Source organism: Quercus robur, chromosome 4 (genome assembly GCF_932294415.1).
Source record: "Quercus robur chromosome 4, dhQueRobu3.1, whole genome shotgun sequence".
In the NCBI taxonomy this organism is placed as follows: domain Eukaryota; kingdom Viridiplantae; phylum Streptophyta; class Magnoliopsida; order Fagales; family Fagaceae; genus Quercus; species Quercus robur.
The window spans coordinates 47791505-47851430 of NC_065537.1; the positions used below are offsets into that span (position 1 = coordinate 47791505).

Genomic DNA, 59926 nt, shown 5'->3' on the forward strand with positions numbered 1-59926 from the left:
TTTGTGATCCAACTTTTATAATATATGTAAGATAAATAATGAGATATTATCAATTCACAACAACCATGAATTGATTTGTACATTTCTGCCTCTATGGTCAAACTCCTGACTACTCCTCTCTTCGGGTTTTTGGTTGTGCTTGCTTTGTCTCTCTTCCTCCTCATGAACGAATAAAGCTCCAACCTCGTACTCGTCTCTGTTGTTTCCTTGGTTATGGTGTGTCTCAAAAAGGGTTTCGCTGCTATGATCCCATTTCTCATCGTCTTCGTGTCTCCCGTCATGTTGAGTTTTGGGAACATCGTCCTTTCACGAGTCTTCAGCAGTTTCCTACATCTTCTTCCTCAGAGTCTCCCATTTTTACTGATCTTTTTCTCCCTCTCTATCCTGAACTTGTGGAGGATTCTTCAGCATCGACTGCCTCTCCAGACGACTCATCTCCGGTTCTGTCTCCGGCATATGACCCGCCTGTCTTGGATCTTGTGGCACCACCCTCTCCTGAGTCTCCTATTGGTCCTGAACTTCGTCGTTCCACTCGGGTAAGCATTCCTCCCCCTTATCTCACTGATTATCATTGCTCTTTTGCTCTTGCCACTCTCTATGAACCTCACACCTATCGTGAGGCTCATACTGACCCTCTTTGGCAGCAAGCTATGAATGAAGAACTAGATGCCCTTCATAAGAATCACACGTGGGATATGGTTGATTTGCCTCCTGGTCAGTCTGTAGTAGGTTGTAGGTGGGTTTACAAGATCAAGACCAAGGCTGATGGATCTGTTGAACGATACAAGGCTCGCCTAGTTGCCAAGGGCTTTACTCAGGAGTATGGTATTGATTATGAGGAAACATTTGCTCCTGTTGCTCGTCTTACATCTGTTAGATGTCTCATTGCTGTGGCTGCTGTTCGCCATTGGCCTCTTTATCAAATGGATGTGAAGAATGCTTTCCTCAATAGCGACCTCCATGAAGAAGTGTACATGCAACCACCCCCTGGCTATCCACACTCAGGCAATCAAGTTTGCCACCTTCGCCGTGCTCTTTATGGCCTCAAGCAGGCTCCTCGAGCTTGGTTTGAAAAGTTTAGCTCAGTTGTTGCTCAGCAGGGTTTCACTTCGAGTCCTCATGACACTGCTCTCTTTGTTCGGAGATCCTCTGCTGGTATCACTCTTATTCTTCTTTATGTTGATGATATGATTATTACTGGAGATGATTCTGCAGGTATCCGCTCTCTTCAGAGCTTCCTTAGTCAGCATTTTGAGATGAAAGATTTGGGCACTCTCAGCTATTTTCTTGGGCTTGAGGTTACCTCATCCTCTGATGGATACTATCTTTCCCAGGCTAAATATGCTTCTGATCTTCTCTCCAAAGCCGGTGTCACTGACAACAAGACTGTTTCCACTCCTTTGGAATACAATGCAAAGCTCACACCCTTGGACGGTGAACCTATATCCGATGCTACTCGCTATCGTCAGTTGGTTGGCAGTTTGATCTATCTCACTGTTACTCGTCCGGATATTTCACATGCCGTGGGTATGGTTAGTAAGTTCATGGATGCACCTCGTTCTGTCCACTATGCTGCTGTTCTTCGGATTCTCCGATATGTCAAAGGCACACTTTATCATGGTCTGCATTACTCCTCTCGATCTTCTCTCGAGCTTCATGCTTATTCAGATGCTGACTGGGCAGGTGATCCGACTGATCAATGCTCTATCACAGGTTTCTGTTTCCTGTTAGGTACTTCTCTGGTCTCGTGGCGCAGCAAGAAACAGGATGTGGTTTCCCGTTCTAGTACTGAGGCTGAGTATCGTGCCCTTGCCGACACCACTTGTGAGCTTGTTTGGCTTCGCTGGCTCTTGGCTGACATGGATGCTCCACAGCCCACTGCCACTCCTCTTTATTGTGACAATCGTAGTGCTATCTACATTGCTCATAATGATGTCTTCCATGAACGCACTAAGCATATTGAGATCGACTGCCACATCACTCGCCAGCATCTTAAGAAAGGAAATCTCCAGTTATTCTCCATCTCCTCTGCTGACCAGCCTGCTGATATCTTTACCAAGACTCACCCGCCTGGTCGTCTTCGAGATCTTATATCCAAACTCCAGTTGGCTTCCTCCTTGCCACCTTGAGTTTGAGGGGGGATGTTAGTGTATAGCTTAGACTAGTTTAGCCCATTGGGCTTAGCCCAGTATACTGTACTTGTAGTTTACTCCTTTTACTTGTACTGCACACATACCTAGCCTATATAAGGCTCTCTATTGTATATTATTTCACACACATTAATATACAGACTATTCAGTCTTTCTCACACTTTATATTCTTAACATTTGCAATCTTTATGTTTTGATATATAAATGTGTTGTGAAGGTTTAGATATAGTGTGACTCATTATAATTGGTTAGTTTTTTTTTTTTTTTTCAATGATTGATTTTAAGGTGCAATTCCAATTTCCATTGTAACTAAAGATGATTTCTGGTCACTCTAAGCACCTTGTCAATTGAATGAATACATATGGAAGCTTGAAATTTCTCTTTTGGGAATTAGTTTAAAATCTACTCATAGTTTCATTGGCTAATAGTAGCTAGAAGAAGTTTCATAGCATGGGTACTATTCTAGAACTGTTTATGAAGGTTGCTCATAATTTTTTCAACATTATCATCACCATAGCATCATATTATGTGGCATTGTGAGTATTCTAGGGAATTATGGTATATGAGTTTGTGCCTATTTGGCGTGCAATCGGTTATGCCTTGCCGTGTAGTGGACTTGCTGGCTGTTTGGACAGGTCGGTGTGGTAAGTTCAGTAGGGGAGGCAATTGCTGGAAGGCCATTCCTTTGTGCCTTATGTGGATCATTTGGCGTGAACGGAACAATTGGGCTTTTGAAGGAATTAGAACAGAACGTAGAACAATGGAGCTCAAAATAATTTTAAGATCTTTGTTTTGACTGGATGGCTGAAACATCTATGTACTTGAGATCCATTTTTTATTTATTTTCTTGACTCTTGTAATATGTCATAATTCTGCAGTTCTAGTACGCAGCTTGTGTGCTGGAGGTGCATTTCTTCATTCTAATTAATTTTCTTATTTACCTATAAAAAAAAATTTTGGAATCTACTTCCCTTTTTGTCTATGTGTGAGCGCATGAGATGAAAAAAATTATTTATGGTCTTTATAGTATCCCATGCTCTCTCACTCTTTTCTTCCTCAACTTCAGTCTTGATGTTTATGAGAATCCTCACATCTCGTTATGTAGAAGAGGATTTCCTTGGGTCCTTGCCTAGAAAGATGATAATAGACCTTTCCACCCTTTTCTTCTCTATTGTAGCCATGATGACAACCTTTTCTGCTGCTCTTTTTCTTATGCTACATCAACAATCATGGATTTTCAAACCTGTCATTTATTTGGCTAGTATTCCTATCACCCTCATTGTATTGATGTAGTTCCCCTTTCTTGTTGCCATGGCAATTTCAACTTACAAACCTAGCATCTTCTATAGGAAAATGAAGCGTTAGTTTTAACATATTCATTATTTGCGTTTTACTTATATGATGTACTAGTGTCCTGTTAATAATTGACATATATCAGTCAAACATGAAGATTTTTCTTTCTTTATACTTTTTCTCAGTTATCCAAATAATGGGACATCCTTTTCTTTGTTGAGATGTCTCTCAGTCTTCATTAGATAATCCCCACAATCACAACCCCCAATGAAATGTTGAGACTCGAGACAGTAAAAATCAGCTTAAACATCAAGAAAGTGCTGCTCAAAGTCTTCTTTGTAAACAGAAGAACCTAAATCCGTTAGCATATTTATAATATTCCTCACTAAATCCCAATTTATAACTTCACCATTCCTTTCTTGATGAACAAACTCAAGTGTATCCTGAAGCCTAGTATAGGGAATGACAATATCTCTCCAGAACCCAAGCTCATGAATGAGAGTTTTGTGGGTGCTTGGGATGAAAGTTTTTTCCATATACATCATTACATCTCGGATCTTTTCCAATGCCATTAGGTTAGTTGCTCATTTAAGACTTGCAAGCCAAAAATTAAGTTACTTCCATTCCTAAATGCCTTTTGATTGGATTTGTGGAAGAAAATAATTCATACTTTATCCTCTTTTTTTTTTTTTTTTAAGGTGTCTTTTTCCCAAAAATGATCATTCTGTTCTGTAGGATAACCTGCTCTGTTATTATGTACTGAAGAATTTCACACTTGATGCAATTGAGTAGAGATGTTAGTCTTTTCTTTGGTATTTGGTGCCCTTATTTTGTAAATATTAGAATAAATTTCTATACCAAAAAACAAAGGTTCTAACAGTATCTGCAACCATGAACAAGTCTTCTATCCCTTTGAAGACGATAGCTCTATAACCATTTTGTGAATAAATTAATAGGATTATCTCCAATTTTGTTTTGAAGATAGAATTTTTGAGGGTTCTTTGCCACCCTCTTACTAATTTCACATTGAGTTGCTGATTTATAGAAATACAATATTAAAAAAAAAAAATTGTAATTAGAAAATAGTATCACCTTGAAAATTCACCTTATTATTGGAATGCTTTGTAGTTGTAGTTGTAGATAAAAGTAAGCAATGTTTATGAGCAAATAGTTATGCTTTTATATCCTGTTCCAACAATATACATGTTTTTAACTGTCTTATACATAAAAATACTGTGGAGAAGAGGTCACTTTTGTCATTTCCTTTCCCTTTTTGTTAATTTTGCACCTGTTGCAATCAGTGATTAAGTTAAAATATCAATTACATGCTAAGCAAAAAGAAAATATCCAATACATATCAGCCGAAGGTTTGTGTTCATATCAGCTGAAGTTATGCTGACCAGTGATATTTTTTGAATGATTTGAATGAGGACATTATTGGGTTCTTTACCTGTTTGAGAAAATGCCTCAGAGAGTGTGATAATGTTGTGTTTTGGATTGTGTTAAAGGCGTGTTGTGAATTGAGGAATATTAATGAGGGGAGGAAGGTACATTGCGAGATCGTTAAGGTTGGGAACCCTGATAGTATCGTTTTGACGGCTCTTGTGGATATGTATGCGAAATGTGGAGAGGTTGGGAGTTATTGCGAGGTGTTTGATGAAATTCTTGATAGAAATGTAGTTTCTTGGACGTCGATGATTGTGGGGTATGTGCAGAACGATTGTCAAGAAGAAAGGTTGGTCTTGTTTAATAGAATGAGAAAAGGGTTAGTTGAAGGAAACGAGTATACCGTAGGGAGCTTAGTCACAGCGTGTACAAAGTTAAGAGCTTTGTATCAGGGGAAGTGGGTTCATGGGTATGTGATTAAAAACAGTATTGAATTTAATTCTTTCTTGGTGACTGCACTTCTAGACATGTATGTTAAGTATGGGGATGTTAGAGATACTCGTTCCATCTTTGGCGAGCTTTCTGTTATTGATCTTGTTTCATGGATAGCTATGATTGTCGGGTACACACAGTGTGGTCATCCCAGTGAGGCATTAAAGTTGTTTATGGATGAGGAGTGGGTTGATATATTACTGAATTCGGTTACAACTTCAAGTGTGCTTTCAGCATGTGGGCAGCTAGGCAATTTGGATTTGGTAAGGTCAGTTCATGATCTTGGGATTAAGCTTGGGTTAGGTGATCCTACAGTGGGAAATACTTTTACAGATATGTATGCAAAATGCCATGCTGTCAGAGATGCTTGTTATATATTTGAAGCAGTTATGGTCAAGGATGTGATTACTTGGAACTCAATTATTTCAGGGTATTCCCAAGTTGGTTCTGCCTATGAAGCTCGTGAACTCTTTCATCAAATGAGATCAGATTCTATCTCACTTGATGCGGTCACACTTGTTAGTGTTCTCTCAGCTTGTGCTTCCCTTAGTGCTCTGGGAGTTGGTTCTTCACTTCATGCTTTCTCCATAAAGGGGGGCTTACAATCATCTAGTGTCTTTGTGGGCACTGCACTTCTAAACTTCTGTGCCAAGTGTGGGGATGTGAAGTCTGCTCGTATAGTCTTTGATGGGATGGTAGAGAAGAACGGTATAACATGGAGTGCAATGATTGGTGGTTATGGAATGTAGGGGGATGGTAGTAGGTCCCTTGCACTTATTAGTGATATGTTGAAAGAAAATTTAGAGCTGAATGAAGTGATCTTTACAACTATATTATTAGCCTGTAGCCAATGGGAAGGGCTGGAGGTGTTTCAATTTGATGTACCGGGACTATAATTTTGTTCCTTCCATGAAGCATTATTCATGTATAGTAGATCTATTAGCTCATGTTGGCAGACTTGAAGAAGCCTTGGATTTTATTGAGAATATGCCAATTCAACCATAAGTTAGTTTGTTTGGATCTTTTCTCCATGGACAGTTTGATCTTGGAGAAGTGGCAATCCGCAAAATGCTATTACATCCTAATGAAGCTTGTTACTATGTACTCATGTGTAACTTGTATGCTTCAGATGGAAGATGGAGTCAGGTTAATCAAGTGAGGGAGCTGATGAAGCAAAGTGGATTGAGGAAGTCCCCTGGGCATAGCCAAGTGGAGATGGATATCAGTGATGATATCTCACTTCCCAAAGTTGCATTGCTCTGGTAATTATATTCTTCATCATAAATGCACAACATAAGATGATAAGGAGTTTTCCAAACTGCGAGGCTCATTGTCACCAACTTGAATGCAATTTTGTGGGGTGGTAAAGGTTTAGTACTTTCAGAAACTGAAATTGGACTGTTGCCAACTTCCCTACTCCACTATTGTTGAAAAGTATCAGAGGGATGGCTTGGAACAGTTACTTTACGATGCTCTAAAATGTACATACTTGATACAACTAACACCATGATGGGTATTAAATTATCAATGAAATTATTTATTAAAATTGTAATGATTGTAGGCTTTATATATATATTTAAATTCTAATTTTAGGACCTTGATGGGATGGTAAGTGTCCTCCCAAGTGATATGTTGTGTAAAAGCAACTACCTTTGAGAATTAGCTACTTCAGAAATGGGAGTTTCACGCACATTTTCTTAAGGTAACAAGGGTATCTTCTCTTGTAGGTGAGACCATTTTCCAGGACACATGGAACCACATCTACCTACACGTGCCAAGTATACCTGCAAAGTCCTTTGGAGCTGGTTGTGATGGCCTGGTGGGAGAAGTTGAGCCCGGGACCTCTGCTTTATGAGTTGACTAAGTGTCAAATTCTTGTTGTGAAGATTTTTCCTGCTTTTTGCAACCTCAACATATAATAACCCTGGATATAACTTTCTGAAACGTCTACCTCACAATACATCCATGGAGTACATTAATTTGTTTAGAGGTGATAGTCAAGCCTTCAATGTCAGTGGTGACTTCAACGCGATATTGTGATCCATTGTTCAAGAAGGGTAACATAGAATTGGCATTAGATGGTAAGAGTTGACGGAAACTATCGATTTATGTGGAAACCTTTGTTTATTGAATAAGACTGGGCACACAAACTTTTTTTTTTTTTTTTGAAATGTTCTAGGCATATTTTATCCCATATAATGATTAATTTAGGACTTTGTAAACTGTATCTATTCACTAATCCATGTTGCACATTAAATATATTTCTTATCAACTTGTTTTCTCATTGAAAACGATTAAATTAGTAGGAAATTTATTTACATTGTACAGGATGTCTAGAAGAGAGCTCACTAACTTGTTAGCAACTGTCAAAATTTTTGTGATTAAGTGGTTTTGTCCTATTTTCTCAATAATGAAAATTTGCAATGTCTATGTACACAAATAATTTCACAAAAAAATTGACACTGCCTAGGTGGCAAGCTATTAATGGTAGGTAAGTGATGAGTCAAGATGAAAATCAATAAAAGCTTACTAACTCAATTGTCATGAAAAAAGTAGTAAAAATTGTTGGGCCTGTAGCATTGCGTAGAAAATTTGGATTCGATTCCCCCTCCTCTCCCACTTATAAAATCATTTTAAAAAATCATTAGGAACTCCTAAACAAAAACAGAAAGTAAGAGAACCAATATTTGTCGGACAATCTTATCAAGTTTTACCCAGCAAGTAGAATTATTGGCTTCCTAAACATTATGCATGCGGAGGGATACTTAGGAAAAAATAACACATTATAGATTTTGACTTTGGTACAATTTAAATAGTGAAAAATGTATATTCATATATGTTAGAATGATATTAATATCAATCTTATTCCTCAAACTATAAATTTGTATCATATGTAAAAGCATGAAATCTTTGAGACAAAAATTGTTTAACAAAACTTGAAAAAATTAAGGTGCATGGGAAAAAAGGGTTAGGAGAGCAAAAGAAAGGCAAAGGAAAGGTGAAATTCATTCTTCTTTGGAGGAATTGGTGAGAAAGGAACATGTTTTATAAATTCCGAAATACTTAAACAATTGAAACACTGTTTCTCTCTTCCTTTCATTCCCTCCCAAATTCGGAGTAAGCAAAATGTATACAATGCACTATACATAACACTAGCCTGTTTAATGCTTGATTTGTAAAAGAGCAACCATGTTACATGAAAAAATGAAAGCAAATCAAGTTTTGTGAGATTGTCTCTCTGCCTTTGGCTTGCACAATGTCGATGAAAGAATGACTTTCTACAAACATTAGGGTTCTTTAAAATCTATAGTGTTGTTCCTGGAGTGATGTTGATTTATTCCAAATTCAATTGCTAACTTCTCACTGTGAACTTGCAAAAAATACCATGGAGAAAGATTAGATATTGACCTTATCTATATTCTACATCACATCCTTGTTCAATAGCTATAGTTGGAAAATTATCCAAAATCCTGTATATTTCATTGGTTTGCAAATGATAAGTGCCCCCAGCTCCAAACCTGTAGACTCTCTTATTAAGTTCAATTGTACTCCACCCAGGAACCTTTGTTAGACCTTTCATCATTGACCTCACCTTCCCAAATTCATCCCAGTCTCCCCCTTCTCCATATATATTAGATAATAAGGTGTAGTATCCAGTATCATTTGTACAAATATCTACAAGATCACTTTCTATGCTTTTAATCATGTCCATTCTCTTGTAGATTCGACACCCATTTAGCAGAGCACTCCAGATGCTAGCATCCACATGAAATGGCATTGATTTGATAATTTCATATGCACCACTAGGATCGCCGGCTCGGCTCAGAAGGTCAACTACACTAGCAAAATGTTCTGTATTAGGCTTGATGCCAAAATCCCTCATTGAGCTAAAATATAACTTACCTTCTTCCACAGATCCTACATGACTACAAGCTGATAGTATATTCATGAAGGTGACTTTATTTGGTTTTATTCCTGAATCTACCATCTGATTGAAGAGTGAGATGGCAACATTGATCTGACCATGTATTCCATAGCCAGCAATCATGGCACTCCATGAAACCACGCTTCGCTCTGAGATGCTATCAAAAACTCCTTGGGCTGCTTGAAGATCTCCACACTTGGCATACATGTCAGTTAAAGCTGTATCTACATAAAGATCTTTCTTCAAACCACCAGTAATGAGCTTGTGGTGAACCCATTTTCCTTTTTCTAGATGACCCAAATGGGAGCATGCTTGAATTACACTTAAGAAAGTGACTTCATTCATCTCAATTCCATTCATATACATTTGATCAAACAACCTGATTGCCTCTTCTGAATTACCATTCTGAAAAAATCCACAAACCATAGAACTCCAAGTTATCACACTTCTCTGTTCAATCCTTTCAAATATCTTGTATCCACAATTCACAAGGCCACATTTCGAGTACATATCAATTAGTGAATTCTGGACAAACTCATCCAAAATACCCCTTTTGATAACATGACCATGAATCTGATATCCAAGCTGTATTGAACCCACACTTCCACAAGCTGAAAGAGAACCTGTCAGGCCATATGAATCTGGCATCAGTCCCTGTGTCTGCATCTGCACAAATAACACTAATGCCTGCTTCAACAATCCTTTCCGAGCATAAAGAGATATTAGCATGTTCCATGAGACAATATTTCTCTCCGCAATTACACGAAGAACCTCCTCATAATTATTTAGTTTTCCACATTCAACATATAATTCTATTAATGCTGGCCCAACAAAATCAAGGTCAGCATCTAACGCTTTTCTGGTTACAAAACAATGAACCGACTTCCCTTCTCTAAGCAAACCTAACCTAGCACAAGAACATATGACAACCATCATGGTTACTGAATTGGGTTCCACTTTAGACTCTTGCATCTCAAGAAAAACACCTATTGCTTCTTGGAAGCAACCAGTTTGGTTGTAGCATGTAATCATTGCAGTCCAAGAAGCAGTATGCCGTTGAGTAACATTTTGAAAGATCTTCTCTGCACTATGTAAATCACCACATTTAGTATACATTACAATTAGAGAATTATCCAAAGACCCTTCATTTTTAATTGTCATTGTCACAATTTGACCATGAACTGACCTTGCTAGTCTCAGAAAACCTAAGTCACCACAAGCCTCAGCTACACTAAGCATTGTCACCGAATCTGGTTCAACACCTTGACAAATCATCCTATAAAAAAAATCCAACCCTTCACTTGCCTCTCCATTCTCAACGTAACACGATATAATCGAACTCCACAAAACCACATCTTTCATCGGCATTCCATCAAATATCTTGTGCGCATTATATAAGCATCCCATTTCACCATACATACTAAGCAATGAAGTTTCAACAATAGCATCAGTATCAAACCCACATTTGATTATCCTCCCATGGACCTTCCCACCAATACCCAGATCACCAAAACCAGAACAAGCTCTTAGAATGTTAGGATATATAAATCCATTGACATGGACTTGATGGTACATCATTTTATGATACAATGAAATGGACTCTTCAAAGAAGTGGTTCCAAACATGACACTTAATAAGTACACCCCACATGAAAGAATCTGGTGAAGGGAAACTCTCAAAGACAAGTCTTGAAGTTTGGAGGTCATCCATTTGAGAATAAGACTCAACCAGTTTGGTGGTGGCAAGTGGGTCTTTATGAAGGCCAGTGACAAAGAGATGGGCATGGAGTTGGGTTAGTGTTCTTAAAGTGGTACAAGACCTGAACAGAGGCATATAGAGTGTCATTATTCTTGTTTTTGAACAACTTAACAAGGTGTACTTATTTAGTTCTAGAGTCTTGTTGAACTTTAACTCAATGTCAGAGCATGGAAGTGATGGGACAACAAAAAAGGGGTTTTAGGGAGATGAGCAGTGCACTGGAGACATAGGAAAAGAAAGAGAGAGAGATGTACATTGTACTGTGAGAAAGAAGGCCAAAAGTTATATAATAACTCTTGCTTTTTTTTTTTTTTTTTTTGGCTGAATATAATAACTCGTGATTGATTTTTATTAACCGGCTCTTTGTATTCAACTACTACGGTCTATTTTTAGTTAACTGTCTAATCAGTGGCGATGTCATGTTCAGTCCAGGGTGTTCTGAACACTCTGAACTGAAAAAAAAAAAATTTATATATATAATAATTAAAATTTTTTTTATTTATTTACCCTTAAAAAAAATTAAGAACGCTCTCAATCAAAATTATAAACAGCCTCAAATTAAAAAAAAAAAAAATTATTTGTTCTACTTTCAAGCAAAAAAAAAAAAAAAAAAACCCCAAAAAAAAAATTTGAACTAAAATCTATAAAAGAAAAAAAAAATTGTAACAGAGCAAGCAGCAAGCACACGGATTCTCAAAAAAAAAAAAAAAAAAACAATGGACGGCAAGCCCAACATCGGATGACGATGCAATATTTCTGCAAGATTTTTATGACAATAAATTGAAAAAATCTTGCATTTTTGTTGTTTGTAACTAAGGCTGATAAGGAGGGAGAGGAAGAGATTTGTTAGGAAGAGAATGAAGAGACTGAGAAGGGCGGAGAGGAAGAGACTTGCAAGAGAAAAAAAAAAAAAAAAAAGATAGGAAAAAGAGAGAACCTCTGAAGAGTCTGGACGTGTAGATGAGAGATGATTAGCTAGGAACTGGGAAGGTATAAGTCAAGGCATTGGGAAAGTAAGAGAAGTTTAAATGTGTGGATGAGAACCATTCTAGACAATATTAAAAAAGAAGAAGAAGAAGAAGAAGAAGAAGAAGAAAAAATTGGTGGAAAGGAAAAAAATAAAGGAAAAACTGGATTGGGCTTGGGCAATTTAGGAATTTATAATTTCCTTTTATCAAGTAATTTCTCATCATGTCACTTTCTCTTCTGGTACTCATTGATTGATATATATATATATATATATATATATATATATATTTATAGCTTGAGTCAAATTAGATTATCTACATTATTGTTTCTCAAAAAACGATTATCAGCATATGGGATGTGTTCTAGTGCAACTAATAAATAATAATTTAATTAATCAATAATTAATTGGAAGAAGTAACTAATAAATAATAATTAATAATCTAATTAACCAATACATTATAAAAGACAAACAAATTAAATTATTTAGGCTAAACAACAATTAATAATTTTATAATTAATGAAACAACAATATAACAAATTATAGTTTATAAAAGACAAACAAATTAATGAAACAACTAAACAACAATAATTAATAATTTTATTAATATTTCAAATGAACTTATAGTTTATTGTTTTTTCTTTTGCTAGACTTATAGACAAATATTTGATAAGAAAACCACGTAGAAGGCAATTGTAAAGTTTATGTATTTGCGTGTTTTTTTTATTTTTATTTTTATTGTTGTTATTGTCAATATACAAAATTTTCTTTTTATTAAATTGTGTAATTTATGCTTGTTAAGGAACACCCTGAAAAAAATTCCTAGAGTTGCCACTGTGTCTGATGGTTTTTTTTGGACGAGAACTAGTAGATGGTTAAATAAAAAATGTGGAGTTTAATTTTTGTTTGTATAAAAAATTGATTGATTTTTTTTTAATAGAACTGATTGGTGTCTTGATCTAATGATAAAGAGTTATTATCAAGAGCAAATGCCATATGTTGAACTTATCTTAAAAAAAAAAAAAAAAATCCTTTATCTTTTTGGGGCTTGAATGGAGGGGAGTTGTATCCGCCTACACCAAAAACTTATTGATATCTTGATATAATGATAAAGAGCTATTATTATAAGCAAATGCAATAAGTTGAACTTATCTTAAAAAAATAAAAATAAAAAACAACTATCATCTATTCTCTTTTCCCTTCTATAAAAAAAAAAAAATGTATTCTCTTTTAGAGCTTGAATGGAGGGGAGTTGTATTAGGCTTGAAATATGGAAAGATTATATGGCCCAAAGCACCTTTTTTTTATTTTTTGGTATTGTATGGGCTGAAGTATTTTTGAAGCAGCGAACCATATCTTTTGAACTGTTCTCTTCATTTTGGGCTTTTTTTTTAGGGTATTTGTTATAATTATATGCCCCTCTATGGTATATTTACGATATTAGCAATAATTTTATATATAATATATACAACCGCCCTAATAGACCGCCCCTTCTGAGCATGCCCTAATAGACCGCCCCTTATATTTACAAAGTTTCTAACTTGTTCCAGGAAAAAAAGTTTCTAACTTTAACTCTGAGTTTGAGACTTCTTATATTCATCAAACATTCATCCAAAAGTTTCATAATTTTTTTTTTTTTTTTTTTTTACGTTCATCAAAAAGTTTGAGACTATCAAACATTCATCAAAAATTTCATACGATTTCCTACGTGTTTATAGAAAAGGGAAAGAAAATTCTTTGATTTCCTGAAACAATGGAGATGGTGGGGTTTCGATATGATCCTACAGATGAAGAGTTGATGAAGATTTTAATGAAGAAGGTCGACGATGCTGAACAAACTCACCTAAATCATCATTTTGATTTTATTGTGAATGATTGTGAGGTATATGGCAAAATTCCTCCATGGGAAATATATGATTCTCATACCCACTATCATTTACACACTTTCCACCGCAAGCTCTATGTCTTCACCGACCTCAAAACAACAACCGGCAATCGTGTGTGCAGGGCTGCCGCTTGCGGAACCTGGCTTGAAAAAAGCAAGCCCAAAAGAATCTATGATTCTCAGGGCAATGTTATTGGGATCGACAGGATGCTCTCTTTTAAGGCCAAGGATCTTCATTCGGGCAAACTCAATAAAACTAATTGGATAATGCACGAGTTCTCCTTGGCGAATCAGGAATTTGGAAGAATCAACACAGTCCTCTGTGTCATCTATAAACTAAACAAAGGGTCAGGGTCAGATTGTGAGGAGGCCAACGGAAGAGGTCTCAAAAGAGCTTTTTCTTCTACTACTGCTGGTGAAGAGTTCTCATGCTTCAATACAAATGCTGCTGCTGTGATTTCACTTGAGCCTGAGCCTGAGCCTGAGCCTATGATGCCTAGTGCTGATGATGAAGAGTTTGCTGCATGGGTTTCTGGATGTTTTTCTTCTACTGCCGCTGTAGCTGAAGAGGCCTCAACCTTCAATACAACTGGTGTGATGTCACATGGACAAGAAGATGCCCAAGCCCAAGAACACAAAAAAAGACGGTTGGATGCTGATACTTTTACGGATGAAGATTTTGCTGCATGGGTAACTGATCCCACATTCCCAGATGAACCATTGAGTCAAATATTTTCTGATCTCCCACCCCTGGTTGAAGTATGCAGTCAATCCAAATCAGACTCTGTTGCTGATGCTGATTTTGATGCATTAATTACTTCATTAATTTCTGATCCGGCACAATCCGATGAAGCATGGAGTAAAATCTTTTGTATATGAGAATTCTTTTTCTTCTCTTTTAGTCTTGCACAGATTTTTTGTTCTTCTCTTTTCAGTTTATAGTTAGCATGTCTATAGTTAGAACTCTGGCAAATGAGTTGTTGGCAATGTAGCTTAAGAATTGAAGGATTGTACAAAAACTTGTTTTGATGGTGAAGTAGCTATTTGTCAACTCAAAGTTATAAACTTCTTTTGCTTTCTTCTCTTATTTGCAATCTTTATGTTTTGATATATAAATGTGTTGTGAAGGTTTAGATATAATGTGACTCTATTATTTCTTGGTTTCATTTATCACATTTTTTTTTCATTCTCTTTCCCTCTTAGCAATACTTGGATGCTATTGGTTAGGTTTTTTTTTTTTTTTTTTTTTTTTTCAATGATTGATTTTAAGGTGCAATTCCAATTTCCCTTGTAACTAAAGATGATTTCTGGTCACTCTAAGCACCTTGTCAATTGAATGAATACGTATGGAAGCTTGAAATTTCTCTTTTGGGAATTAGTTTAAAATCTACTCATAGTTTCATTGCCTAATAGTAGCTAGAAGAAGTTTCACAGCAAGGGTATTATTCTAGAACTGTTTATGAAGGTTGCCCATAATTGTTTCAACATTATCATCATCATAGCATCATATTATGTGGCATTGTGAGTATTCTAGGGAATTATGGTATATGGGTTTGTGCCTATTTGGCTTGCAATGGGTTATGCCTCGCCGTGTAGTGGACTTGCTGGCTGGTTGGACAGGTCGGTGTGGTAAGTTCAGGGGAGGCAATTGCTGGAAGGCCATTCCTTTGTGCCATATGTGGATCATTTGGTGTGAATGGAACAATCGGGCTTTTGAAGGAATTAGAACAGAACGCAGAACAATGGAGCTCAAGATGATTATTTTAAGATCTTTGTTTTTGTTTTGACTGGATGGCTGAAACATCTATGTACTTGAGATCCAGTTTTTTCAATTTTCTAGACTCTTGTAATATGTCATAATTCTGCAGTTCCAGTACACAGCTTGTGTACCGGAGGTGCATTTATTTATTCTAATTAATTTTCTTATTTACCTATAAAAAGAAAATAATAATTGGAATCTCCTCCCCTTTTTGTCTTTGTGTGTGCAGGATGATAAAAATTATTTATGGTTTTTATAGTATCTGATGCTCTCTCACTATTTTCTTCCTCAACTTCAGTCTTGATGTTTATGAGAATCCTCAACTTCCGCTGCTCTTTTTCTTATGCTACATGAACAATCATGGATTTTCAAACCTGTAATTTATTTGGCTAGTATTCCTATCACCCTATTTGTATTGATGCAGTTCCCCTTTTTTGTTGCCGTGGCAATTTCAACTTACAGACCTAGCATCTTTGATAGGAAAATGAAGCGTTAGTTTTAACATATTCATTATTTGTGTTTTACTTATATCATGTACTAGTGTCCAGTTAATAACCGGCATATACCAACCAAACATGAAGATTTTTCTCTCTTTATACTTTTTCTCAGTTATCCAAATAATGGGACATTCTCTCCTTTTCTTTGTTGAGATGTCTCTCAGCCTTTATTAGATAATCCCCACAATCACAAGACCCAATGAAATGTTGAGACTCAAGACATTTAAAATCGGCTGAAACATCAAGAAAGTGCTGCTCAAAGTCTTCTTTGTAAACAGAAGAACCTAAATCCGTTAGATCTTTATAATATTCCTCATTAAATCCCTACTTATAACTTCACTATTCCTTTCTAGATGAACAAACTCAAGAAGTGTATCCTGAAGCCTAGTCTGGGGAATGACAATATCTTATTTGAATACCCCAATCGGTAGTAAATTGATAAGTGTTTATTCTTGTATCTGTATATGTATTGAAGCCTAAGTATTCTTGGCAGCCATATAATCTGTTGTAACAATACATGACAGTAAGTATAATAAACTTCAACCAACTCTAAGAATTATAACCAAAACTACTGTAGAATTGTCTTCAACCAATGATAGTCGTTTAGAATATTTATGTCATAGGAAGGGAATGATAACTTGCACTGCTAGGTATAAACTTCTGATGCTTTGGACGACATGTAGTGTGCACAGTTGTCTTATTGCTTGACAAAGAACGACCTGTTGAGTTTGAGTGAGCTCTTGTTTTGTAGCATAATCACCAGCATAATCTTGTGCAACATGTATTGTCTCAACAGTGAATAAGCTGGAGAAGTTTACCTAGACTTCTTTTAGGAAGGTGTAGGTGACAAGTTCAGATGCTTTTTATATGGTAGGAAGGATGTCAGTGCTCATAGTTAGTCAAGAGTCTTGGATATTAGAAAATATATATAGCCTTATTGGCACAATGTGGAGTACTTTCTTTTATTTTTTGTTGTTGGTAGGAATGATTTTCACTGTAATTAATTTTTTTGTACGACTTAAATAATAAAGTATGTTTTTATATTAACAATTAAACTGAAAGAGTAGTTAATTCCATTGATAAGGTATTGATAAATTGTGTATATTGAATTAAATTTTTCATAAGTAATTTTCAAATTCATCTTTTGGGACAACATCTATGTAGGTTAGGAATTCTAAAATTATGGGGAGAAAGGGATATGAAGAATTTTAAGTAAAAAATCTCACAAAGTTTTCTTCAGCCATGCATTCATGTTTCGTTTCAAAACCTGAAAAACTGTCGATTGGGTTGCTATAAGTAAAATCCTCATCCAATAAAAATGAGGAAGTGTGACCTAAATTGATAATTTTGTTCAATTTCTATGAAAATACTTAAAGGTCCTATGGCAAAAATATTGTTTTTTTTTTCCCCCTGGAAACGTAGATATTCTATATATAAAGATATAAAAACATTTCAAACACACAAGGAAAAGACTCCAGGGGAATTATATTACGTGGAGAATGGATAGACCTACAAATCCGAATTTCTTACTTCTACAGCAAGCCTGTATGCACAATTTCTTACTCATATACGTGATCAATTGATGGTCTTTGTAGTGGGAAAAACTTCTAATGTTTTGGATGGATGTAGTATCACAATTTCCTGTGTACACTCATCACAATTTCCTATATATTTAATCAATTTATTTATATATATAAAAGCAGAGACCTCATGCGAGAGAGCTTGAGGTTCTGTCAAGTGGCGCCTTCTATGGTTAGCTCTTTTATTTAAACCATCCAGCTTTTTTTTTTTCCTGTTAAATGTTAAAGTTATTACACCTCACTCCTCTCTTTCAATTGACTATGAAAGATTAAAATCACGTTTAAAGGTTTTCAATTGATTATAAAATAACGCTTAAACTTTCAAGTATGTCTCTTAGGAAACCCAAACGTCTTCTTAATTACACAAGCTCATTTATTTTTACCTCTTGCTATTCTGAATTCTGACCCTTCTTATTTTCGTCTCAATCTCCTCATTTCCCATACATTTGGTCAAACAACCAAAAAACCAATCTTTCCTAAACTATGTGGTTGAATCTCAATCTTTCCTTCAGTGTCAAAAAGAAAGTAAAGGCTCAATTTTATTTTTTTTTTTTTTTTTTTTTTTTTTGGTGCAGGTAGAGTTGTCCAGGGCTCTAGGTAATTGGTTGTGATCTTGGGTCCTTGACATTAGTCATGTAAAATAGGTGTAGGTACATAACTAGAAGTCTAAGGTTGTCAATTAAATGCAAAGGCATATGTGTTCATGACTTTTGCTGGATTTTGAAGAAGCCACAAGATTTTCTGTTGGTAGTTAATCAAGGTAAATTTATATCTGATGGTTCAGCCAAATCCCACAAATCAAATGAATGAGTTTTGATACTTTTGAGCTTCTGAAATTGGCTTTCCCTGATAGAATTCCTTTATGGACCTAAAATACATAGTTAGCAATCTCCAGACCAAGAACAACCAATTGCCAGAGTTGTAGAACTCTATAATCTCTAAAAATGGCAATGGAGTAAGAACTAATACTACAAAATCATATATAACTACACACCATAACTGCGAAAAAAACCCAAGCTATAAGTGTCAAGCTTCTATTATGTATGGCTACTAAAGGTGAGGTTAAGTAGTGTATTAACAATTGGTCATCATTTTGCAAGAAGTAGAACCCAACATAAATAATGTTATAGTTGGTCTTAAGTAAAAAAATTTCATCTCTTAGCCAAATTTTTGGAGCCCTTCGCCATAAGAAAAAAAAAAATCCTTTTGTTTTATACCTTTTATCTATTTTTTACTTCCTATTCTCTTCCCTACTCAAAATTTTCATGTGTTTTACAGTTGCCTTAGAAATTTTCATAATTTTTTGTTCTAGGTATATTAGAGCTTGCATTTTATCAATTTTGTTGTTAATACATACGCTCTTTAAAAAATTTATAAACTAAAATGGTTAATCTTAGTTCTTATCCTTTCAATCTTTGAACTTTTTTATTTATTTTACCTTGGTTGGATCATGGTCCCCAAAGACTCAAACAAATTTCCAATGATTGCATTGTTTGCACCTACCTCACTTCAATCAGTTGTGTATCAAGTGTTGCTCAAGATTGAGGGTTGGCATGCCTATCCACAGAAGGTTAAAAAATTAATTTTTTTTATCCTCTTGGCATGCCTATCTCACTTCAATTAGTTTTTTATCCTCTTAAGTTTTGTCAAGCAGCCTAAAAAATTAGTATAACTACTGATTCTTTAATTTTTATGTTATTATCATAGTTCTAGACTATGAACCAATTCCAATTAGAAGTTGCAACTTAGCATATGACATTCTTTGAGTATTTTTCAAAAAATTACTATCAAATTTTGTCACTACCGCTACTTTTCTTGACTATGTGAAATTCTTTATGAATCTATTACTTCTCCAACTTGGATCATGATTGCAATAAAGTTGATCTATGAAAGAAAATTCAGTCTCCTTTTTTAAATTTTCTTTCAGGCCTTAGCTGCAGTGTTTGATTACTACATAGGCAATGCTTTTATTATAACTAAAGACATATTTGCAACACTTGGATTGAAAATTCATGGCGGCAAAAATGTCCCTTTTGTGTGGAACATTTTTAGGGTATTAGTTCTTGGTATGTATTCAATATATTCTAGGGAAATACACAATGAGAGTTCCAAGTAGAAGACTTGGTCTTGGTGCCAAAGGATATATTTCTTAGTGAATTTGGCCATAGATAATGTGTATTGGAAGCTTCAAGGATGCTAAAAACTCATTATAAATGAATCATTACGCTACTATTAATAAGTTGAACAATGGTGAGATATCACTCTTTCATTTTCTTTATAAAGATGGTTGTGGTTAAACAAAAATATCTTCCTTCTGAACTCTATTCCGTAGTGATACAATGATTGAGAAATTAATGCGTTGGGCATAATTTGGTGGTTTACATACAAGACTTTACTACTCTTAGGAGTACTTTGGGGTATATTTGTTAAAAAATCAGTACCATGTAGCTCCTTGACAATTAGTACCTTTGCTGTAGCTAGCTGATAAGATTCAAGAAATACTTGGAGTAATTTACTTCATAATGATTTGGCAATTTAAGGGTGTGTTTTTTGCACCATGTTGATGAAATATGTAGTTTTGGTATCTATTTCTGAAACCATTCATTGCTAGATATGAGTTAGGTTTCTTCTCCAAAAAAATAAAAATAAATAAGAGTTAGGTTAATACTCACAAACCAAATCAATTATATGCTCGCTCTCTTTCAAAGGATGTGAAAATAATAATTGTGCGTGTAACTTAAAAAATTAAATAATCATGAATTCACTCATGCAATACATACATATTCTTAGTTATGTTATGCTTAGTAATTTATGTTTCTTTTTTAATAAATGAGATAATTGAAGCTAATTATGTAAATATTATACCACAAGATTACATATTTTATATGGGTTATAAAAATTAGTGATAAATGATTTGAAAGTGAAATTATAAAGCATCCGTGCATCGCGCGGGATATCATCTAGTTTATATAATCTTATTACTTATCAAAAAAAAAAAAAAAAAAAAGTGGACCAAATCATTTGTGAGCATATTACCATTCCCAGATCATGTTCAATATCTGATTGTTCTTTGTCCATTGCTAAGGTAAGTTTTCATGAACCAAGAATAAGGAAAAGTTATGTGTTACTTCAGTCATTTGCATTCGTAATTTTGTAACTATTCAATGAATATAATATTATTCTAAATTTTATAGTTATCATGCTACTTTGAAATTGAAATTGAAGGTGTGGGTTCCAGTTAGCTAAACTGGTAAAGTCTCTGATGGTTGTATAAGAGATCTGGGGTTCAATCTCCGCCTACACCAAAAACTGATTAATGTCTTGGTCTAATGATAAAAAGCTATCATCAAGAGCGGACGTCATAAGTTGAAACTCTCTCAAAATTTTTTTTTTTTTTTTTTTTGAAATTGAAGGTTAGCAATAGTGTAATAAAATAAATAAAATAAATAACTCAAAAAAGGGGGAAAAAAAAAGGTAATGTGGGAAGTTAAGACAATTTGATTGAGACTGATTAATGTAGACTACGTTTTCCTTCAAGTTTGAGTTTTTCTTCGCTGGGTAATTATTAAGTACTTCTGGAGTATCATAAATGCATATTTCCCCTCTTTCGCACATAACTGTGGATCCTACTAATTAAATTTATGGTAAGACCCACGTGAGAGAGGAAAGTATGCATTTATGGTACTTCCGGAGTATTCAATAATTTTCTTCACTTCATTATACATGTAATTAACTTTCTAATCTCAATATATGTAACTTTGCAATTGTTCTATTCGTGATGACTATCACCTTAGATTTCCTATGTTCATGATTCTTTGTTCATGTAACTTTGGATTTACTGTAAATAACTTAAATAAAATTTGCTAAAGTTATTTATTGTCTAAAACCACTATTAGTCATTTCTAGCACTTATTATATCCATACTAGAAGTGCATCCCAAAAGGCTTTGTTTATATCTTTGTATTTGTTATTTGTCTATGACATTATATATTAATTGGTGTAGGGATTACTTTGGTCAAGAATGAGTTGTGGACTACTAGGATCTTTTAATTTACAAAAAATTATTGGGTTTGGTTTTTCATTTTTTCATTCTTAATCAAATTGGAACTTGCCACATAAAATTATTAGTCCATATCCCCCTAAATTTATTGAGGATTTTTCTACATGTTAATTTTTTATACTTCAATAATGGGACATGTTGCACAATTTTGTGCATCGACTAGTTTGTGATCCAACTTTTATAATATACTAGACACAAACCCGCGAGTTGCGCGTGATAATTATTTTTATGGTGGTTTTATTAAAAAAAAATTTACAAATTAAACTAATCTAATAATGAGTAATGTATTTCGTAATTATATTTTTATTTTTTATAGGAACAATCATAAATGTAATATAGGAACAATCCAAAACACCAAAAAAACGTAAACTAAAAAATAATAATAAAACTTAACAATGATTAATTGAACCAATATTAGAATAAAACTTTGTTTTTGATAATCTATTAAGGTTATTTTCTTTGTAGATGTGAGGGCCGGTTAATCAATAATTATTAAAACCGTGTTAATTGGGCCTGTGGCCCATCCGAGAACGTAAAACTGTCCGAGGAGGCCCATATCAGGTTATAAGGGTAACCAAATGAAAAGAAGAGTAGATACCACGTGAGATGAGTTCAGTATTCGTCCGATGACAAAATCCTTCTCGGCAATATGTGTCCGAGGATGACCTGAACGCCATATTGTTACAAACACACTTCAGAGCTACATTACCACTAAAGGTGGGACATGGGACCAAGGGTAAGAAAGAAAAGGTAAACAAATATCTTTAACAACAGCTGCCTCTGCATTAATTGCCTTTCAACCAACTCTCTGGCCGCATTAATGTGGAGGTGATGCCTGAATAGTGATGAAGCAGCCTTATAGCTGCTGGTTGGAGGTTCTAGAAGGTGTTAGATGTGACAGAAAGGGATCCCCCGAACCCAATCTATATGTGTGTGGTGAAGATGACATCTAGAGGTCAGTATATAACATGGAAGAATGTATTGAGAAAGAGGATTGGGACTTCTAATCAAGTAGTACTTAGAAGAAAACCTTATGAAATAAAGAGCTTAACTGGTTTAAAGGAGAAATTGATCGTCATATTAGTGCTAATCTATCTATAAACGTTGAGCTTAATTGTTTTTCTTTTGGAGTTCATCTAGTTCTTTGACATCCACGCTCTATAAATTTATTGTTTGGGCCTTTAACGTTCGAACCCAATACGAATTTGGGATCGTTACAAATTGAGTCCTTACAGTAGAAATTATAATTTCGACTGCCCAAAATATATTATCAAATAAAAAATTATTAGTAAAATTTAAGAATTAAATTTCTATACATGCATTATTATAAAATAATAATAATAAAAATAAAATTGCAAAAGTTAAAATTTGTCACCTATCCGATTATTTTTGTTTAGCTAACCTTTGCTTTTCTTTAAATAAATGGCATTATAGAATACTTCTAATACAACTATTAAGAGTACTTTGTCCACCACAAAGGATTAGAAAATAAACAAAAATTAGTAAAGTCTCATAGTTTAACATCTAAATTGAGCACTATAAAAAAAAAAAATCATGCTATGTAACAGAATAAATACCAAATTATCCAAATCATGCTATGTAATAGAATAATATTATATTTTTGTATGTTATATTTAATTCTTTAGAACGCAATAGCATAACATTTAACAATCAAAGAGAATAAAAAATAGAAAAAATAAAAACAACAACAACAACAATTTAAAAAATAAAACCAAATCACAATTTAAAAAACAAAACTAAATTGCATTAACCCAAAATAGAGTTTTAAAGAATATAAAAAATTATCAACCTAAAGTAGAGATGCAAGAAAAAATAAAAAATCCACCAAAAAATTTAGAGAGAGAGAGAGAGAGAGAGGGAACCTTTTTTTTTTTTTTTTTGTGAGGGAAAACCATGCATAGAATAGAAGAGATAGTGACAAATTTATAATAAGAGAGTGTGAATAAAAAGAGGTAAAAATAAAGGAAGATGAAGGGAAAGATGAGGAATGATATTTAATATAAAGGGTAGTGGGGAGATGAAAAGGTAAGGGAGGGAAAAAGATTGAAGAAATAGTGGGGAGATGAAATGGTAAGGGAGAGAGAAAGGTTGGAGAAGTGTAAATATTAAAAAAATAAATGTTAAAAACAATCATAAGAAAATTGGGGAAAAAAAAATACACCCTTAAGCTTGAAAGGCTTCAATGTTTTTTATATATTTATTTTTTCCTTTAAGCTGAAAATGCTCACACAAAACTCTAAAACTAAACTGAAAAGACTTTGGGTTGGACTTGATAGTGGAATTAAATAAATAAGAGGTAAGCTGGATTAATTATACAGATTTATAGGATGATAGTGGAAGTAAATAAATAAGTAGTGGGCTGGATTTATTATAGGGTGATAGTGGAAGTAAATAAATAAGTAGTGGGCTGCATTTATAAGGCTGAAAATCGTAAAAATCATTTTAAAATTGTAGGACAAATTATACTTTAAAAAAGAAAAGAAAAGAAAAAAAAAAGAATGACGTGGCAGCTGATGTGGCGCAACGTAAGAGTAGCAGCATTAAATACTACGCTTCAGCTTTTAGTAATATATAGATGTAAGATAAATAATGAGATATTATCAATTCACAACAACCATGAATTGATTTGTACAATTTTCAATATTAAATAGTTTATGATTGAGATTAAACTAGAAGCACAAATTAATGCGACATTATATATATATATATATATATATATGTATATAAATATGGTTTTTTGTTGATGACTTAATATATGATATTACTATATTTTTTTGTCATTACTTATTTATTTTATTAGTCTAAATAACTTAAACCAAATACATAACATATAAATTGACATTAATAAAATCTCGTGGATCGCACTGGTTAAAAACTATATCAAATACTATATTTAATAGCAAAAACTTTCTTTTATAATTAAAGTGGTTTTGACATGTAGGAAAAATACTCCTTTGAATTTCTGCCACGTTTACAGTTAACACACACACACACACGCACATATATATATATATATATATATATATATTAAGTGCATGAGATCCTTCCATATGATGCTCTAATTTTGCATTTAGATAATTTTTTTACCTCTTTTTATTAAGTTATTTTTATTGTTACCAAAAAGTTCACGTTAACTTATTTTTACTATTATCTCATTAATTGTCTAAGCTTACACCCACATTTCTCTCTTTTTCATTTTTTTAGCATACCTACTGTTTTAGTATTAAAACAAAAGCAAAAATGATAATAATTAAGGATTAATAGTAATAACTAACAACATAAGGCCCTAGGGAGAGATAAAGAGACATAAAAATGTTGTGAATTGTTAAATAAAACACACTATTTCACTATTACCAAAAAAGAAAAAAACCTAAGATTGATAAAGCATTTGTAAGAGAGAGAACGAGGAATCTGAGGGGCCACCTCCGTCATATTGGCCTCCCACTACCATCAAGCCGCTATAGGTTTTATTTATTTATTTAAATTTGGGGCTTAAATATGATTTTGGTTTGGATAATTTGGTTGGATAGTTTGTTTGTTTGTTTTTTTTGTTTTTTTGTTTAATTTTTTTATTTTATAGATAAGTAGAGAGAATATTTGATACATAATGTAAAGCCATATTCTACCATGGTTTTAAATCATCATAAGACACATGCATACGCACTTGCCCACATCATGTCCTAATATCGCACTATCAATGAGTGAAAGATGGTGAGAGAGTTGGACATACATTTATTTCATGGTATGCAGTATGTGAATACAACACAAATTAATTTATTTTTATGGTCCTTTTATTCTTTTGAATTTATTTTTGGTTTCTTGACTTAAAAAAAAAAATAAAATAAAATTTAAGATTACCTTGAGAAGACTACAAATGTACCGTGAAGCTACTAAACTAAAATTTGATATCTCAAAATGTATGTGTTAATTTACTCTAATTTAGTTTACTTTTTCTTTAAGGCAAAATTTAGGTACAGTTCATTAGGTGTTGTTTTTTATGTTCTTCTCTTAAGATTTACTCATATGGTTACTTAACTAAAAAATGCACTTCTATCCCATGAGGAAAAAACCACGTAGCAGAATCTTAAGAAGGAAACCCAAGGAACAACACCTAGGTACTGTACTTAAGTCTTGCCATTCTTTATGTATATGTACAACATTCTCCAAAACCATTTTATATCAAATATTACACAACTATCTGTGCATTGTACAGGCAACTTACTAGTTATAATAATAACTCGTACTTTTTTTATTTTTTTATTTTTTCGACTGAATATAATAACTCGTGCTTGATTTTTATTAATCGATCCTTCGTATATAATAACGACCATCTATTATGTGGGTTCCAATTAGTTCAATTTATAAAGTTTCTAATGGTTGAATAAGAGATTTGGGGTTCAATCCTCGCCTACACCAAAAATAGATTGGCGTCTTGGTCTAATGATAAAGAGTTATTATCAGAAGCCGATGTCATAGGTTGAAACTATCTTAAAAAAAAAAAAAAAAAAAAAAAAAAAAAAAAAAAAAAAAACCATCTATTATCTTTTGAGGCTTGAATGGAGGGGAGTTGTATTGGGCTTGAAATATGGAAAGATTATACTGCCCACAAAACCTTTTTTATTTTTTGGTATTGTATGGGCTGAAGTATTTTTGAAGCAGTGAACCATTTCTTTTGAACTGTCCTCTTGATTTTGGGCTTTTTTTAAGGCATTTGTAATAATTATATGCCCTTCTATGGTATATTTACGGTATTAGCAATAATTTTGTATATAATATATATAACCGCCCTAATAGACCGCCCCTTCTTAGCCTTGCGATATATATTACACATAGCCATAGCCTTGCCCTAATAGACCGCCCCTTATATATTCAGAGCTTCTAATTTGTTCCAGAAAAAAAGTTTCTTACTCTGAGTTTGTGACTTCTTATATTCATCAAACATTCATCAAAAAGTTTCATAAATTTTTTTTTATATTCATCAAAAAGTTTGAGACTATCAAACACTCATCAAAAATTTCATATGATTTCCTACGTGTTTATAGAAAAGGGAAAGAAAATTCTTTGATTTCCTGAAACAATGGAGATGGTGGGGTTTCGATATGATCCCACAGATGAAGAGTTGATGAAGATTTTAATGGAGAAGGTCGACGATGCTGATCAAACTCACCTAAATCATCATTTTGATTTTATTGTGAATGATTGTGAGGTATATGACAAAATTCCTCCATGGGAAATATATGATTCTCATACCCACTATCATTTACACACTTTCCACCGCAAGCTCTACGTCTTCACCGACCTCAAAACAACAACCGGCAATCGTGTGTGCAGGGCTACCGCTTGCGGAACCTGGCTTGAAAAAAGCAAGCCCAAAAGAATCTATGATTCTCAGGGCAATGTTATTGGGATCGACAGGATGCTCTCTTTTAAGGCCAAGGATCTTCATTCGGGCAAACTCAATAAAACTAATTGGATAATGCACGAGTTCTCCTTGGCGAATCAGGAATTTGGAAGAATCAACACAGTCCTCTGTGTCATCTATAAACTAAACAAAGGGTCAGGGTCAGATTGTGAGGAGGCCAACGGAAGAGGTCTCAAAAGAGCTTTTTCTTCTACTACTGCTGATGAAGAGTTCTCATGCTTCAATACAAATGCTGCTGCTGTGATTTCACTTGAGCCTGAGCCTGAGCCTGAGCCTATGATGCCTAGTGCTGATGATGAAGAGTTTGCCGCATGGGTTTCTGGATGTTTTTCTTCTACTGCCGCTGTAGCTGAAGAGGCCTCAACCTTCAATACAACTGGTGTGATGTCACATGGACAAGAAGATGCCCAAGCCCAAGAACACAAAAAAAGACGGTTGGATGCTGATACTTTTACGGATGAAGATTTTGCTGCATGGGTAACTGATCCCACATTCCCAGATGAACCATTGAGTCAAATATTTTCTGATCTCCCACCCCTGGTTGAAGTATGCAGTCAATCCAAATCAGACTCTGTTGCTGATGCTGATTTTGATGCATTAATTACTTCATTAATTTCTGATCCGGCACAATCCGATGAAGCATGGAGTAAAATCTTTTGTATATGAGAATTCTTTTTCTTCTCTTTTAGTCTTGCACAGATTTTTTGTTCTTCTCTTTTCAGTTTATAGTTAGCATGTCTATAGTTAGAACTCTGGCAAATGGGTTGTTGGCAAGTAGCTTAAGAATTGAAGGATTGTACAAAAACTAGTTTTGATGGTGAAGTAGCTATTTGTCAACTCAAAGTTATAAACTTCTTTCGCTTTCTTCTCTTATTTGCAATCTTCATGTTTTGATATATAAATGTGTTGTGAAGGTTTAGATATAGTGTGACTCTATTATTTCTTGGTTTCATTTATCACATTTTTTTTTTCATTCTCTTTCCCTCTTAGCAATACATGGATGCTATTGGTTAGGTTTTTTTTTTTCAATGATTGATTTTAAGGTGCAATTCCAATTTCCCTTGTAACTAAAGATGATTTCTGGTCACTTTAAGCACCCTGTCAATTGAATGAATACATATGGAAGCTTGAAATTTAAACATTTTATGATTACAAAATTATCTTGTTTGTGCTGCAATTTCTCATTGTTGGTGAAATCTCCATGTTTGACTTAAAAAAAGAAACATTATAAAATAAATTTAGAGAATTTCTAAAATATGATGCTTTATTATCTGTAAATATTCTCTTTTGGGAATTAGTTTAAAATCTACTCATAGTTTCATTGCCTAATATTATTTTGCCTAATAATATTTGCTTTGCAATGGATGGGGCGTATCGAAGGAGAAGAGACTGAATTGATTATGGTATTTGATGTCAATAGTGAGAAATTCACAATTCTAGCACTGCCTGATGGTTTTACCAACGTAAACATCTTTCAGAGATGTCTTGCATCATTCAAAGGGAAACTGGCTTTCATTACATGTGCATGTAATGAACAATTTGGCTTCCCCTGTCAATACTCCGTATGGGTGATGAAGGAGTACGGTGTGGCAGAGTCTTGGAATAAACATTCTGTTATACTTATACCATTTGAAAGAGTGGTTTATTGCCTTGCCTTCACTGAGTATGGTTCACTTCTGCTATGTTGCCTCAATAAACGATTAGAGGGCAGGGGATCTAGGTTTGTATTAGTTGACACTGAAACTCTACATGAGAAGGAGGATCCTATCCTATCCAACATCCGTCGTATGTAACTACTTTCATGGAGAGCCTTATTTTACTTGATGGAGCAAATGTGGCATCTTACTAAGCAGATGGTGATAGTGGCGTGCATATAAGAATGAAATCATTTGTGGTATGGATGAAGTGAAACCCTTGTTATTTCTTTTCCTTTAGTTTAGTTGTTGGCATGGCAGTATTGCTAAAACTTCATTTTTATTCCAATTTTAGATTATCCTTTTGTGGCAATATTATATATTATTATTTGATATTTGTATGTGGATTGTTGTTGTGCATATATATCAAAAGGCAATGCTATTCTTATAAGATCACTCTTTTGAACTTGCCAACGTTTCCTGTTCATGTGACAAGTGTGAAGGAATTAAAGTGTGTTGCAATCTTAGATTTTCTGTTTGAGTTGATTGTATTTTTACAAGGTGCTTTATTCATCATCATGAACATAGATTCAACCTTTTATTCTCAATAAATTCTATTACTTATGACAAGGAGAAGTGCGTGGCATTGCAGGAATGAGTCTGAGGAGAAGAGGAGAAATGAATGCAGAGTGAGGGGCAAGGATGCACCAAAAATTGAGGCAAAAAATTAATTCAATCTTATTTGAATACCCCAATCGGTAGTAAATTGATAAGTGTTTATTCTTGTATCTGTATATGTATTGAAGCCTAAGTATTCTTGGCAGCCATATAATCTGTTGTAACAATACATGACAGTAAGTATAATAAACTTCAACCAACTCTAAGAATTATAACCAAAACTACTGTAGAATTGTCTTCAACCAATGATAGTCGTTTAGAATATTTATGTCATAGGAAGGGAATGATAACTTGCACTGCTAGGTATAAACTTCTGATGCTTTGGACGACATGTAGTGTGCACAGTTGTCTTATTGCTTGACAAAGAACGACCTGTTGAGTTTGAGTGAGCTCTTGTTTTGTAGCATAATCACCAGCATAATCTTGTGCAACATGTATTGTCTCAACAGTGAATAAGCTGGAGAAGTTTACCTAGACTTCTTTTAGGAAGGTGTAGGTGACAAGTTCAGATGCTTTTTATATGGTAGGAAGGATGTCAGTGCTCATAGTTAGTCAAGAGTCTTGGATATTAGAAAATATATATAGCCTTATTGGCACAATGTGGAGTACTTTCTTTTATTTTTTGTTGTTGGTAGGAATGATTTTCACTGTAATTAATTTTTTTTGTACGACTTAAATAATAAAGTATGTTTTTATATTAACAATTAAACTGAAAGAGTAGTTAATTCCATTGATAAGGTATTGATAAATTGTGTATATTGAATTAAATTTTTCATAAGTAATTTTCAAATTCATCTTTTGGGACAACATCTATGTAGGTTAGGAATTCTAAAATTATGGGGAGAAAGGGATATGAAGAATTTTAAGTAAAAAATCTCACAATGTTTTCTTCAGCCATGCATTCATGTTTCGTTTCAAAACCTGAAAAACTGTCGATTGGGTTGCTATAAGTAAAATCCTCATGCAATAAAAATGAGGAAGTGTGACCTAAATTGATAATTTTGTTCAATTTCTATGAAAATACTTAAAGGTCCTATGGCAAAAATATTGTTTTTTTTTTCCCCCTGGAAACGTAGATATTCTATATATAAAGATATAAAAACATTTCAAACACACAAGGAAAAGACTCCAGGGGAATTATATTACGTGGAGATGATAGACCTACAAATCCGAATTTCTTACTTCTACAGCAAGCCTGTATGCACAATTTCTTACTCATATACGTGATCAATTGATGGTCTTTGTAGTGGGAAAAACTTCTAATGTTTTGGATGGATGTAGTATCACAATTTCCTGTGTACACTCATCACAATTTCCTATATATTTAATCAATTTATTTATATATATAAAAGCAGAGACCTCATGCGAGAGAGCTTGAGGTTCTGTCAAGTGGCGTCTTCTATGGTTAGCTCTTTTATTTAAACCATCCAGCTTTTTTTTTTTCCTGTTAAATGTTAAAGTTATTACACCTCACTCCTCTCTTTCAATTGACTATGAAAGATTAAAATCACGTTTAAAGGTTTTCAATTGATTATAAAATAACGCTTAAACTTTCAAGTATGTCTCTTAGGAAACCCAAACGTTTTCTTAATTACACAAGCTCATTTATTTTTACCTCTTGCTATTCTGAATTCTGACCCTTCTTATTTCCGTCTCAATCTCCTCATTTCCCATACATTTGGTCAAACAACCAAAAAACCAATCTTTCCTAAACTATGTGGTTGAATCTCAATCTTTCCTTCAGTGTCAAAAAGAAAGTAAAGGCTCAAGTTGATTTTTTTTTTTTTTTTTTTTTTTGGTGCAGGTAGAGTTGTCCAGGGCTCTAGGTAATTGGTTGTGATCTTGGGTCCTTGACATTAGTCATGTAAAATAGGTGTAGGCACATAACTAGAAGTCTAAGGTTGTCAATTAAATGCAAAGGCATATGTGTTCATGACTTTTGTTGGATTTTGAAGAAGCCACAAGATTTTCTGATGGTAGTTAATCAAGGTAAATTTATATCTGATGGTTCAGCCAAATCCCACAAATCAAATGAATGAGTTTTGATACTTTTGAGCTTCTGAAATTGGCTTTCCCTGATAGAATTCCTTTATGGACCTAAAATACATAGTTAGCAATCTCCAGACCAAGAACAACCAATTGCCAGAGTTGTAGAACTCTATAATCTCTAAAAATGGCAATGGAGTAAGAACTAATACTACAAAATCATATATAACTACACACCATAACTGCGAAAAAAACCCAAGCTATAAGTGTCAAGCTTCTATTATGTATGGCTACTAAAGGTGAGGTTAAGTAGTGTATTAACAATTGGTCATCATTTTGCAAGAAGTAGAACCCAACGTAAATAATGTTATAGTTGGTCTTAAGTAAAAAAATTTCATCTCTTAGCCAAATTTTTGGAGCCCTTCGCCATAAGAAAAAAAAAAAATCCTTTTGTTTTATACCTTTTATCTATTTTTTACTTCCTATTCTCTTCCCTACTCAAAATTTTCATGTGTTTTACAGTTGCCTTAGAAATTTTCATAATTTTTTGTTCTAGGTATATTAGAGCTTGCATTTTATCAATTTTGTTGTTAATACATACGCTCTTTAAAAAATTTATAAACTAAAATGGTTAATCTTAGTTCTTATCCTTTCAATCTTTGAACTTTTTTATTTATTTTACCTTGGTTGGATCATGGTCCCCAAAGACTCAAACAAATTTCCAATGATTGCATTGTTTGCACCTACCTCACTTCAATCAGTTGTGTATCAAGTGTTGCTCAAGATTGAGGGTTGGCATGCCTATCCACAGAAGGTTAAAAAATTAATTTTTTTTATCCTCTTGGCATGCCTATCTCACTTCAATTAGTTTTTTATCCTCTTAAGTTTTGTCAAGCAGCCTAAAAAATTAGTATAACTACTGATTCTTTAATTTTTATGTTATTATCATAGTTCTAGACTATGAACCAATTCCAATTAGAAGTTGCAACTTAGCATATGACATTCTTTGAGTATTTTTCAAAAAATTACTATCAAATTTTGTCACTACCGCTACTTTTCTTGACTATGTGAAATTCTTTATGAATCTATTACTTCTCCAACTTGGATCATGATTGCAATAAAGTTGATCTATGAAAGAAAATTCAGTCTCCTTTTTTAAATTTTCTTTCAGGCCTTAGCTGCAGTGTTTGATTACTACATAGGCAATGCTTTTATTATAACTAAAGACATATTTGCAACACTTGGATTGAAAATTCATGGCGGCAAAAATGTCCCTTTTGTGTGGAACATTTTTAGGGTATTAGTTCTTGGTATGTATTCAATATATTCTAGGGAAATACACAATGAGAGTTCCAAGTAGAAGACTTGGTCTTGGTGCCAAAGGATGTATTTCTTAGTGAATTTGGCCATAGATAATGTGTATTGGAAGCTTCAAGGATGCTAAAAACTCATTATAAATGAATCATTACGCTACTATTAATAAGTTGAACAATGGTGAGATATCACTCTTTCATTTTCTTTATAAAGATGGTTGTGGTTAAACAAAAATATCTTCCTTCTGAACTCTATTCCGTAGTGATACAATGATTGAGAAATTAATGCGTTGGGCATAATTTGGTGGTTTACATACAAGACTTTACTACTCTTAGGAGTACTTTGGGGTATATTTGTTAAAAAATCAATACCATGTAGCTCCTTGACAATTAGTACCTTTGCTGTAGCTAGCTGATAAGATTCAAGAAATACTTGGAGTAATTTACTTCATAATGATTTGGCAATTTAAGGGTGTGTTTTTTGCACCATGTTGATGAAATATGTAGTTTTGGTATCTATTTCTGAAACCATTCATTGCTAGATATGAGTTAGGTTTCTTCTCCAAAAAAAATAAAAATAAATAAGAGTTAGGTTAATACTCACAAACCAAATCAATTATATGCTCGCTCTCTTTCAAAGGATGTGAAAATAATAATTGTGCGTGTAACTTAAAAAATTAAATAATCATGAATTCACTCATGCAATACATACATATTCTTAGTTATGTTATGCTTAGTAATTTATGTTTCTTTTTTAATAAATGAGATAATTGAAGCTAATTATGTAAATATTATACCACAAGATTACATATTTTATATGGGTTATAAAAATTAGTGATAAATGATTTGAAAGTGAAATTATAAAGCATCCGTGCATCGCGCGGGATATCATCTAGTTTATATAATCTTATTACTTATCAAAAAAAAAAAAAAAAAAGTGGACCAAATCATTTGTGAGCATATTACCATTCCCAGATCATGTTCAATATCTTATTGTTCTTTGTCCATTGCTAAGGTAAGTTTTCATGAACCAAGAATAAGGAAAAGTTATGTGTTACTTCAGTCATTTGCATTCGTAATTTTGTAACTATTCAATGAATATAATATTATTCTAAATTTTATAGTTATCATGCTACTTTGAAATTGAAATTGAAGGTGTGGGTTCCAGTTAGCTAAACTGGTAAAGTCTCTGATGGTTGTATAAGAGATCTGGGGTTCAATCTCCGCCTACACCAAAAACTGATTAATGTCTTGGTCTAATGATAAAAAGCTATCATCAAGAGCGGACGTCATAAGTTGAAACTCTCTCAAAATTTTTTTTTTTTTTTTGAAATTGAAGGTTAGCAATAGTGTAATAAAATAAATAAAATAAATAACTCAAAAAAGGGGGAAAAAAAAAGGTAATGTGGGAAGTTAAGACAATTTGATTGAGACTGATTAATGTAGACTACGTTTTCCTTCAAGTTTGAGTTTTTCTTCGCTGGGTAATTATTAAGTACTTCTGGAGTATCATAAATGCATATTTCCCCTCTTTCGCACATAACTGTGGATCCTACTAATTAAATTTATGGTGAGATCCACGTGAGAGAGGAAAGTATGCATTTATGGTACTTCCGGAGTATTCAATAATTTTCTTCACTTCATTATACATGTAATTAACTTTCTAATCTCAATATATGTAACTTTGCAATTGTTCTATTCGTGATGACTATCACCTTAGATTTCCTATGTTCATGATTCTTTGTTCATGTAACTTTGGATTTACTGTAAATAACTTAAATAAAATTTGCTAAAGTTATTTATTGTCTAAAACCACTATTAGTCATTTCTAGCACTTATTATATCCATACTAGAAGTGCATCCCAAAAGGCTTTGTTTATATCTTTGTATTTGTTATTTGTCTATGACATTATATATTAATTGGTGTAGGGATTACTTTGGTCAAGAATGAGTTGTGGAAGACTAGGATCTTTTAATTTACAAAAAATTATTGGGTTTGGTTTTTCATTTTTTCATTCTTAATCAAATTGGAACTTGCCACATAAAATTATTAGTCCATATCCCCCTAAATTTATTGAGGATTTTTCTACATGTTAATTTTTTATGCTTCAATAATGGGACATGTTGCACAATTTTGTGCATCGACTAGTTTGTGATCCAACTTTTATAATATACTAGACACAAACCCGCGAGTTGCGCGTGATAATTATTTTTATGGTGGTTTTATTAAAAAAAAATTTACAAATTAAACTAATCTAATAATGAGTAATGTATTTCGTAATTATATTTTTATTTTTTATAGGAACAATCATAAATGTAATATAGGAACAATCCAAAACACCAAAAAAACGTAAACTAAAAAATAATAATAAAACTTAACAATGATTAATTGAACCAATATTAGAATAAAACTTTGTTTTTGATAATCTATTAAGGTTATTTTCTTTGTAGATGTGAGGGCCGGTTAATCAATAATTATTAAAACCGTGTTAATTGGGCCTGTGGCCCATCCGAGAACGTAAAACTGTCCGAGGAGGCCCATATCAGGTTATAAGGGTAACCAAATGAAAAGAAGAGTAGATACCACATGAGATGAGTTCAGTATTCGTCCGAGGACAAAATCCTTCTCGGCAATATGTGTCCGAGGATGACCTGAACGCCCTATTGTTACAAACACACTTCAGAGCTACATTACCACTAAAGGTGGGACATGGGACCAAGGGTAAGAAAGAAAAGGTAAACAAATATCTTTAACAACAGCTGCCTCTGCATTAATTGCCTTTCAACCAACTCTCTGGCCACATTAATGTGGAGGTGATGCCTGAACAGTGATGAAGCAGCCTTATAGCTGCTGGTTGGAGGTTCTAGAAGGTGTTAGATGTGACTGAAAGGGATCCCCCGAACCCAATCTATATGTGTGTGGTGAAGATGACATCTAGAGGTCAGTATATAACATGGAAGAATGTATTGAGAAAGAGGATTGGGACTTCTAATCAAGTAGTACTTAGAAGAAAACCTTATGAAATAAAGAGCTTAACTGGTTTAAAGGAGAAATTGATCGTCATATTAGTGCTAATCTATCTATAAACGTTGAGCTTAATTGTTTTTCTTTTGGAGTTCATCTAGTTCTTTGACATCCACGCTCTATAAATTTATTGTTTGGGCCTTTAACGTTCGAACCCAATACGAATTTGGGATCGTTACAAATTGAGTCCTTACAGTAGAAATTATAATTTCGACTGCCCAAAATATATTATCAAATAAAAAATTATTAGTAAAATTTAAGAATTAAATTTCTATACATGCATTATTATAAAATAATAATAATAAAAATAAAATTGCAAAAGTTAAAATTTGTCACCTATCCGATTATTTTTGTTTAGCTAACCTTTGCTTTTCTTTAAATAAATGGCATTATAAAATACTTCTAATACAACTATTAAGAGTACTTTGTCCACCACAAAGGATTAGAAAATAAACAAAAATTAGTAAAGTCTCATAGTTTAACATCTAAATTGAGCACTATAAAAAAAAATCATGCTATGTAACAGAATAAATACCAAATTATCCAAATCATGCTATGTAATAGAATAATATTATATTTTTGTATGTTATATTTAATTCTTTAGAACGCAATAGCATAACATTTAACAATCAAAGAGAATAAAAAATAGAAAAAATAAAAACAACAACAACAACAATTTAAAAAATAAAACCAAATCACAATTTAAAAAACAAAACTAAATTGCATTAACCCAAAATAGAGTTTTAAAGAATATAAAAAATTATCAACCTAAAGTAGAGATGCAAGAAAAAAAAAAATCCACCAAAAAATTTAGAGAGAGAGAGAGAGAGAGAGGGAACCTTTTTTTTTTTTTTTTTTTTTTTTGTGAGGGAAAACCATGCATAGAATAGAAGAGATAGTGACAAATTTATAATAAGAGAGTGTGAATAAAAAGAGGTAAAAATAAAGGAAGATGAAGGGAAAGATGAGGAATGATATTTAATGTAAAGGGTAGTGGGGAGATGAAAAGGTAAGGGAGGGAAAAAGATTGAAGAAATAGTGGGGAGATGAAATGGTAAGGGAGAGAGAAAGGTTGGAGAAGTGTAAATATTAAAAAAATCAATGTTAAAAACAATCATAAGAAAATTGGGAAAAAAAAAATACACCCTTAAGCTTGAAAGGCTTCAATGTTTTTTATTTATTTATTTATTTATTTTTTCCTTTAAGCTGAAAATGCTCACACAAAAGTCTAAAACTAAACTGAAAAGACTTTGGGTTGGACTTGATAGTGGAATTAAATAAATAAGAGGTAAGCTGGATTAATTATACAGATTTATAGGATGATAGTGGAAGTAAATAAATAAGTAGTGGGCTGGATTTATTATAGGGTGATAGTGGAAGTAAATAAATAAGTAGTGGGCTGCATTTATAGGGCTGAAAATCGTAAAAATCATTTTAAAATTGTAGGACAAATTATACTTTAAAAAAGAAAAGAAAAAAAAAAGAATGACGTGGCAGCTGATGTGGCGCAACGTAAGAGTAGCAGCATTAAATACTACGCTTCAGCTTTTAGTAATATATAGATGTAAGATAAATAATGAGATATTATCAATTCACAACAACCATGAATTGATTTGTACAATTTTCAATATTAAATAGTTTATGATTGAGATTAAACTAGAAGCATAAATTAATGCGACATTATATATATATATATATATATATATGTATATAAATATGTTTTTTTGTTGATGACTTAATATATGATATTACTATATTTTTTTGTCATTACTTATTTATTTTATTAGTCTAAATAACTTAAACCAAATACATAACATATAAATTGACACTAATAAAATCTCGTGGATCGCACTGGTTAAAAACTATATCAAATACTATATTTAATAGCAAAAACTTTCTTTTATAATTAAAGTGGTTTTGACATGTAGGAAAAATACTCCTTTGAATTTCTGCCACGTTTACAGTTAACACACACACACACGCACATATATATATATATATATATATATATTAAGTGCATGAGATCCTTCCATATGATGCTCTAATTTTGCATTTAGATAATTTTTTTACCTCTTTTTATTAAGTTATTTTTATTGTTACCAAAAAGTTCACGTTAACTTATTTTTACTATTATCTCATTAATTGTCTAAGCTTACACCCACATTTCTCTCTTTTTCATTTTTTTAGCATACCTACTGTTTTAGTATTAAAACAAAAGCAAAAATGATAATAATTAAGGATTAATAGTAATAACTAACAACATAAGGCCCTAGGGAGAGATAAAGAGACATAAAAATGTTGTGAATTGTTAAATAAAACACACTATTTCACTATTACCAAAAAAAAAAAAAACCTAAGATTGATAAAGCATTTGTAAGAGAGAGAACGAGGAATCTGAGGGGCCTCCTCCGTCATATTGGCCTCCCACTACCATCAAGCCACTATAGGTTTTATTTATTTATTTAAATTTGGGGCTTAAATATGATTTTGGTTTGGATAATTTGGTTGGATAGTTTGTTTGTTTGTTTTTTTTTGTTTTTTTGTTTAATTTTTTTATTTTATAGATAAGTAGAGAGAATATTTGATACATAATGTAAAGCCATATTCTACCATGGTTTTAAATCATCATAAGACACATGCATACGCACTTGCCCACATCATGTCCTAATATCGCACTATCAATGAGTGAAAGATGGTGAGAGAGTTGGACATACATTTATTTCATGGTATGCAGTATGTGAATACAACACAAATTAATTTTTTTTATGGTCCTTTTATTCTTTTGAATTTATTTTTGGTTTCTTGACTTAAAAAAAAAAAAAAAAATTTTAAGATTACCTTGAGAAGACTACAAATGTACCGTGAAGCTACTAAACTAAAATTTGATATCTCAAAATGTATGTGTTAATTTACTCTAATTTAGTTTACTTTTTCTTTAAGGCAAAATTTAGGTACAGTTCATTAGGTGTTGTTTTTTATGTTCTTCTCTTAAGATTCACTCATATGGTTACTTAACTAAAAAATGCACTTCTATCCCATGAGGAAAAAACCACGTAGCAGAATCTTAAGAAGGAAACCCAAGGAACAACACCTAGGTACTGTACTTAAGTCTTGCCATTCTTTATGTATATGTACAACATTCTCCAAAACCATTTTATATCAAATATTACACAATTATTTGTGCATTGTACAGGCAACTTACTAGTTATAATAATAACTCGTACTTTTTTTATTTTTTTATTTTTTCGACTGAATATAATAACTCGTGCTTGATTTTTATTAATCGATCCTTCGTATATAATAACGACCATCTATTATGTGGGTTCCAATTAGTTCAATTTATAAAGTTTCTAATGGTTGAATATGAGATTTGGGGTTCAATCCTCGCCTACACCAAAAATAGATTGGCGTCTTGGTCTAATGATAAATAGTTATTATCAGAAGCCGATGTCATAGGTTGAAACTATCTTAAAAAAAAAAAAAAAAAAAAAAAAAATACCATCTATTATCTTTTGAGGCTTGAATGGAGGGGAGTTGTATTGGGCTTGAAATATGGAAAGATTATACTGCCCACAAAACCTTTTTTATTTTTTGGTATTGTATGGGCTGAAGTATTTTTGAAGCAGTGAACCATTTCTTTTGAACTGTCCTCTTGATTTTGGGCTTTTTTTAAGGCATTTGTAATAATTATATGCCCTTCTATGGTATATTTACGGTATTAGCAATAATTTTGTATATAATATATATAACCGCCCTAATAGACCGCCCCTTCTTAGCCTTGCGATATATATTACACATAGCCATAGCCTTGCCCTAATAGACCGCCCCTTATATATTCAGAGCTTCTAATTTGTTCCAGAAAAAAAGTTTCTTACTCTGAGTTTGTGACTTCTTATATTCATCAAACATTCATCAAAAAGTTTCATAAATTTTTTTTTATATTCATCAAAAAGTTTGAGACTATCAAACACTCATCAAAAATTTCATACGATTTCCTACGTGTTTATAGAAAAGGGAAAGAAAATTCTTTGATTTCCTGAAACAATGGAGATGGTGGGGTTTCGATATGATCCCACAGATGAAGAGTTGATGAAGATTTTAATGGAGAAGGTCGACGATGCTGATCAAACTCACCTAAATCATCATTTTGATTTTATTGTGAATGATTGTGAGGTATATGACAAAATTCCTCCATGGGAAATATATGATTCTCATACCCACTATCATTTACACACTTTCCACCGCAAGCTCTACGTCTTCACCGACCTCAAAACAACAACCGGCAATCGTGTGTGCAGGGCTACCGCTTGCGGAACCTGGCTTGAAAAAAGCAAGCCCAAAAGAATCTATGATTCTCAGGGCAATGTTATTGGGATCGACAGGATGCTCTCTTTTAAGGCCAAGGATCTTCATTCGGCCAAACTCAATAAAACTAATTGGATAATGCACGAGTTCTCCTTGGCAAATCAGGAATTTGGAAGAATCAACACAGTCCTCTGTGTCATCTATAAACTAAATAAAGGGTCAGGGTCAGATTGTGAGGAAGCCAACGGAAGAGGTCTCAAAAGAGCTTTTTCTTCTACTACAAATGCTGCCGCTGTGATTTCACTTGAGCCTGAGCCTATGATGCCTAGTGCTGATGATGAAGCGTTTGCTGCATGTGTTTCTGGATGTTTTTCTTCTACTGCCGCTGTCATTGAAGAGGCCTCAACCTCCAATACAACTGGTGTGATGTCAAATGGACAAGAAGATGCCCAAGCCCAAGAACACAAAAAAAGACGGTTGGATGCTGATACTTTTACGGATGAAGAGTTTGCTGCATGGATAACTGATCCCACATTCCCAGATGAACCATTGAGTCAAATATTTTCTGATCTACCACCCCTGGTTGAAGTATGCAGTCAATCCAAGTCAGACTCTGTTGCTGATGCTGATTTTGATGTATTAATTACTTCATTAATTTCCGATCCGACACAATCCGATGAAGCATGGTGTAAAATCTTTTGTATATGAGAATTCTTTTTCTTCTCTTTAGTCTTGCGCAGATTTTTTTGTTCTTCTCTTTTCAGTTTATAGTTAGCATGTCTATAGTTAGAACTCTGGCAAACGGGCTGTTAGCAATGTAGCTTAAGAATTGAAGGATTGTACAAAAACTTGTTTTGATGGTGAAGGAGCTATTTCTCAACTCAAAGTAATATACTTCTTATGCTTTCTTCTCTTATTTGCAATCTTTATGTTTTGATATATAAATGTGTTGTGAAGGTTTAGATAGAGTGTGACTCTATTATTTCTTGGTTTCATTTATCACATTTTTTTTTTTTTTTTTTCATTCTCTTTCCCTCTTAGCAATACTTGGATGCTATTGGTTAGGTTTTTTTATTTTTTTTATTTTTTTTTTTCAATGATTGATTTTAAGGTGCAATTCCAATTTTCCTTGTAACTAAAGATGATTTCTGGTCACTTTAAGCACCTTGTCAATTGAATGAATACATAAGGAAGCTTGAAATGGAAGCTTGAAATTTCTCTTTTGGGAATTAGTTTAAAATCTACTCAGAGTTTCATTGCCTAATAGTAGCTAGAAGAAGTTTCACAGCAAGATATTATTCTAGAACTGTTTATGAAGGTTGCTCATAATTGTTTCAACATTATCATCATCATAGCATCATATTATGTGGCATAGTGAGTATTCTAGGGAATTATGGTATATGGGTTTGTGCCTATTTGGCTTGCAATGGGTTATGCCTCGCCGTGTAGTGGACTTGCTGGCTGGTTGGACAGGTCGGTGTGGTAAGTTCAGCAGGGGAGGCAATTGCTGGAAGGCCATTCCTTTGTGCCTTATGTGGATCATTTGGTGTGAATGGAACAATCGGGCTTTTGAAGGAATTAGAATAGAACGCAGAACAATGGTGCTCAAGAGTATTTTAAGATCTTTGTTTTGACTGGATGGCTGAAACATCTATGTACTTGAGATCCTTTTATTTATTTATTTTCTAGACTCTTGTAATATGTCATAATTCTGCAGTTCCAGCACGCAGCTTGTGTACTGGAGGTGCCTTTCTTCATTCTAATTAATTTTCTTATTTACCTATAAAAAAAAATTGGAATCTCCTTCCCTTTTTGTCTTTGTGTGTGTGCGCGCAATGAAAAAACTTATTTATTTCTGGTCTTTATAGTATCTGATGCTCTCTCACTCTTTTCTCCTCAACTTCAGTCTTGATGTTTATGAGAATCCTCACATCTCGTTATGTAGAAGAGGACTTCCTTGAGTCCTTGCCTAGAAAGATGATAATAGACCTTTCCACCCTTTTCTTCTCTATTGCAGCCATGATGACAGCCGTTAGCATCTTTATAATATTCCTCATTAAATCCCTATTTATAACTTCACCATTCCTTTCTTGATGACCAAACTCAAAAGTATATCCTGAAGCCTAGTCTGGGGAATGACAATATCTCCCTAGAACCCAAGCTCACAAATGGAAGTTTTGTGGGTGCTTGGGATGAAAGTTTTTTCCATGTACATCATTACATCTCGGATCATTTCCAATGCCTTCTTATAATCTGCCCATTTCCTATTCAGCTCTTCCAATAATAACTCTCCTTGAGCATCTTGAATCAATTTAGATATTTCGCTTAGATAAGAAGTCATAGTCATCACAAGTCCAGAGTAGAGTTGCTCTCCAAATTTGTGCAGCACCATATTAAAAGCATGCCTAAATGTATTTAGAATCTTAAACATCAGAAATATGAAGTTTTCTTATGTAAAAAATAATAATTTCAGCACCTCACACGTAGAATTCCTATAGCTTTGCCACTTTAAAAACAAGTTTGTTTTCATTCTTAAACTTAAAAATTTTCTTTTTTCGTCCCAAATTTTTTGAAAAGGTTACATTTTTTATTATCCTTACATCCACTTCCATTGACTTTTATCATACATGTTTAACTAGGTTGCACTATCTTTAGCAGTAAAAAAGTTGACATGACATGAACCATTGCATTAAAAAAAAAAAAAAAAAAAAACACACAAACACACACAAAAGGTGAACAAGTCACACGAAACTATTGGTCACACACATGGTATATAGTTTTTTTTTTTAAGTTTAGGAAAATTTTTATTTTCAATAGTTTAGGGATAAAAAAAAAAGACTTTATAAAGTTTGAGGACAAAAAATGTGATGTTCTCAATAGCAATGAGGGATTTTTTTATTTTATTATTATTATTATTTTTTTTATAGTTTAGTAATGAAAAATGGACTTCATGGCTTCATGCAAATTTTTGGGATAAAAACAAAAAATGTAGCTATTTTTTATAACTAGCAAATCTGAAAACTTTTATGTACAAATTGTATGAATATATTCAAACTTTGAAATAACATGAAATGGGAATCCTTGAGATTCAAAATGATACATCTTGGTAATGTTAATGCTAGAGACAACATAATTTAAAATCTTTTCATAACTTTCTAGGATGAATGACGACATCAACATGGCTTGAATTGAAAGGATTGGATTAGGGGTGTTCTGTCTACTCTTTAGGAGGGAAAATTCATGTGGGGTGAGAGCAAGGCATATCGAGGCTAAGGTAAGTTAGAGGTATATTTATATCTTTAATGAGGCAAATTCAACATTAACAGTATAATGATGAAAGAGAAAGGGAAGACACGGTCATAAGAATGTTAAAAGAGGGAAAACAAGTATATTAAGGGATGATAACATAATATTTTATATGTAAAAAGCAAATTACACCAACATACCTTAGGGGCTATCTGAATAAAATTCTCTTCAATGTTTGAACTTATTGCATTTGTTGCATAACATTTCTTTCCTTCTTTTTCTTTTTCCTCTTTTTTTTTTTTTTTTTTTTGCTGGGTAATTTGTTATTAAGGGGGATCGAACCCCCGAGCTTAACAAGGCTACAAGGCCTGGGTACCACTTAGGCACAAGGCCTGGTGGTCATAACATTTCTTTTTAAACTTAGGCCGAAACACCAATGTGTTTCTTATTTGTGTAGATCTCATATTGACAATCTCTTATTAAAGTGCAAAACTTTGCTATCCATCAGTTGCAAGTGTAGACAGCAGCTCAATTGAATCAACTTGTATATTTCCTGAAACACTGAACAAAATGTATAACCGCATGTGTGGAAAATACAAGTAAACAAAATAAATTATTGATTTCAAACAACACACAATAAAGACATATATCAATGAGAAATTCATAAATATAAATCAATAAGCAGTTGAAAACAAGAAACATATAAAGCAATAAAAGTAACTCCCCTTAACATGAATAACCCAACAAAAGTATGGCAAGAGCTAAAAAGGATAAAATACAATGTGAAGCACCTAGATACAATCTAAACTCCATAAGCTCCAACCAAAAAAAATACTCTCCCCCTGAAGACAAAACTCTACAAGAGCTCAACTCAAATATGTACTCCCCCTTTTTGTGACGGAATGCCAAAGGGCAATCAAAAACCATCATTAAAAAGGAGGTAGCGGTGAAGATCGTCTAAATTGTGCCAACTCTGCACGCAAAGCATGGATCTCATCGAGCACGTCCACCAAAATCTATCCATGAGTCGCTTGAATAGTCAAGACATGATCCAATGTACGTCAAATGTCTGAATCATCTGAAGTAGTCGATGGAGGAACATCAACATCAGTAGTAACAGCACCAAACGTTGCAGCAACATCAGCACCTATAGAAGAAGGAGGAGGGGGAACAACACCAGAAGGCGCACCTCTAGGATGCGTAGGATCAACTCTCAAGTGAGCAGCCCTCTGCCTAAGAAAGGTGGCACCTATGGGAACAACAACATGAACAGGCTCACCAGAAGGGAAACCATCTAGACCAAGAAACAACAAAATCGTATGAATGAAAATAGGATGGATAAGCGCATGCCCTACGGCAGAACTCCTATGAACCTCATTCAAAAAACGAAGGAACAAATGTGGGAAGCTGATAGACACACCAGAAAAAAAAAGCATACAAAAACATACATCGCTGTAGATGGATGTGTGGAGATGAGAAATAGGCCACAAAGAATGACACGCTATCCTAAAGAAAAGATAGGCAGTCTTAGTAAGCTCAGCAGACGTGATCCGAGGATCAGAACCTCACTGGATAGAAGACCCAGTAATGTATGACATGACAACATCTAAGGGTGGAGACTTATCATAGGGATAGTCAGGCTCCCTAACGACCAGAACCCTAAGAGCTTCAGCCACTACCGGGGGAGTAATGGTGAACTCAACACCTCATATCCAACTCCTAACAAGAGTGTTGGAATCATAGACATGGCAAGAGAGATTCGAGAAGAACTCTCTAATCAGGGCGGTCGGGGGTGGATGATTTATCTCTAATAGGGACAACCAACCTCTAGACTCAAAGTTAGCCCTAATGGCTGAATCAATCTCATCTAAAATCATAGAACACTCAGCCCAAATCTTATGCTTACAGTTCAGTTTCTCAAAGGCTTCTTTGCTTTTGTCATTCCTAAACACCTCACTCCTAGAGGGAGACTTAGAGGAAGTGGAGGGGGTCCTATGGGCTTTAGCCTTCCTAGGCATGGTGTTAGGATAAGGACCAAGACAAAAAAAAAAAAAAAAAAAAAAAAAAAAAAAAAAAAAAAAAAAAACAAACAAACAAACAAACAAACAAGGGCAGACTACAAGTTAGCACAAAAAAAACAAAGAACAAAAATCTATATGATGCATGAACAAATTAAATGTAGTGATGCATGGCCTAATGCAATGCAATTAAGTTCAAATTCACAAATTTGGCTTGAGCATAGAGTTTTTAACAAAAACCCCAAAATTTTGAAAAACCACTTGATCAATTTGTAAGAAATTGATGAATTGATCATTACATAAGATAGATGACATAAAATTATGATCAATTACATCACTACAACAAGCCAATTTCATCAATTGAACCAATTTGAACAAAAACCCCAAATCGGGTTCAATACAAGCCCTAGAATTTTCAATTTATCACAAAACCCCAAATTGATCAAATTAACCATCATATAACATGATTATAGCAATATAGGAACAAAAGTCAATGATCAATTTCAGAAAAAGAAGCTTGATTCAACAAAAATCCCAAATTTGAAAAGGTCTGAAAATCCCAACAAAATGCATGAGTTTATGCATGAAAACATGAAAATAAAAGCAAAGGGAAGGGTATAAAGGTCTTACCGGCCTTGGGAGAGGAAAACCTTGCAAAAAGAATGGACAAAAATGACAAAAATTTGAGATTGAGCCTTGACCGAGTCGTATGGAGAGAGAAAAGGTAAAGAACTATTTGAAAATGTGTTTGTCTCAACTGAAAATCAGTTTTTAAAAAACTTCCCATAAGATTTTCGATTGATCGAAGTACTAGGTTCGATCGATCGAAACAAATAGAGGCCCACCCAAAATTTTAAAACCAATTTCAATTGATCGAAAACCAGACTCGATCAATCGAAACAGACAAAGACTCACAAATTTTGAGAAAACACAGTTTTTGAAAAAGTTTTAGAAACATCTCAAAGCATTGAAATAGAGGAACAAAATGCATGAGTATGTGATGATATGATTTTCAAAAACAAGAATTGAAGCCCAATTTTCCCAAAATTAAAATTTCTTACATTCTCCATAAATTTTCAAGCATCAAATCAGTTTTGCACAAAATTCAAAGTATTTGCAAATTGGTTGATCAGACCAAAGACACACACAATAACATATACAATGTTTAGCAAAAATTAATTTGTGTAGTGTGTACAACTAGCAAAAACTTGAGATACATGTGAGGTGATGTGTAAATATAAATCAATTACAAAGTCTACAAAATTCATCACATTGAATTTGAAAGAGACTATCACCTAAAGAGTTGTATCATATAACTCCCACATCTCCTAAATCATAAGCTTGCAATCATGTAAGTTTCTTGATTTTGATTCATATTGTATACACAAATTATAATTATTCAGAAACTTATTAAAATAGCCAAGATAATGTACACACCAATTTTATTTGATAGATTTAATCATTAAGTCCAATAATGGACACACCAATTTTAGCATTTAAACCGAGGCTACACTTTATATTCTTTTTGTGCATGTGCTACACTTTCTCGAGTACAAAATCTTACAATATGCACTAAGGTATTCATGATTGGCAAGTGAACAGTGGTGAGATGGTTATTTATGCCTTTCTCTAAAAGTTCAAGTCCGACAGTAAAAAAAAATGTGACTTCAAGATCAAGACAAAGTGATCAAAACCATAAATATCTTTCCCACACAACGTGCACTGCAAAGCTTCAACTGGTAAAGTGCAATAAGTAAGCTCATCAAAGCTAAACAAGGTACAAAAGACATGTTTTGTGAAAATAAATTTACCAACCTTGTTCTCAAAAACCATGAAAATAGTGCAAAACACAATTTGGATCCTTTTGCTTCCCCTTTTATATATATATTTTAAAATTTAAAAAAAAAAAAAAAAAAAAAAAAAAAAAAAAAAAAAAAACACCTAGAATGAAATGTATGAATGTTATGCAATGCAAGTCCAAGAAACAAGAAAACACAAAACCAAAAAACAAATGGTCACAAAGGGTAGAGCAACGAAGCACAAGGACCATGTCAGAAAGACTCAATTAGTTCGAGTCTTTTGCATCCAAAACCATTTAGATCCACTATGAGCATTGGAGTTCTTATTCACATGGGAATGATTACCAACTCCAGGATTAGAATAAAAGTTTAAGGTCTTTACCAATTCACCAATGAGTACCATAGGATCTTGTGTGCTTGAGGCACAGGTACTTTTGGTTTGTTTGCTTTCTTTGCAGCTTGCAACTTATAATAGTTTGGACGAATGTGTCCAGACTTTCCACAAAAATGACAAACCCATGTAGGTTTATCATGTGACTTCTCCTTAGACAGGGTAGGCTTTTTAGGTTTAGACTCTTTCAAATCAACCCTAATTTTCCTAGATGGTGAAACTTCTATGGGTTTGACAACCTCACTCACAGAAGGTTCAGAAGAAGATGAAGGGACAAAGTTTATGGAATGGGGAGCAAACACAGAGATGCTTTCAACAAAACCTAATCCAGATTTGTTAGAAGAAGAATTTTGAAAACTTAGCATTTGATCAAGTTTAGAACTAGCAGACCTAATAACAGATAAATCAAGTTCCAAAGATTTAACTTTATCAAGTAATAGCATATTATTCTCAGTTTTCACATTGTTCAAAAGTTCATTTGCATCAAACAATTTTACAAGCAAGTTCTTCTTATCAAGATGAAGAGATTCAATTTTCATCAGGCCAAGTTCAACATTCATAGCATCCTTTGCAGCAATTTTGCAAAGTTTATTGTAGGCCTCTTGAAGATCTGTATCCTCAGAGAGTTCCCCATCAGAAGAGTTCTCTTCAGCAGATATGCTCTCATTTACTACAGCAATAACAGTGAAAGTAATGAAGTTTTCATCCTCGTCACAATCAGACTCATTATCAGAAACTTCACCATCACTAAGGGTTACAGCCATAGTCTTACCCTTAGACTTCAAATAGGTAGGACATTCAGATTTCATGTGACCATATCCTTGACATCCAAAACATTGAGGACCCATAAAATTATTTGAAGATTGACCTACTTTTTCTCTAGGTTTATCATTATTGTTAACCTTAGTGGGATCATTCTTCCTAAAGTTTCTAGGTTCAACAGTGTTCGTACCTCTTTCCTTTTTGTTACTATTTCTGAGAAAGTTTCTAAAGTTCTTGACAAGGTAAGTAATCTCTGTAACAGAGAGCTCATCATCAAATCCACCAACCTCAACATCATCAACTGACTTAAGAGCCATTAATTTGGATTTGTTAGTTTTGGGTAGGTCCAACTCCTAAGATTGAAGTGATCCTACAGGTTTATCAACAGGGATAGAGTCCACATCCTTGCTTTCAGTGATGGCGGTCACCTTGGGTCTAAAGTTTTCAGTCAACGATCTAAGAATCTTCCTAACAATTTTAGGTTGATCATAGATTTCACCTAAGTTAAAAGTAGAATTAACAATATCATTGAGTTTAGCATAGAATTCATCAAAAGATTCATCATCAGACATCCTAATGCTTTCAAATTTAGAAGTCAACTGCTGCAATTTGTTGATTTTGACAGCCTTTGTGCCTTTATGCATAGTCTGGAGGATATTCCAAGCAGTATGAACAACCTCAACATTAGAGATTCTCTTAAATTCCTCTATAGAAACAGCGTTAAAGATAGCATTCATAGCCTTGCTATTGAACGTGGCTACTTCTTTTTGAGAAGTTTATCCTTCACTAATAGAAGTAGTGGGCTTCTCCCATCCGTATTTAACGGAGTTCCAAACTTTCTCATCAATCGATTTCAAGAATGCTTTCATCCTTACTTTCCAATAAGCATAATTATTTCCATCAAAGTGAGGAGGAATAACAAGAGAGTTTCCGTGTTCCATGACAACAGGGGTCAAGGATCAGCTCAATGATCAAAAGATCAACAACAAGAGAGCAACCTGCTTTGATACCACTTGATAGTTTTTAGACCCCTTAAAATACAATTGGATTAACCTAGGTAATTAGCCAAGTTGTTACTTAGTCCAAATTCCAAATCTAGGTTATCACAATCAAACAATCATATCATGCATAGCAGCGGAAAGATAAATAACACAAAGATATGATCACACAGGAAACCAACCCGGTAAAAACTTGGTGAGGATTTAATCTAGCCATCCTCAAGGTAAACCTGAATCCACTATCTTGAAAGAATCGAAGTTCATACAATAAGACTTATAAGCCCCCAAGCTTAACTTCTTATTGCTACCCACTAGTAGAATTTACTGAGACGACCATGTGCAAGCTCCGAATCCACGGACTCCTTCTTTTTTGGATTCACCACCAGATACAAGTACTCCTGCTTGTGTTTCTTTAAACTTCAATGGTAGCAATTGAATTGATCATCAAGGTGTAGATAACATCTCCTCCTTGAAAACCCTAAGTTTGTGTAAACGAAAGCTCCTCTAGATCTCACAAGAGATTTACACAAACAGCAATATGAGCAACACTAAAACGTGGCTAGGGTTTGCCTTTTATACTTAGGACAAATTAGAAAACCCTAAACGTTTTAAACAAACTAGGGTTGAGTTGGAATTCTGTAGAAAAATGCCTCTGACCCGATTTTCGATTGATTGAGCCTAAGCTTCTATTGATCGAACCAGGCCAAGAAGCTTAAATGGTTCCTGCATCAGCTTATTCCAACTTTACATAAACGAACCAACTTTGAGCAATTCTAAACACAACTAAACATATTGTTTTGATCATGGTTTGCCAGCAATACACATTAGAGTTCTAAATACATGAAATCCTAAGTCTTTAGAACCTAACAAAAATTATGCTTTCTGTGTGTATGTGTGTGTGTGTGTGGTTGGGGGGGCATATTTGTAAATTGGCATATCCGGGACAAAACACACTTTATGTGTAATGGAGTCTTAGTTTCTAATGTGTTCAAAAAGACCTTTAAATAGTTATATAAGCGGTACTATTGAAGACACAAGAATACTCAAGAAAGTGCTTAAAAAAAAAAAGAAGAAGTTGAAATTGCAGATGCTGATACTTGTTTGATACTTATCGATCTATCGAGAGCAACAACAATCACCAGTTGTTGTGGTATTAGTCACGTACTGAGATCTATGTAAAAGAGAAGTCTCTACAATAACAAGTACAATTAGGTAATAGAGTTGATACTGGTATAAGTCAATATGTTCTACTGTGGGTAGGTACTTTGGAATAGGCCAGTTGGGGTAAGATTCCTTGTACTTGTAACTTATTGATTCTTGATTCATGGATCCATTGGGACTGGTGACTTGAAATTCACCAAGTAGGGTTTTTTCTTGCAAAGGTTTTCTCCATCGTGATAACATCATCATGTCAAACTTATTTCCCCTGCACTCTATTTAGTTTGGTGATTTGATTATGCCTTAATCTGATTTGCATGTAATATTGACTAATTAATCAACTTGGGTAATTTGATTAATTAATTAGGGTCAATCTATAACCCAACAAATACATCTATATATATATGGTCAAAAGTTAAAGTACAAATAATTTAAAATATCCTAAAAGATAAATGCTTTTTAATAAAGCTATGATAATTTTGTAATTTTTCTCTTCGATAAAAACTACATGATGTTTACATGAGGTGGTTTTTGTGTGTGTGTGTGTGTGTGTGTGTGTGTGTGTGTGTGCACCCCTAGATAAGTATTTATGTGCAATTAAATTTATTTTTCGTTACTTTTATTTCTAATAGCTTTTTAAGAAGATAATTTGAAATAATTTAAATAATTGAGAATTCTAGTGAGGGTTTTTTTAAAATAAAAAATAGGATTTAATGTAAATGGAATTTAATTTGTCTGTAAGGTACGTAATATTTTGTTTGTTTTGGTTAAATTTTTTCAACTGAAAATATTTTCAAAATAAATACCTTGTTTTTCAATGTTTGTGTAAATGAAAATTCTTTAGAAATTTTTTTTTCAGTGTTTCGCTCATACAAAAGATTACAAATTTCCTATGTTTTTTATTTAGATATTAAAAAAAAATTTTAATTCATCACTTTAAAAAATTAATGTTGCATAATTAATACCAAACTAAAAATAAGAAAATAATCTTAGAGAAAATTAAACTTATAAGCACAATCAAAATAAGAGAGCAACAAGAAGAAATAAAATCCAACTATCAACTAAAGTTAACAAAATAAGAATTATTAGTTCAACATAATACATATTAGGGTAAATTCAATTAACCTCCCCTAAAGTTTGGGCAAATACCACTCAAGTCCAAAACATTTCAAAATTAACCAATTAGGTCCCTAAAAGACAACTTAATCCCTAACACCCTTAACACCGTAACCCCTCCATCATTTTTCTTTCCCTCTCTCAAACTTGTCTCTTCTCTCTCATTCCTCTCCCTTTTTCAGACCACTCTTCACTTATATCTCTCTCTAACCTTAATTCTACTCGAATTTTACCCATACCCAATCCCAGCCAAAGCCATAACAACAAAATCCAAATCTTACCACAAAACAAATCAAAAAAATAAAAAATAAAAATTCAAATCTCAAACCAAACCCACAACAACAAAACTCAAATCTTAAATCAAATCTCAAATCCAAAAAATTCAGAAAAATCCTAGCCAAACCCACAGCAAAACTCAAATCCAAAAAAAATCATAGCAAACCAACCACAACATCAGAAGCCACAACTACCCCCTGCACTACAAATCCACCCATATCAAAAGTGGCTCAGGCCGATTCAGTTGATTTGAACCAACTTTCAAAACAAGATCTACCTAGATCTATTTCAAGTTGGCTTCAACTTGAACGCAGATCTCATGATTTTTAATCCAGATTTGGTTCGTGTTGGCTCTAATTTGGTTCATAATATTGAGATCTTCTTCATTTTTACATGCTCGTGTGGCTAGTATTCTCTTTTTCCTATCAAAGATCGGAGCACCAACAAACATTTAGATGAAAACCACCATCGTATATGCTAAAAAACCGACCTCAGGTGATCTTGATCGATGCCAGTGAAAGGGAAATCGCCCATAATGATTCAATGGTACCCAACAATTTGACTGATGAACACCCCTGAGAGAGAGTGGGTTGGCTTGGAAAGAGAGAGAGAGAGAGAGAGAGAGAAACAAAGGGACAAAAAATAGAGATAAAGAAGGGAGATCTGAGATAGAATGAGTAGGACGAGAGAGAAGAGACAAGTCTGAGTGAGGGAAAGAAAAATGAATGAGGGGTTACGGTGTTAAGGATGTTTGGGATTAAGTTGTCTTTTAGGGACCTAATTGGTTAATTTTGAAATGTTTTGGACTTGAGTGGTATTTGCCCAAACTTCAAGGAAGGTTAATGGAATTTACCCTGCATATTAACTACCCAACCTATTAATTCTTGGTAGGACCTAACTCATCAATTTGACTTATTGCACACTTACATTCTCAATTACAAATACCTAAAACCTCCAAATGGACACTTGAATGTTATTTTTTATATGACTTTAAAAGTTTAAGGGTGATTCTTGAAGTTTTGAAGCATATCATTGTTCTTTTGGATGTTTCGGGTACATTTTCATAATTTTGATGGTTTTGGAGTGTAATTTTGTCGTTTTAGTGGTTTTATAAGTTATTCGATTATATTGGTGACCTTTAAGGTATATATTTTATTTAGGAACTCCAAAACAACACTTGAAAGTTTGATGACAATTCATGAAGTTTTGAGGCATATATCATTATTATTTTCTATGTTTTGTGGGGGCATATTCGCCATTTCAATGGTTTTGGGGGGTGATGTTGTCAGTTTGGCGGTTTTACAAGTTATTTGGATATATTGGTGGCTTTGATGGAAATTTTGTGATTTAGAACTTGTTAGTGTTATTTTTGTTATTATTTATTTTTAAGTTCAAAGTTATTTTGGTCATTTTGCAAGTTATGTGGGCATTTTTATCATTTCGGATATTTTAGGGATAATTTCACCATTATGGAGATTTCAATGGTATTTTGTTCATTTTATATGTTTTAAGGGATAAATTTTTCTTTTAAGAGGTTCTAATGGTATTTCAATCCTTTTGACATTTAGGGCTTTTGCTCATTTTTAATATTTTAAAGGTATCATTCTAAAAATTTCAAATGTATTCTAGTAATTTTGAAGGATTTAGGGAGAATTTTGAGGTTATTTTGGTCATATGAGAAGTTTTAGGGCTATTTTTGTCATTTGTTAAGTTTTGTTCTGTATTTCAGTCATTTTAAACATTTTAGGAACATTTTGGTAATTTTAATAGTTATGAGGGTATATTTCGTTGGATCTGATTAACATATGCCCTCAGAAATCTTTTAATGGGAAAATGAAAAAGTAACTAATTTTTTGACAATTAATTCAAATTTTCATAAAAAGTTTCCTAAAATAAATTATTAATGGATGCTTAAAGGCCATTTGTTAGTAAAACTCATTTTCATTTTGGGAATTTTAGGGTATCTTTATCAATTTGGAAGCTTCAATAGTTTTTAGTCACTAGAGAGAGAGAAATCCGAGGCTTTAGTTCTCTTGAGGTGAAAAACGGTTTACGCTCATTGAGAGGCGTAAAACATTTTCAGCCCCAAAAAGGGTTTTTTTTTTTTTTTTTTTTTTTTTTTTTTTTTTTTTTTTTTTTTTTTTTTTTTCTTTTGGGAAAATGACTCTTAACAAAACATGATTGCTTGGATTTTCCCTGTAGAGATATGATTTTATTTCTAAACAATGTAGAAGTGCATAATATAAGCATCAATATTTGTCAGTAAATTAAGAATGTATCAAGTTTCAAAGATCAAGATTTAGAGGGATACGTTTGAACGAATTCCTACTAAATTAAGAATTTAGCAACTATAGATGAACCCTCAAGAAAGAAAATATTAAAACAACTTTCTTGTTTTTGGTTAGATGATTGAAATAATGGTGTAGTTTATCTTGCTACTTACACTTTTGTATGCTATTTTTTCTTTTAATTAATGTGGTGGAGTTTATCTTTGTGAGCTTCATAACTCCCGAGCAATCATGATGAAACGTAACATGAGGAAACTTTTAGTGCATAATTACTTAAACCAGTAGAATTTTTTGTCCTATCAAGGGTCTTAAATTTAAGTATCAATTTCAAATTTGTGCACTTGCTATAACAGGAAGTTTGCCAAACGATAGGATAATTAAACAAAAAGAATTAAAAGTAAAATCAATAAAACAGACCAAACGTGTAATTGTAAGTAAAAGTTAATGTGAAATTTCTAGGTATATTACAACCTTTCACAACGTATTTGATTGACAAACTACAGCCATTGTTACAAATTCATATAGAGTTTGGACTTTGGATTGTGCACCCATAATTATGGTTTAGAATCTTGACGTTGAAATTGATAGATGGTGAATTCTCTCTTTAGAATCGTGTCTATCCTCTTTGAGACCTCAACTCCATCAAATCCTTTGTTTCACCGACATGAATTTTGGCATCAAAACTCAGAATGAAAAACTATGGCCATCACCATAAATTCATCCAATTTTACAATAAGTTCCTAATCACTCACCAAATACAATTATCCCTGTAATTTAATAACCATTTGAGCCAAAAATCAAAACTAAAAATCAATTTCCACCCCTAAAAAATGCAATACAGAAAGAGAAGTAGAGAGAAACCATTTAACGAACTATTAAGAACAAAGCGTACAAGATTGTCATAACAAAGGATTGAGACAATTGAAGAGACTCCCAAGAACTAAAAGAGAAGACCATGGAGCTTAAATAAGAAACCACTAACCATGGAGCGCGATATTTTTTTTTCTTTTTTCTTGGCTGACCTTAGGCCCTTGCTTCGTCAATCCTTAGATTGGTTTAAGTTTGTGAGAGCAATGTAAATGAAAGTGAGTTCAAGTGAGTTGGATACAGGCTTGTCGTCTAGCGAGTAGTAGGTTGATACCGCCATCTTGATGTCTTTGTCTTTAAACACTTCATCTTCCTCCCTCACCATGTTAAGGGCTTTCCATGCCTAAAAAGAAGTGTATTCTCTGGACGAGGATACGCTCTTCAAATTTAGGGATAGGTTTCAGATCCCTGACAAGACTAGGATCCATCTCCCTCATCTAGGTGAGAAGGCTTGCGCCTTCAATCCTGGGGAGGTGTGTTTTTATGAGGCTGCTCTTTTGTGCGTCCTCAGATTCCCCATCCATCCCTTTATCATGGAGCTTCTCCACCACCTAGGTATAGCATAAGGGCAACTTATACCCTATTCTTGGTAGATCATCATCAGTTTGATGGAGACATGGATGATGGTAATAGAGGGAGATATGATTAGGGAGGATGAACTCTTACATTTGTACAGTCTAAAAGAGTCGAAGGAGTTTAGGTACTATGAGCTGGTGCTGTGGGATAGGAAGTCTTGCCTCATCGCGAGTCTACCTTCATCATTCTGCTACTGAAAGTCTAGGTACTTCTTCGTCTTAAGAGATGGCTGGGAAACCCTTTTAGATGACCTTTGGGGAGACATACCTAGGTTGTTGCGTAGGTGAGGGACACCCAAACTTGGTGCGTCTTCCTTCATTTTTGCTTCGTGTTGTTTTTTTTTTTTAGGTACTTACCTTTGGCTCGTCTGACTCTAACGCCTCGTATTCGTTTGCTTCTTGTAGCCAAGACTCATCCAAAGTTGAAAAGCAGGTACAAGAGTTGCGTCAAGAGTGCTACAGAGTACGCAGGCACTATTGATGATTTTGATGAACTAATTGACCCTAAGACATTGGCTCGTCATTTCTTGGGGAACCTTCTCCCTACGTCTTACGCTCAATGGCCAAAGAAGTGAAAAGAAAATATTCGTCGTTTAGTGCCCTTGTCTTTCTACTTCTAGTCTTGTTGCTATTATCCTGTTTGTGGTGATCTTTTGCAAAAATGGCAACCAAGTTTAACCAAGAATTGTATGCTAAATTGAGAGCAAAGAAGATTTGTATGCTAGTGACTAGAAATGGCTCTTGATCCTGAGTCCCGAGCAAAAAGATTTGAACGCCTGGTTGTCAAATTGTTTGCCATTATCTGATATGATCATTGTCGGTATGCCAAACCTGTAAATAATGTTCTTCCACACAAAGCCTTATACCTTTGCCTCCATGATTGTTGCCAGAGCCTCTACTTCTACCCATTTTGTAAAATAGTCAATTGCCACAAGTAAGAATTTTACCTGCTTTTTACCTTAGGGCAGAGGGCCCACTATGTCAACCCCCCACTACGCGAATGGCCATGGGAAGGTTATGATCGTCATTTTCTCTCCTGGGGTTCTATGGATGTTCCCATACTTTTGGCACTCCTCACATCTCTTGACAAAGTCCTTTGCTTCTTTTCACATTGTTGGCCAGAAGTAGCCCATCCTAGTAATCTTGGATATCAGAGATCTTGGTCCTGTGTGATCTCCGCATATGCCTTTGTGAGCTTCTTCTAGGATGTACCTTGCTTCGTCCTCTTCGACACACTTCAAGTAGGGGAAAGAAAACCCTCTTTTGTAGAGCACGTCATTTAGGAGCGTGAATCTAGTAGCTCTTTTCTTTATCTTCCTTGCCTCAACTAGATCTGATGGCAAGTGGCCATCCTTCAATTAGGATGATGGGTGCCATCCAGCTCGTGCTTCCTTGTGTCGTGAATGTATGGAACTCTTCTATACTGGGGAAGTTTTGTACTTCCATCCTGATCCCCAATGGGTTGTCTTCAACTTCTGATGATGCTGGTCTCACCACTTCATCTACTTCCATGTTCAAACTCCGTGGAACTTGCATAAACTCTACTTGTTCCAGATCTCTATCAAGCTGGTTGCATCCTCTGTTCTTTTGCATTATAATCCCCTTTAATCTGCCTGATTACTAACCTAGAGCACCTTTTTGGCTTCCATGGACTTAGCCAATCTCAACCCCGTATTGATTTGTACTCAGCCTCATTGTTGGTGGCTGGGAATTGGAGCTAGACCCCGTACTTCAAGGCATCCCCTTCTGGTGAGGTTATGACAACTTTGACTCCTCCTCTACCCTTGGCTGACGATCCATCAGTTTGGACCGTCCATGACTCTGCTACATCTGTCGAGCTATCTTCAAGCATCATATATTCGTCGATGAAGTTCGCTAGTACTTGGTCCTTTATTGCCATTTGTGGTTTGTATTCAATGTTGAATTGGCTTAGCTCAACTGCCCGTTGTACCATTCGTCCAGTGGTATCTAGTTTGTTCATTGCATTCTTAATGGGTCGGTCCATTATGAAGAGGATGGGGTTTGCATGGAAATATGGACGTAGCTTCCGAGAGGCAACGATCAAAGCAAAAGTGATCTTCTCGATGTGTGGGTACTTCACCTCCGCTCCTTGAAAGGCCTACTTACATAGTACACGGGGCATTGGATCCTTGATTCTTCTCGAATAAGGGATGCACTTACTACCATGGTGGAGACAACCAAATAGAGGAATAGGTCTTTGCCCTCTTTTGACGAGCTTAGTAGTAGCGGGTTGCTCAAATAGCGTTTTAGCTCCTAGAATGCTGCTTTGAATTCGACAATCCACATGAAGGCCTATTTGAGGGTTTTGAAGAATGGAAGACACTTATCTGTTGCCCTTGAGACGAAGCGGTTCAATGCTGCTACTCTTCCTATCAACCTTTATACCTCCTTGACGTTCCTTGTGGAGGTTATCTCCAGTATAGCTTTCACCTTCTCTGAGTTTGCTTCTATGCCCTTTTGTGACACCATAAAGCTGAGGAACTTCCCCGAGGAAACTCTAAATGCACACTTCACCAAGTTCAACTTCATCTGGTGCCGTCTCAAGTTTTGAACATTTCCTTTAGGTCGTCCAAATGGCTTTCTACTTCTTTACTCTTGACGAGCATATCATCTACGTACACCTCCATGTTTCTCTCGATTTGTTCACTGAACATCTGGTTTATTAACATCTAGTGGGTAGCTCCTGCGTTCTTCAATCCGAATGGCATAACTCTATAACAGTAGAGCCTTTGATTGGTGATGAAGGCCGTCTTCTCTTGATCTTGTTCTAACATCTAGATCTAGTTGTACCCTGAAAATACGTCCATAAATGTTAACAGCTTGTGTCCTACCATGGAATCAACGAGCTAATCAATTCTAGGCAAAGAGAAGCTGTCTTTTGGGTAGGCTTGATTTAGATCCGTGTAATCCACACACATCCTCCATTTCCTATTTGCTTTCTTTACCATGATGATGTTAGCCAACCACTCTAGGTAGTACACTTCACGGATGAACTAGGCTGGCAGGAGCATATTTACTTCGTCCATGAAAGCCTTGTTCCTCTTAGGTGCAAATACTCTTCTTCTCTGTTGAATAGGTTTTTTCCCCGGATCCACGTTCAACCGGTATTGGATGACATTCTCTAAGATGCCAGGCATGCCCTTGTAGCTCCACGAAAATACATCCAGGTTTCTCTTCAGGAACTCCACTATCCTTTTCTTCATATCTAGGCTAAGATTTTCCCTAAAATTCATTACCTTCATAGGCTTTCCTCCTACCAGTTCAACCGTTTCAAGTGTTTCTATTGTCTCGGGGTTCTTTTCTTTGATGATCCATGTGTGGTTTTCTTTGGACGTCAATACTGACTGATAACACTCACAGGCCAGAACTTGGTCCGCCTTGATTACCTTTACCCTGTTTTATGTAAGGAATTTTACCTTTAAGTAGTACGTCGAGTTTGTAGCTTTCCAACGGTTAAGTGTTTGTCGTCTAATGATGACGTTGTAGGATAAAGGACAGTCTACCACTAGGAAACTAAGTTGCTTCGTTATTTACTAGGGGTATGTGCCTGCTGTTACCATCAAAGTCACTATTCCTTTTGGGTACACCTTGTCCCCGCTGAAATTGATAAGGGGAGATTCAAATGGACAAAGCCTACTCGAGTCCACTTTCAACTGTTGGAAGGTGGAGAGGTAAATGATGTCGACGGAGCTCCCATTGTCTACTAGAATTCTTTTGGGTGTTAAACCCTTCTACCATCAACATGATAACCAAGGGTCGTCATGTGGCTATTTTACTCCTTTGGCATCTTCCTCCGAGAAGACCATATCTACAGCTTCTCTCCTTTAGTGTTTTGTTGGTGGTATTATATGGACGCTGTTGACCAACCTTTGCTGCAAGTTCTTGAGGGATTTAAAGGAGCCTCCTGTCATTGGACCACCATTGATCATTCTTATCTCGCCTATTGCATTCTTTGGCCCTTCTCGTGGTTTATCATCGTCCCTCAACTCCTCTTCTGACCCGGTTTTGTCTTCTTGTTTTGGTCGTCCGTATGTGTTTTTCTTGAAAAACTTCTACAGCTTCCCTTTCTGGATTAGCTCCTCTATCTACTCCTTGACGTCCCTACATTCGTCAGAATAATGCCTGCGGTCTTAGTGGAAATGGCAATACTTTTCTTGTTCTAGGCACTAGGTGAACCACTCAACGGCTTCAGCCATTTTAGCTGGTGATCATCCTTAATCTGCATTAAGATCTAGTCAATGGGCATTACCAGGGGTGTGAAATTTACCATTTTGC

The 59926-nt window shown here is 34.1% G+C and overlaps 4 protein-coding genes and 1 pseudogene across 4 annotated transcripts; 4 read left to right on the forward strand and 1 right to left on the reverse strand.

Moving 5' to 3' along the window:
• The first annotated feature begins 269 nt into the window (after positions 1–269).
• LOC126722026 (pentatricopeptide repeat-containing protein At2g03380, mitochondrial-like) lies at positions 270–6864 on the forward strand (annotated as a pseudogene).
• A 1866-nt stretch (positions 6865–8730) lies between these two features.
• On the reverse strand, positions 8731–11091 carry LOC126722027 (putative pentatricopeptide repeat-containing protein At1g69350, mitochondrial). Its single transcript, XM_050425162.1, has one exon. It carries the CDS (start codon positions 11089–11091, stop codon positions 8731–8733), a length of 2361 nt encoding a protein of 786 aa, XP_050281119.1.
• Positions 11092–13724: 2633 nt separating this feature from the next.
• LOC126722028 (protein BEARSKIN1-like) lies at positions 13725–14735 on the forward strand. Its single transcript, XM_050425163.1, has one exon. The coding sequence runs from the start codon at positions 13725–13727 to the stop codon at positions 14733–14735; it is 1011 nt and encodes a 336-aa protein (XP_050281120.1).
• Positions 14736–26850: 12115 nt separating this feature from the next.
• LOC126722029 (protein BEARSKIN1-like) lies at positions 26851–27861 on the forward strand. Its single transcript, XM_050425164.1, has one exon. The coding sequence runs from the start codon at positions 26851–26853 to the stop codon at positions 27859–27861; it is 1011 nt and encodes a 336-aa protein (XP_050281121.1).
• Positions 27862–39875: 12014 nt separating this feature from the next.
• LOC126722030 (NAC domain-containing protein 91-like) lies at positions 39876–40844 on the forward strand. Its single transcript, XM_050425165.1, has one exon. It carries the CDS (start codon positions 39876–39878, stop codon positions 40842–40844), a length of 969 nt encoding a protein of 322 aa, XP_050281122.1.
• The last annotated feature ends 19082 nt before the right edge of the window (positions 40845–59926 follow it).

Bases quoted from the DNA above. Each gene is read 5' to 3' on its own strand.
- LOC126722027 (XM_050425162.1), bottom strand. From the start codon at position 11,091: ATGACACTCTATATGCCTCTGTTCAGGTCTTGTACCACTTTAAGAACA.
- LOC126722029 (XM_050425164.1), top strand. From the start codon at position 26,851: ATGGAGATGGTGGGGTTTCGATATGATCCCACAGATGAAGAGTTGATG.
- LOC126722030 (XM_050425165.1), top strand. From the start codon at position 39,876: ATGGAGATGGTGGGGTTTCGATATGATCCCACAGATGAAGAGTTGATG.
- LOC126722028 (XM_050425163.1), top strand. From the start codon at position 13,725: ATGGAGATGGTGGGGTTTCGATATGATCCTACAGATGAAGAGTTGATG.